The following is a 71,085-nucleotide window of genomic DNA, read 5'->3' on the forward strand; positions in this document are numbered from 1 at the left end:
TGTGCGGGTGGGGGTGGACCGGGGGTAAGATGGCGGGTAAAGCATAAGAGTATTTGCTTGTCTGCTCCAGTTTGGTTGGTGGTTTTGTTGTTTGTTTTGTTTTTCAGGGGTTTGGATTTAGGGGCGGGAAATGCCCGGGACGGGTTGTACGGCGCACAGGAAGGTCCCGGTTGGCACCTCTACCCTGCGGGGGGGGGGGGGGGGGGTTGGGTGGCCCGAAGGAGGCAACAAGATTAGGGTCGGCATATAGAGGCGGGAGCGGCCTTGGGTCAGCATGGGTGAGCTGACTCACGGAAGCATAGTGGGGGGGAAATCAGAGCTAAGCGGATGCTTGGCAGGGTGCTGCTGTGCTGACTGAAGGGGAGCCAGGTGAGGGGAATGGATGGAGAGTCGGGCTGGGGGGCCACCGAGGGGAGAGCTGGAATCGGGAGGTGGGGGCGCGTGGGAAAAAGGGAGATGGTTAGTCGGCAGGATGGGGGGGGTGGCCAACCCCCCGACCAGGCTGATCACGTGGAACGTGAGGGGCCTGAATGGGCCGGTCAAGAGGTCCCGCGTGTTTTTGCATTTAAAGGGGTTGAAGGCGGACGTGGCCATGTTGCAAGAGACGCACTTAAAGCTCGCGGACCAGACGAGGCTAAGAAAAGGATGGGTGGGATAGGTGTTTTACTCGGGGTTAGACTCAAAGACCAGAGGGGTGGCAATTTTGGTTGGTAAACGAGTGGCATTTGAGGCGGGGAGCATCGTGGCAGTAAGGGGGGCAGGTACATAATGGTGAGTGGCAAGCTGCAGGGGGCCCGGGTGGTGCTCGTGAATGTGTATGTCACAAACTGGGACGATGCGGACTTCATGAGGCGCGTGTTGGGTAAGATCCCGGACTTGGAGTCAAGTAACCTGATTATGGGGGGGGGACTTTAATACGGTCTTGGACCCGATTTTGGACCGTTCCAAGTCCAGGTCGGTAAGGAGGCCGGCAGCGGCCAGGGCCCTGTGGGAGTTCATGGGCCAGATGGGGGTTGTGGACCCGTGGAGGTTTGCGCGGCCAACGGCGAAGGAGTTCTCCTTTTTCTCCCACGTCCATAAAGTCTAGTCAGGGGTAGACTTCTTTGTGTTGAGTAGGGCGCTGGTCCCAAGGGTGGAGGGGGTCGAGGACTCGGCCATTGCTGTCTTGGACCATGCCCCGCACTGGGTGGACCTGCGGCTGGGGGCGGAGCGGGGTCGGTGCCCTCTCTGGAGACTGGATGTGGGGCTGCTGGCGGATAAGGAGGAGCATTGAGAACTATGTGGGAGCGAATGACACAGGGGAGGTAACGGTGGTAGTGGTGTGGGAGGTTTTGAAGGCGGTCGTTAGGGGAGAATTAATCTCAATCTCCATCAGGTCCCACAGAGAGAAGAAGGAGAAGGCGGAGAGGGAGAGGCTGGTGGGAGAGATACTCCTGGTAGACAGGAGATACGTATCCTCATAATCCCTTCCAGTGGGTCCGACACATATAAGAGCAGGTCGTCTGCGTACGGTGAGGCTCTGTGTTCCAGCCCCCCCCCCCCCCCCCCCCACTCCCCTCCCCGGCCCAGCCCCTTCCACCCCCTTGAGGCTCTCAACGCAATTGCCAAGTGGCTCTATGGCCAGTGCGAACAACAGCAGGGAGAGGGGGCATCCCTGCCTCGTCCCCCGGTGCAGCCTAAAATAGCCTGATGTCAACCTGTTCGTCCGAACACTCGCCACAGGCACCTGGCACAGCAGCCTGACCCAGTCGATGAAGCCCCGTCCAAATCCAGTACCTCCCTCAGATATTCCCATTCCACCCGATCAAATGCCTTTTCTGCATCCCTATCCTCTGGGGGCATCATAATTACATTAAGTAGCCTTCTTACGTTGGCCGCCAACTGCCACCCCTTAACAAATCCCGTCAGGTCCTTCCCCATCACGTCAGAACGTAATCTTCAATCCTAGAGGACAAGATCTGAGCCAACAGTTTGGCTTCTACGTTTAGTAGGGAGATCGGTCTGTAGGACCCGCATAGCTCCGGGTCCTTATCCCGCTTCAGGATCAATGAGATCGTGGCCTGTGACATCGTCGGGGAAGCCCCCCTTTCTCCTTTGCCTCAATAAATGTCCTCATCAGCAGTGACCCCAGTATCCCAGAGAACGTTTTGTAAAACTCCACTGGGTATCCGTCCGGTCCTGGGGCTTTACCCGACTGCATGGCCTTCAGCCTATCTGCTATCTCTCCCAACCCAATCTGGGCCCCCAGCCCTTCCACCAACTCTTCGTCAACCTTCAGGAACCTTAGCCCCCCCTAAGAATTGCCTCATCCCCTCCAGCCCAGCTGGGGGTTCCGACTCATACAGCCTGCTGTAGAATTCCTTAAACGCCTTATTGACCCCAGCTGAATCTTCGACTAGGTTCCCATCCCTGTCCCTTACTTTTCCAATCTCCCTGGCTGTCTCCCGCTTTCTAAGCTGCTGCACAAGCATTCTACTGGCCTTCTCCCCATATTCAGAAATCGCCCCCCCTCGCCTTCCTCAGCTGCTCCACCGCCTTCCCTGTAGTTAACAAGTCAAACTCCGCCTCTAGCCTCCGTGATTCCCTTAGAAGCCCTGGCTCTGGGGCTTCCGCATAACTCCTGTTGACCTGTAGTATTTCCTTTATCAGTCAGTCCGTCTCTGCTCTGTCTACCTTCTCCCTGTGGGCCTGTATCGAGATCAACTACCGCCTTCAGCGCCTCCCAGATCACTGCAGCCGAAACTTCCCCTGTGTCATTGACTTCCAGATAGTTCTGGATACATTTCCTCAGCCGCCCTCAGGCTAACTGGAGTGCAACCTATTGCCATTGTTAACTCAACATAGATTGCGGACGGAGGGCTGCACTATGGAGACTGTATGGGCCAGTAACATAATCTTCAGCCATCTGGGGAGCTTCGTAACTCAGCTTTAATCAAGCTGTTAAGCTAAATATTAATAGATGGCTCATCACGTAGTGACAAGTTCCAGCACTGCCTCTGATGAAAGTGGAACTATGGAGCTTTTACAGCTGTGCTATATATTGTACATGCTGCATAAATGTTGCATTCATATAAATGGACCTGCAAAAATAGGCAGACTGAATGCCCACTAGATCTTTCATGTCCTTGCTGCCTTGAACTGCCTTGAACTGTAATCGTGCCACAAATATTTGGACATTTCTGGACACAGCGAGATCCCCAGATGTGGATGGGAAGCTCTTCTATGTGGAAAGTACCTTCAACTCCTTGTTAGAGCATACTATCTTAACCTGCACAGCTGCCAGTCTGTCCACCTGTGATCAACCCTTGTGTGTAAAAACCTAGAGGAAAGTTGGCCCTCACAATACAAGTGCTTTATTGAATGTTTGCAAAGTAAAGCATATAACAGTATCGACTTGATGTAGCACAGTGTCTGGATAAAATGTGGAATAATGTATAGGCATAGGTTACAATAGGTGACAGAATACAGAACTAATCCACTCAAGGATTAACCACTGAAATATAAATAGAAAGTGATGGCTATTCTCAGAAAATTTGGTAGCATCTGTGGAGAGAAAAGTTCATCAGGATCCAAACATGAAAAAGAAGTCGGATGTGCTGATTGTAGTAAAAGGGTCTGGCACAAATTGGGTTAATGTGGGACTGAGTTCAGTACTACCAATACAGTGATTCAAGAGATGAAGCACTGCTGCTTCATGTTGCCGAGGACCCGGGTTCGATCCCAGCCCCAGGTCACTGTCCACGTGGGGTTTTTTAATTCTTTAAAATAGATTGACGATTTAGCAAGTAAATTGAAAGAGAGCAAGAAGCAGACAGTGACCATGGAATAAAGATTCCGAACAGAACTGAAGTTGTCAAACTTAAATAAACTTTCCACAGATAACTCTAAAACAAAGACAACTCAATCTACCCAAACACATTCTGAGCTGAACGGAATGATTCATGAGCTCAAAGATGGCTGGAAAGAAGAAAGTACTCAAACATTTGGGTGAAATTGTGAAACAAATGGGAACGCGGGTTCCACTTTTGTGACATAAACTTCTACATACATGGTGACGACCCACACGACAACAGAAGAAGTGAAAAATGTGACAAGAAAACAAGCTCAGTGTTCACCCAACTGCAAAAAAACAAGTTAGGGTAGCAACCACTGACCAGCACCACAGCCGAACTGACCATCCTGAAGGAAAGGAAGAAGAAGTTGAAACCATTCCTAGATAAACGGGGGGCCCAGATCAAGCAAAGTGTCAGGAGGAGTGTGGACAATGGCAGTTTGGCTCAGGTCAAGGGCACGGGCGCCTCCGGCTCCTTCAAGATCGTTAAGAAGACAACCGGGGGGAAAGTGATAAAGACCAGAGCAGGCAAGAAACCTTCAGTTGGGCAGCACGGTAGCATTGTGGATTGCACAATTGCTTTACAGCTCCAGGATCCCTGGTTCGATTCCGGCTTGGGTCACTGACTGCACGTCCTCCCCGTGTGTGCGTGGGTTTCCTCCGGGTGCTCCGGTTTCCTCCCGTAGTCCAAAGATGTGCAGGTTAGGTGGATTGGCCGTGATAAATTGCCCTTAGTGTCCAAAATTGCCCTTAGTGTTGGGTGGGGTTGCTGGGTTGTGGAGATAGGGGGCTCTTCCCAAGAGCCGGTGCAGACTCGATGGGCCGGGTGGCCTCCTTCTGCGTTGTAAATTCTATGATAATCTATGATACAAGAACAACCTCCAGACCCGGAGGAGGAATCTGCAGTGACAGCGGCAACCACTCCTCCAACAGTGCAAATGAGATATGGAAGGGTTCAGGCCACCTGAACCTTTGAATGCAAGGGATTGGATAGGAAAATGGGGAAGTGATAATGTAGCAATGACAATGTAAATATATGATTGTCATTACAACATACCACAGAAGGTAAATTATAATACATTGGATAAAAACTTGGGGAGGTCAGTACAGTACCCAGACCAGACCTTAATTTATATTAGGAAACGGGATGAGTCACCAACAATATATCAATTTGTAAACTGAGCAAAGGATACTTTGCTCCAGGCATGATTCCACTTATAACGATGGATCTTATAAAAACATTATTATTAACACAGGATTAACCACAGAAACATCCAAGGAATAAAACAGCTGTTCAATTAACAGTTAAACAGTTCTTACAAAAAAAAGGTTTTGAGCTCATTTTCCCATCCATGACGTAATTTTCAATGAAACAAAATCCACACACCCACGTCAAGAACAAAACAAAGAACAAAGAAATGTACAGCACAGGAACAGGCCCTTCGGCCCTCCAAGCCCTTGCCAACCATGCTGCCCGACTAAACTACAATCTTCTACACTTCCTGGGTCCGTATCCCTCTATTCCCATCCTATTCATGTATTTGTCAAGATGCCCCTTAAATGTCCCTATCGTCCCTGCTTCCACCACCTCCTCCGGTAGCAAGTTCCAGGCACCCACTACCCTCTGTGTAAAAAACTTGCCTCGTACATCTACTCTAAACCTTGCCCCTCTCACCTTAAACCTATGCCCCCTAGTAATTGACCCCTCTATCCTGGGAAAAAGCCTCTGACTATCCACTCTGTCTATGCCCCTCATAATTTTGTAGACCTCTTTCAGGTCTCCCCTCAACCTCCTTTGTTCCAGTGAGAACAAACCGAGTTTATTCAACTGCTCTTCATAGCTAATGCCCTCCATACCAGGCAACATTCTGGTAAATCTCTTCTGCACCCTCTCTAAAGCCTCCACATCCTTCTGGTAGTGTGGCGACCAGAATTGAACACTGTACTCCAAGTGTGGCCGAACTCAAATGCCACTTGTTCACACAATTAACACCCTGGAGCTTCCAGATTTATTCACAAAGTCCTTGGGAGAGAAACATTTACAAGTCAGTCTCAGAAACACACCTCCTTTCCTCAGAAACCAGAGCAGAACTCAAAAAATGAAACTAAAAACAACAGACACAGGGCAGAGTTGAAAAAGGAAAGTGGTGGGCAGCACGGTGGTGCAGTGGTTAGCACTGTGACTGCGGCGGTGAGGACCCAGGTACGAATTCCGGCCCTGGGTCACTGTCCGTGTGGAGTTTGCACATTCTCCCCGTGTCTGCGTGGGATTCACACACACAATCCAAAGATGTGCAGGTTATGTGGAGTGGCCATGCTAAATTGCCCCTTAATTGGAAAAAAATAGCAATTGGGTACTCTAAATTTATTTTTTAAAAGATAGATACAACTGGTTCCCAATTTCCCGCTTTAACTTGCCTCCCCCCCCCCGACCCTCGACACATACTCATGACAGACAAACACAGAGGGGGAAAAACGGGTTTAAAAAACATAAATAATATAGAACAAGAGTCTTTGTTTCGGAAGGGTGTTTCCAGCACCTTACTCCCCTTCAATCTTTGCTTTTAGTTCAAGGGTTTACTGTACATTCCTTCAGGGCTCTGTAGTTTCAGGAATACAGCATTTGATTTTGGCATGTGGTGCAGTGGTTAGCACTGGGACTGCGGTGCTGAGGACCCGGGTTCGAATTCCGGCTCTGGGTTACTGTCCGTGTGGAGTTTGCACATTCTCCCCGTGTCTGCGTGGGTTTCACCCCCACAACCCAAAGATGCGCAGTTTAGGTGGATTGGCCATGCTAAATTGCCCCTTAATTGGAGGAATACAGCATTCACAGCCTTTCTGGAGATAGACGAGAGACAGAGAGAGAGGAAGAAGAGAAATGGGTCATTCCCCTGAGTGTTTAGGATTTAAACTGAAACTCCTTAGGACTCCGACAATCCTTCCACTTGGTCAGGACCATCACTGCCAGGGAGAGTATGGCCTTATGGACCAATTTGTTGGCCCTAGTCAATCAATCATACCGAGTCCCACCCCATCCCTCTATCTCTCTCTCTCTGCTGCCAAAATGTCGGAAGCTCCAGTTCAAACTAACAGGAACTAGCAGAGTTTTCTGTCCTGTAATTTCTGAATTCCTATTCTCTCTGTTGCTTGACTGAAAGATACATGTCCATTAATCACCCATGGATCAAAAATAATAATGGCAAAATAAATGCGGGAATAAGTGAACAAACAGGAAGGACCTTACAAGAGTGAAGTTAGAACTTCTTCAACGTGGTTATTTCTGGCAGAGGAGTGGCTTTGCATTAAAAACTACTATTAAAACAGAATACTGCATGTGTTGGTGTGATGAAAGATGTTTTTGTTTTATGTTGGTATTGTGTGCAGGTAAAGAAAGGTGTCTGTGTATGTTTGAGTGTGGTCCAGAGTTAATTAAACAGGGAGAATGTTGGTAGAGATATGGGCCGGGATTCTTCCAGCCTCCGCTCCGAAATCGCACTCGGTGTGGGAGCGGATGAATGGGGTCCCAGACCCACGGCGCCGGGACCCGATTCTCTGCGCGCGCTCGCAGTCGACACGGCGCTGGTCGGGGGCCTTTGAAATAGGCCCCTGTGGCAATTCTCTGCGATCGACCGGCCGGGTTTCCGCTGGCGTGTTTCCAACCTGGTTCCATACGGCATGAGCTCGGACCAACGGCTGCGCTGGCCCTCCTGGTTGGGGGTGTGTGGGGGGGGGGCGGGCGAATCAGACTCCGGGTGGGCCTCCACGACGGACAGGCCTGTGATCGGGGGCTACCGATCGGCAGGCGCGCGTGATCCGGGTTGGGGGGGGGCGCCTATCTTCTTCTGCGTGGCTCCGCCATGTTGCGTAAGGGCCACCGTGAAAACGGGCGCCGCGCGAATGTGCGGACCCGTGGCCGGAAGTGCAGGGCCCCGTATCGGCAGCAGGAGCTGCGCGGCGAACACCGGGGCCCTGCTATTCCTCTTAAAACTGGAGAATCACTCCGCACTTTTTGAAAAAAGCCTGGAGTGATTTGTGCCTGTTTTCTGGCGGGCGTGGGGACATAGCCCTTTTTTTTGAGAATCCCAGCATGATGTCTGAATTCTAAGAGGTAGTGTTAGGTTGATGAATGAAAGATGATGGTGAGTTTGAGTTACAAGTAAATAAGTTGGATCTAAACTTCGCATTGTGAGGTAAGTGGGGAACCTTAAGCCTTTCAACTGTTCCATATCAAAAGGGAGTTCAAAGGTGACAAGGAACATTTGCATCTTCCAAAGGTTTCATGTGTAATCAGGAATATAAAAGTATTATTGACCCAAAGGTCAAGGCAAATAGAAAACACGAAAGATTGTTATATTTGGAGAAGTTGAGCTCCAAGAGGTGTTTGAGGACAGTGGAACCTGAAAAGAAAGGGGGAAAAGTTATTTAAGAAAGGATGTTTCACTGAGTTCTGGAGTCTGTGGTGGAAAGCCCTGTAAAACAGCTCCTTTGTCTGTAAGATGGTATTGTTCTCACCTACCCAGGCAAGATTGCAAATTTGTTGTGATTCCAGGCGAGTTACCCCAAATTGTCATGCTCCCGGGTGAGGATGAGTGAACTGGCTCCCCTTCTTTATTCAACCCTCTTCGTTGGTCACAACAAGGTTAATTTAGAAAGGATCCCTTCCCTCATAGATACTTTGTCCCAGTCCAAATATATTTACATTGTAAAAGGAGCCAATTTAACCAGACTTTCCTTGATTGAAGAATGGATTTATTACTGAAATCTGAAATAAATAAATAAAATGTAATAGAGATTAGAAATGAGAAGCAAGTCCAAAAACAGAAGTTAAAAAAGATATACAAATTGGTCTTTGGCTTGTCCATGAGGAGTAGATGGTGAAATGTTGCAGGCGTTAAGTTGGGTGATTCTGGTAGTTGGTTTCGAGATTCTGCAGGTTAGCTGAAAGGAATTGTTAACTTTTCAACTGTGGTTTTGCTGACTTGTTACTTGCTTCCAGCAATCAGAAAGAGAGACTTTTTTTTACCGACAAGTCCATGGCTGCTTCATGGATGTTCTTCAGATGAGACCTTCACAGCACACGATAGCACAAGAGAACTGGAACACCAGACGAGCACAGAGCGACCAGGGTTGCAGTTGGTTTTTAACCATTTATCTTGCGTATTTAGTCACACAGAAACTGTTTTCTTTCAACTCACATCATACAATAATAGAGTTTTTACAACACGGAAAGAGGCCCTTCAGCCCATCATGTCTATCCAGCACCTATCTACTCTAATCCCACTTTCTAGCACTTGGCCCGTATCCTTGTACGCTACAGCATTTTAAGTGCTCATCTAAATATGTCGGAAATGTTGTGATGGTTCCTGCCTCGACCACCTTTTCAGGTACCGAGTTCCAGATTCCAACCACGCTGATGTCCACAGTCTGGGATATAACTCACGAGAGATGGTTTCTTCGGAGATGGTAATCAGCCTCCATTATCTCGGCGACCACAGGAGATTACAGTTCAGTTCTTGCATCACATCTCTTCCTTTGAAATATCTCTTTCGGAAGTTGCTTGACACCCTCCACGTGCAACATTCCATGGTCTCGGGACTGAATATAATCCACAAAGGAACATTACAGACAGCCCCTGAATTACATTCTCAGAATTTACTTTCTCAGCTATTTATCAGTCATTTAAAAAAAAAAATGTCTTACTTAAAAGTTCAAGATATCCGTCCATAACTCTGGGCTATGACACTGAAAGTTTTGAATTGGAGGCAGCCACCCACTGTTCAGCCAGAAGAGTCTTTCTTTTGGTAAAAGTTTGTTTATGGACCTCCTTTTGGAATTCCACATTAGAGTTGTGAGGTGTACCTTTATTAAAGTGACAACAATTCCTTGATTTGGATCATATAACTGGATTTGTATGGTTAAAATGTATAAGGCGCCTGTTGTCAAGAAGACAGTTTACTTGTCCTAAACCAGGGGCTGGTTTAGCACAGTGGGCTAAACAGCTGGCTTGTAATGCAGAACAATGCCAGCAGCGCGAGTTCAATTACTGTACCGGCCTCCCCGAACAGGTGCCGGAATGTGGCGACTAGGGGCTTTTCACAGCAACTTCATTGAAGCCTACATGTGACAATAAGCTATTATATTATTATTGTGTATTTTTGACCAAGCAGGGTTTCTTCAGGGTTGTTCTGTAAAATTGTTTTAACTGTGTCGCTTTTATCTTGTGTGCTTAAGTTTTTTTCTCTTTTTAAATATGTCTTTTAATTTCTAAAATTCTAAACATGTTACTGGAGTTCTATGATTTGGGGGTCATACCTCCTCCTCATTTTCGCGACAAAAGATCATGAGACAGACCGTACTCGGCTTACTCAGCAATAACATCTGCTTGGGAGAGTCTGGCAGCTGCTGTGGGGAGAGAAACAGAGTAAATGTTTCAGATCCAGGGGGCCATATATCCCAACTGTCTGTCTTCCGCAGCTATATTCCCCGCCAGGTGTCCCTGGAAAGGTGCCTGACGGAGTAAGCGAGGCTTCTCATGTCGGTGGGCACCGTGGGGACTGCGATGTTTTGTTGACCCCCTGCAATCACATTTTGTTTTGACGATTTAAGTTCTTTTTTGGATTCCATTTACTTTGACGCAGTATCCCTTTAAGAGGTTGCCTTTACTTTGTAATTTTCAGAGTATCCAATTATTATTTTTTCCCAATTAAGGGGGAATTTAGCGTGGCCATTCCACCTAACTTGCACATCTTTTTGGGTTGTGCGGGTGAGACCCACCCAGACACTGGGAGAGGGGTTGCCTCTTAAATTTGTTGGTCTCGTTTTTTTTTACCCAAAAGAAGTACAAGAAGAGCGTGCCGTCGCACTGAGCTGAGTGTCTGTTCGTCTGCTGATCTCTCTCTCCCCCCACTCACTGTTGGACTATTTGAACTCAGGCATTGCTCAGAGTCTCCGACTGTCAGCCGGAGGCGTGGAGCGAGCACAAGACGGCCGCGCTTGGCCTTGACTGGAAAAGGAAGAGGAAGAATAAAACGGGGGAGTGTGCCCAGGCAGCCAGCGGGCCCTGCACGGGGCTGAGCAGAGGGTCTCCCTGGGGTTCCCCCTGTCAGTTGCAACGCAGGCTCGGCTCTGCTGTGAAGGAGGGGGCGGAGGGTGGGCACGGATACACAGCCAGTCTCCGCCGCCAACCCTTTCAGCCCCCACACCCTCTCTCTCCCCGTCCAATTGTGTGTGTGTGTGTGGAGATCAGTCCCCGGGATTATTGATGCACCCTTTCCAGTGGTGTAACGGTAAGGACGCTCTCTTTTTGTTCAATTGCCTGCCTGGAATAGAGGGTGTGCTGTGCTCTGAGAGAGAGAACAATGAGAAGTAGCGGTCAGGCTGTGTGTGTGTGTGTGCTGTGACCGCAGACAGGAGCAGGGAGAGAGAGAGACAGTGCAGCCCAGACACCCACCACTGCTCAGGGCAGGAGGGCTGCAGGGTGGCCAGCCGATTGTTCCGTGCTTCCAACAATAGAGCCACCGGCCATTTAACTGAGAGGAAAGAACCCCAGGGTTTCAGAGGCAGGGAAAGGCATCGGGGTTCACTCTCCGGGCACTGCAGCCAGACTGGACACTCAGGCTCCAGAGGAGCGGCGTCCAGGGCAGGAAGAATGGGGTTCAGGAGAGAGAATGTGTTTGCAGAAATGCCTGCCCAGCAAAATAGAGATTTACAGGCCCTTACGCACGGGGAGATTGCTTGTGCAAGAATGCATGTTCAGTGTATGAGCGTAGAAATGCATTCTGCTCCTGAGTATAGATATCATTATTTAAGTGCATATTAAAGTGAAATGCTGTACATAATAAATTTTGTCACCTCGCCATGTCTGCATTGCATCCCAGGATGACACCCAGTACCAGTGCAAAATCTGAGTATTACTCAGGGTAATGTAGAGTAACTTACATATCGTCCCTGGCACAGAAGTAGGCTATTCACAGCCACATTGGCCTCTTCCCATCCTGCACCCATATTCCTCAATTCCATAAGACCGTAAGACATAGGGGCAGAATGAGGCCATTTGGTCCATCGAGTCTGCTCCGCCATTCAATCATACCTGATATGTTTCTCCTCCCCATTCTCTTGCCTTCTCCCCATAATCCCTGATCCCCTTATTAATCCAGAACCTCTCGAACTCTGTGGCAAAGACACTCAGTGACTTGGCCTCCACAGCCTTCTGTGGCAATGAGTTCCCCAGATTCGCTACCCTCTGGCTGAAGAAATTCCTCTTCTCCCTCATGTGTGCAACAAGCCTTGCCTTAAATGTTTGAAGCGCTCCTTACAGCACTCAGTCCCACATTCTCAACGCTCTCTGCGGAAAGGGTATGGAGAGAAATTCCTCCTGACCTCTTCGTTCGGTCTGCCTTGTATTGTTCATGCCTGGATCACCCAAAATTGGAAACGGCGTCTCTCTATCAAACAATTTTTAAATCATTTTGCAGAACTCTATCTCAGGCTCGTCAAACTTCATGGATAGTTGCATCTTCTCAATTCTAATAACATCTTTCGGAATCTTCTCCACACTTTCTCCAGTGCTTCAATTTTCTTTTTGGAGCTGAAGGCTGGAGAACCAGGCACAGCAAGTTAAGAATTGTCTCACCAAGGATGAATGAAAATTTAAGATCACCTCAGCTGAGTTGGCATTCTTATTCTTCTCGAAATAATGCTTGTGTACTTTGTTTGCAACCTTGATGGTTTTACCAGCATGATGTGACGGTGTTTCTGATTTAGTATCTGTATTCTCGGATCTCTTTATTCCTGTGTTCTCTTTTGTTTCTCATCCTCCAAGTAATAACTGGCTTTGAATCACCTCACATTTTTGCTACATTGTATGTCACTTTCCCTCTTTTGTTTATGTCTTTCTGTATTTTGCTGCACTCCTCCAAATTATTTATTGTAAGCAACAGTTTTTATTTCTTGTCAAAATCGGCCTTTATGACAATCTGGGAGTTGCACGGCTATCATTACTGTCAACAGTATTTTTTAAAATGCCAATTATTGAATTTCCCCAGTTGCTGTGGTGAGATTTGAACTCATGCCCCAGGCCTCTGAATTACTTGTACAGTAATGTAACGACTGTGCTACCATCTCATGTTGGACATCGCTCATAACAAAGGCTAAATTTCAGAGCAGATTTGGTTTAATACAGAATGATGTGTTGAAGTGTACATCAGGCTTACTGAGAGATATTCACATGCTTCAGACTTAGATGGTGGTTTGTCTCTGACACCCTGGGGTGGAAACGTACCCAACCCCCAGAAACAGGATATCCCAGGGGGTTCACAGCTTCCTCCCTTCTACAATCTGCAGACTATTCAAACCAAAACTCCCAGTTATCTCTTCTTGATTTAATTATTCTTCTCTCCTACACTTTTCAACTTTATTGGTGACCTGCACCATGGGCCTTGGCTGTTCAAATGGGGGTATAAGTGTTTAAAGTCACATTTTGGGGGTGCGGCACGGTGGTGCAGTGGTTGGCACTGCTGCCTCATTGCTCTGAGGACTCGGGTCCAATCCCGGCCCCGGGTCACTCTCCGTGTGACGTTAGTACATTCTCCCCGTGTTTGCGTGGGTTTCACCCCCACAACCCATAGATGTGCCGGATAAGTGGATCGGCCACACTAAATTGCCCCTTAATTGGGAAAACAAAATGAAATGAAGTCACATTCTGTGCAGGGTTGACTGGTGTCCACTGGAGTGGGAGCCAGTTGGACACAATAGCCTTTGCCAAAGGAAGACAAATTCAGCCAGATCTCCTCATTCTGCATCCCCCCACCTCCCCAGTGGAAACTGAGTATGTGTGGACATGACTGGAATTCCTCCCATGGTTGAATAGGCTATTGACACTCCTGCTTAAACAATAGGATAGGCAGTCAATGATAGCCCCTTCAAGAGAACCTGCAGAAAATGTGCAAAAGACAAAGAAATTATCTACACAATCTGTTAACATCAGTCACAAGGGGGGGATAAAGTTTTGATCCATGTTAATCAGAATGTCTCACTTCTGTTTCCCTAACTTTCCCAGGATGTTTCTGTGGATTGGGGTTGATTTACTCGAATAAATCGTGCACGATGCCACCAATAACCTTCCAAGATCTTCCGTTGAACATCTACATGGTGATATTCGGCACTGGAATCTTTGTCTTTGTGCTCAGCCTAATATTCTGCTGTTACTTTATCAGGTAACTCTCATTGAGCTGACCTTAGTGTAGTCCCAGTCTTAATTTTAACATTTATTTCTGTACAGTACTTATCAAGGCGTGGTACACAATACTGTCAACATCAAGCTTCACTGAAGCTCCATTCACCAATTCACGTTGACCCAGAAGACTATGCTGGCTGCACCAGCGGTACTTTTCCAATGACCACACCAGACACCCTGAGTTTGCCAATTAGGAACAGTCTTGGTTGGTTTCGTACCCAGATCTCAGAGGTGAAAGGCCAGTGTCCGCCCCTTGAATTGCAGCCGAACTATGATTTGTATTGCTTCCCCCTGCAGCTCTTTCCTGTGCTCACTCTGTGTAAGCGTGTGGTGCATTTGGCCATTATTTTTACTAGCTGCGCTACGCAGTGCCCTGATTCTGAAAGTTGTACTCTAATCCCATGAGGATAGATAACAATACAGCTCCCTTGAGACACAAGATATTTATATTCTGAAGGCAGGCAAAGCAGAAATGCTCAGCAATTAGATGGGCAGGAAATAACCATTGTGTTTATAAGAAAAAGCTGTTTGGAAATCTGCGATTAACTCGCTGAGTGCTGTACAGAACCTGGAGGATACTGCAAGCAACCTGGGGTAGGAGGGTGTCACTTCTCCACAACTTCATGTTTCTCTTATAAATTTGTTCAGTGATATGTAAATACACTTTCTCATTGTCCGCATCGGAATACAACTGAGCCTTGCATCGGTCAATGTTAACAGAATGACTCGGGCCTTTCCATCCTTTGCACAGATGACATCAACAAATTGCATTTGTCACAAAACATTCCAAGACTTTACAGGAACAAATTTGACACCAAGCTACATGGCAAGTTGATAAAGATTCATGAAACAAATTATACATAGAACATAGAACAATACAGCGCAGTACAGGCCCTTCGGCCCACGATGTTGCACCGAAACAAAAGCCATCTAACCTACACTATGCCATTATCATCCATATGTTTATCCAATAAACTTTTAAATGCCCTCAATGTTGGCGAGTTCACTACTGTAGCAGGTAGGGCATTCCACGGCCTCACTACTCTTTGCGTAAAGAACCTACCTCTGACCTCTGTCCTATATCTATTACCCCTCAGTTTAAAGTTATGTCCCCTCGTGCCAGCCATATCCATCCGCGGGAGAAGGCTCTCACTGTCCACCCTATCCAACCCCCTGATCATTTTGTATGCCTCTATTAAGTCTCCTCTTAACCTTCTTCTCTCCAACGAAAACAACCTCAAGTCCATCAGCCTTTGCTCATAAGATTTTCCCTCCATACCAGGCAACATCCTGGTAAACCTCCTCTGCACCCGCTCCAAAGCCTCCACGTCCTTCCTATAATGCGGTGACCAGAACTGTACGCAATACTCCAAATGCGGCCGTACCAGAGTTCTGTACAGCTGCAACATGACCTCCCGACTCCGGAAATTATGAGGCTTTCTCACTTTTATAAATAGAGGCATAGATGCCAAAAGCAAAGAGGTTGATTCTGTACTTCCATAAACTATAAGCTTCCTGCTGTGGCTTAGAGGTAGCAGTCTCCCCTCTCGGTGAGAAGCTTGTCAGCTCCAGAAACATGACCACCACACAACCTAGGCAGCGGCAGCGAGAGACAGCTGCAGGGTCAGCCTCTGGGCAAGGGTCTAAACTGATGCCCAGCTGCCCTCCTGGATAGATGGACAAATTCCCAAGGCACTGTCACGAAGAAGCGCAGGGGTGTTTACCCAGTGTCCTAGCTGATATGTATCTTAACAAACATCACTAAGGCTATGTATCTGGTCATTTATCTCACTGTCGTTTTGGGAGATACTGTGTGCAATCTTGACTGCCACATTTCTGACAATACACCGAAAGGTACAGCTGGTTGGCTATATATCACTTTGGGACAACCTGGGGTCATGAAAAGACACTTTAATATTTTACGCTGGAGGAGCAGGTAGTGGGATTGTGATTGAAAAACTAATGGACAGAAAAATTGCACAGTGCAGTTCATAATGTCTTAAGATGCACATTCTATTTTTGGAAAGGATGTTGAGTGGGCACCAAAGTCATTTCCTGGAAGGGATCATTTTAAATCTGCTGGAGAGATTAGAAAATCTATAATTTTGAGAAGTTTCTGATCAAGGTGCTCAATATTATGAGGGGCCTTAACTGGTCAGTTTGTTGGTGACCTGAGGATGTAGATTTGACTATTACCAAAAGAAAGGAAAAGGTTAAGATAACTATCTTTCTGCCAAAGGTTGTTACAGCATGGGATTTTCAACCAGAAAATGAAGTGGAAGCACAATCTGCAGTAGCTTTAAGAAGAAACTGGACAAATATTTGACGACGAGAAATTGAAAACGATATGGGAATTGAAGTTATAAACTCACCCCTATTCTTAGAATTCCCCCTATACCAAAAAGGGTCGATATTCTAAATGGTGAACAGGGATTCTCACTCCCTGACTCTTATGCAGGCTTAGGTGGGTGCTATTCAGGTCAAACTATGTTTTCAAGTTATCCCCCGGTATAACCCATACCTTCACAGAAGAATTTTACCTACTTACCACTTAGTAGCATCGATATCCTGGGTCCTGCGTTGCTAAGTAAGTAAAGTATGCTTTGTAATAACCACTATTTCAGGTTAAAACTTTTAAGTTATTTTATTATTATATTTTTTATTTTAAAAGATGCAATCGCTGTCTTTACAGAAAAGTAAAAAGATCTTGCTTCTGGATTCTCCTGGTTGGTTGAAGAGACCTTCAGGTCCACCTTGACAATCACTCTTCTTTAGCTTTTGATCTTCCTCAGATGTGTTCGCAGTTTTAGCTCGGCTGCTTTGCTCTGTCCCTTTCCCATGACTGAGCTATGAGAGCTGACTCTGCTTGCTTCTCTTGTTCCTTCTCTGCCTACCGTCCCCTTTCTCAGGGTTTATATATCTTTCTAATCGTTATTACGTTTTTATCACTTTATTGTAAAGTAACTTTTATTTCACTTGGATTGTAAAAGATACCTTTAATCTAAATTTTTCTAACACGACTAAGTATTCATTTTGAGCATGACCTCATCTCATAGATCTCTGATTACATTGTACCCTTTGTGATGTTCAAAAATGCTTTGACTTTTGATTCCTGTCATTTCTAGAGTATTATTGTCAAATTGTGTCCCCAGTTCATAATTTGGACTTTGATTTGGGTCTAATTTGTGTTCTCGTAGACACGTTGTCTCCAGCTTCCCATATTCACTTGGTGTCAGCAGAATTTCACCTCTAAACATTTGTCATCTAATTCAACTGAAAACCTCATCCATTCTTTTCCATCTGCTTACTTAACTTCAATGAAGGTGTGAAATATTGCTTTTAGCTTTATACTAAAGATTCAATTGGTGGTGAGTTAAAAGACTTGCCTCACATTTAAACATTTGTCACCTAATTCAGCTGAAAACCTTATCCATTCTTTTCCATCTGCTTGCCTAACTTCAAAAGGAGGTGCAAAATATTGCTTTTAGCTGTATACTAAAATTCACTCGACTGTGACTTGAAAGACCTGCTTGTTTTGTTTGCTCAGCCTCTTTGAAAAAAGCTATCTGCATTTCACAGCCCTCTCCTGCAGCTGCTGTTAACCCTTCGTGGGATTTTCCCTACATTCTCTCATGTTTCTTAGATCAGGTATTGCCAGATTTCCATGTTTCAAATGACATACCTTTCCATATTTTCAATTACAGAATAGAGCAGGGAATGGAACAGAGTGGAGCAGAGTTATTTCAGAGAGTCGGATACAATGAGCTGATCTTCTGTGGTGTAAAAATTGGATGCCTTCAACATAGTAAAATCTTCCAAGGCACTTCACGGGGATGTCATCGAACAAAAGTTGGCATTCAAGATGTTATTAGGACAAATAACCAGCAGCTTAGTCTCAGTGGTAGGTTTTAAGGAGGAGAGGGAGGTAGCAAGAAGCGAGGTTAGGTCGGGAAGTCCAGACCTGAGAACCTAGACAGCTGAATTCACAGCCACCAATGCTGGGGTGACTAAAATTGGAGGAGCTGGTAAAGCAGAACAAGGCCAGCAGCACGGGTTCAATTCCCCTATCAGCCTCCCCGAACAGGCGCCGGAATGTGGCGACTAGGAGCTTTTCACAGTAACTTCATTTGAAGCCTACTTGTGACAATAAGCGATTTTCATTTCATTTCGTCTCCAAGGCTGCTGGGCAGAAAAAGGCTAAGGAATTAGATAGGTTTTAACTTCATGTCTTTGACATCTTCCTAAAGTGATGAGTCCAAAACAGGACTTGGTATTTTGGTGGCTGAATCAAGTGAGTTAGAGTTTAGTCCATATTGAATAAAAATTGAACAGGCTGAACACTATGATTGGTCTAAGACAGGCGCTGGATCAGACTGTGATCAGCAGCAATTGACAGAATCTAACTAATCACAGTGCTTTGAGAAAGAGCTTTGACAAAGAGTCATCCAGACTCAAAACTTTAGCTCCCTTCTCTCTCCACAGATGCTGTCAGACCTGCTGAGATTGTCCAGTGTTTTCTGTTTTTGTTTCAGATTCCAGCATCTGGTGCAGCAATTTGGCACAGTTCTACACTGTGCAGGTAATCCTTGTACAGCAGAATGCCACCACTACCTGGCGCTTGCAAGTAAACAGTTGCCTCTGAATCTGATTCTTTTCTTGGATTATTCTGCTTCCTGTGTCTAGCCTGGGAACTTGATGTACAGGCCTGTCAAGGTGCCGGAAACTTGGATCACATCCTGCAAGTTTAAAGTCAACTTCCTGAATCAAACAATTGGGCTAAAGGCAGCAAGCTGCCATCAAGATTGCAGGGCTATTTTGAGCTCACTTGGCAGAAGGTTCAGTTCTCTACTGTTAGAAATGGATTTACCTCACACTTAACCCTCTTCAAAAAGCCACAGCAGTCAAAAGCCTATCTGAGAACATGATCTCTCCTTGTGTTTGTGGAGTGCTTAGATTTTCCACTTTGCTGCAAGTTCCCTGGGTGCAATGCTTTTTAAAAAATGAATTTAGTGTGCCCAATTATTTTTTTCCAATTAAGGGTCAATTTAGCGTGGCCAATCCACCTACCCTGCACATCCTTTTGGGTTTTGGGGGTGAGACCCACGCAGACACGGGGAGAATGTGCAAACTCCACACGGACAGTGACCCGGGGCCGGGATCTAAACTGGGTCTCTCGGCGCCGTGAATCCCTGGATGCAGTGCTGGTCACACCTTCAAAATTAATGCGAGCTGCTCCATATTCCAGAGTTAGCTCGCTTTTAATCATCCCCATGATCTCCTCAACCATACCATTGCTTTTTGAGTGTGGAAACGTACTTGCTGCTGCTGGGTTCAAAGGCCTGCAGCTGTTTAATGGGCCTGCATAAAAACAGTTCTTCAGTCAAACTGGTCCTCAAAGAATAACTGTGCAGTTTGCAAGAGGACAGAGACAACAGCAAAATAATTCTGAGTGCTTCTGCAGAAGAGTAATAACAAAACATTTGCATGGCAATGCAGAAAGGCCAGGGGAGTGGAACTAATTAGAAGTTTCCTTTAGGGAGCTGACACAGACACAATGGACTGAATGGTCTCTTTCTGTGCTGTACCATTCTATGGAGGCTGCACCATTTATGTAATTAAAATTTTGTTCTTCGGATGTGAGTATCACAGGCAAGGCTAGCATTGTTGCCCATCCCTAGTTGCCCTTGAGTTGGTGACGGCGAACCATTTTCTTGAACCAGCACTGTTTTCGGAGAGGTGATTTCAGGATTTTGGTGCAGCATCAGTGCAGGAACGAGGTCAGGAAGGTGAGTGACTTGGAGGAGAATCTGCAGTCAGTGATGTTCCCGTGTGTCTGCTGCATTTGTTTGCCGAGGCAGTAAAAGTGACAGGTTTGGAAGGCGCTGTTGAAGGAGCCATAATGAGTAGATACAGTGCATCTTGCAGATGGTACACAGTCCTGCTACTGTGTGCCGGTGAGGGAGAGAGTGAATGGTTAATGTGTTGGATGAGGTGCCGATCAAGTGGGCTGCTTTACCTTGGATAGTTTTCAGCTTCTTGAGTGCTGTTGGAGCTGCGCTCATCCAGGCAAGCGGAGGATATTCCATCACATTCCTGACTTGAGCCTTGTAAATGGTGGACAGGCTTTGGGGAGTTGATAGAATTCCCAGTCTTTGACCTGCTTTTGTAGTCACCATATTAATATGGCTAGACCAGTTCAGTTTCATCAGCCTTCCGAGGGCCACACTTTGGAATTTCTGCCCTCAACCTCTCCTCCTTTACGACCCTTCCTAAATCCCAGCAATTTGAACATCCCTCGAAACACCTCCTCCTTTGCTCTCAGTTTATTTATTTTCTGATTACTCTTCTGTGAAGAGCAGCGGGCATTAAAGGTCTGGTAAATTGCAATTGCTTTTGTTGTTGCCAACCCCTCTGAGCAGTTGTGGACAATGTTCTCCTTTAACAAGAGTTCAAAATGTAAAATTACCCTTGGGTACCATGAGGTGCAGTAAATTAGTAGGCAGATCACAATACTGGAACAATAGGTGAATGCCTCTTTCAGAGGCTTTTAATAGAGTTATTGTATGTTACAATTGTGTGTATGATTGAGGGTGAAGATACTGTACTGCCTTCTGAACACTGATGGTGAAGCATTAAAACACAGCAAGACAGTTTGAGAGAATCATTGTGAGCAGCAAACATGCTTGGTACAGTACATTCTTAGGTGTGACTGACGGATGAGTTTCCATGCCCTGGTAAAGTCTCTGCCCTCTTTGAGCCCTCCATCTCTCCACCCCAAAGAGTACATTTAGCCTGTCCTCTATCTCACAAAGGAACTCCTCCACACTGTGTCTTCAAACTGCTCTGCCCTGCCACCAAACAAAGTTCAACACTGTGGCCTTGCTTAAGCTGCTGTGCTTCCACTCCACCAAATGGACAGGTCGTAGTCGGTAAGTATGGGGGGGGGGGCAGAATTCTGGGTTTCAGATCTTTCACGTGGGCCCAGACCGGCTGCTGCCTCCCACAATTCCATCAACATTTTCTTACATTGCTGGAATTTCACACACACAAAAATGCCACAATACAACCTGTATTAAACTGGAGAACTGAGCACAGAATTTGTTACAATACAGGTGCAAATAAATGAAGGCATAAGTATTTATGCTCATCTCACAAAGACAAAGAATTGAGCCACATGTGTGTGTCAGTCCATGCCTGTAGTTCTTGTTCTGTCTGAATTCTGTCAAAGAAACAGTAGTTCAGATTTCAGTGAATGTTGAGATGTGATCGCTCCAACAGGATGCCCTTTGCTGGGAGTGTGGGAGCTGACAGGCCTTTCGGAGCAGTGAAGTCATGCTGACCGTCATGTTTGCCATGCAGCTTCGGAAAATAACCATGGTTTTAAACTTCCTGTGACGCCAATGACTCACCACCTACCTGTTTCCTTTCAGTAAACTCCGACACCAAGCACAGAATGAGCGATACGGATACAAGGAGGTAAGAAAAAGAAAAATAACTAACTCAGAACTAAACCTAGGCCGACTTTAAACCTGAGCCAAATTCACTGAGCAGATGAAAGCTCCATTAACCCTGGGCCATAGGTCCACCTCAGACTGTCCATCCATAAGCAAGGTTCCCCTCCGTATTACCCAGAGGGCAGAGTCAAGGAAAAGAAAAAGGGAGGAAGCCGAAATTTACACTTCTTTTTTTTCCATCAATGACTCGCTGTTGCATGATGGATCTCTGGAACTCCGGACTTCCCAGTTCGTCAGCACTGCTGATGATGGTGAAGTGCAGAAAGGATGAGTGCGTCAGGCAAGCCATTCAGTATGAATGGTGAGGCCAGCTGTTTCCCTATTTTCAAATCAATTTACATGCTGGAGTCTGCTCTGCCACTTCATTATCATTTTTAAAAAAATGATTTACAGCACTAAATTCTTATTTTCAAATTAAGGGGCAATTTAGCATTGCCAATCCACCTGCCCTGCACACCTTCTTTTGGGTTGTGGGGGTGAGACCCATGCAGACACTGGGAGAATTTGCAAACTCCATACAGACAGTGACCATATTGAAAGTCACTTAGCCTCAAGTATTTGCAGAGCTGTAGCCTGGTATGTGGGCACTCATTCTCACTGTGAATGTGCTTCTTTCTTTCACTGTCTCCTCAGGTTATAACAAGGGGAGATGCTAAAAAGCTGAATTTACATGGGGTAGGTCACAATTTCACTGATTTTTTAAAATGTAGAGTTGCATGATCTGTCGCAGTTTATTGCATTGAGATAAATGCGTTGTGGGAGCAAGATATTTATCTGGAAGAGTATCCTGAATTCTGTCATGTTCGGTTGATGTTTGAGGGGGGATCCTGTTGAAGGTGACTATTTATTTTAATCCAGTTCGCACAAAATGAAATGAAAACCTCCATTTCTGTTTACCCTACAGCAGACATGTGCTGTTTGCTTAGAGGATTTCAAGATTAAAGAGGAATTGGGGGTGTTACCATGTCAACACGCCTTCCATAGGAAGTGAGTAACCTTTGAGTCAAACAATTGTTGTGTTTTGCTCCGGTGCAATGTTGTGCTGAGCTCTGTACCACAAACCAGCCACAGTTACTGCACTGAGTAGGAAACCAGCCGGAACAACAATTCATTGCAGCCAAAGAAGAGCATTGACGTGAAAATGTTGCAGCAGATTCCTCTGACACACTGTCTGCAACAGCAAGTAGTCTGACTCAGGTCTGACCAATGCAGTAAATCTCAGACAAGCGCGGACATTTATACTGACCACTGAATTGCTGCTTATGGAGATACACCAAAGACTCTTGTTCCATAAAGTGGCGCAGTGTGTGCCCATTGTTTGCCCTTGTATAATGTTGCTCTCTGGACAGTGTTTCACTGTCTGTACTGTCTCTTCTCTGCCACACTTTCAAACACCGTGCCTTGTTCAATACAATACTGTATTGGCCGTATATCATGCAGTAGTCTGTACAGTGTTCCCTTAATTACAGCAGTGACTACATTTCAAAAGTCATTGATTGTAATGCACTTTGAAAGATCCAGAGGCCTTGAAAGGCACGATATAAATGCAAGTTTTTCTTGAACCAAGCATTTCCCTTGACTTGGGAGTTGAACTGCACAGTGTTTTAGCTTCGTAATTCCCTCAGTGCAGTATTGCACTGCCTCCATGCCATGTTTTACTTTGTACACTGTTACACTGCTTGTAAACTGTGTTTCACTGTGGATGATGGCACACTGCTTATACACAGTGCATTCCCTATAACATCACTGTATTTCACGCGGTATCATGTTTCACTCACTGTACATGGTTTCTGATTTTCGTAATGTTCTCTAGGTGCTTGGTGAAGTGGCTGGAAATTCGCTGTGTCTGTCCGATGTGCAACAAACCTATTGCTGGAGCACCAGAGCAGCAACAAGCGATTGGCACGCTCCTGGATGAACTTGTTTGATGCGTGTTCGAATCGACATGGACAGCAGAAGCTCGGAATAGCCAAGGATCAGGAGTTCTCTATTTGTTTTTAAACTGTGATTGACTTATGATTGGAAGCATAAATTGTGTGAGAGGATCTGAGCCACGCCTCACTGCTGTGGCAGGAGTCAACCCTGGGCATCAGCAATTATTGGGAAGTCTCTCCGTAGGCCCTTCCAACACATATGCGGAGGAATAGAACAACTTCTAGCCTTATAGTTTCTGACTGAGCTCTTTTTAAAAAAAAAATTAGCGTACCCAATTAATTTTTTCCAATTAAGAGGTAATTTAGCATGGCCAATCCACCTAGCCTGCACATCTTTTGGGTTGTGGGGGTGAAACCCACGCAAACACGGGGAGAATCTGCAAACTCCACACGGACAGTGACCCAAAGCCGGGATCGAACCTGGGACCTCGGACAGTGGCTAACCCACTGCACCACTGTGCTGCCCCTGACTGAGCCCTTTAATACACGACAGCAGCCTGCTAACTGGTGAGTCAACTGGTGCAAAAATTGGTGCTGCAATTAGGCAGTTCCATGGGTTCGAGAGAGTTTCCATTCTGATCACCACAAAGGCGCCATCACAGAACCGTTTGACAATATGGACAGGCTCAGCCCTCCACAGATAGATATACTACCAAATTGTCTTCCAAGTGGATACTGCCCATTTGCATGAAGCATAAGTGGATACACAACAGCTGTGGAATTTAACCCCAGTGAGAATCGTTTCTGAGATGAGGATGGGAAACAATTGCTGAGAAGTTAAAGTGCTGAACTTTACTTAACTCAACATAAATCAAGATGGTTATTCATACACATAGCACAAAGAACATTCTGTCATGTGCACAGTGCAGGGACCAGCCTGTGCCTCCACCCTGCTATTTACATACTGACCCATCCACATAACTGCATGGAGTTTGGAGGGGTCACATCAAACGTCCATTCACCTGATGTATTCCCATTCATGTGGAGTGCAATAGATCCACGCTGCTCTCATGGTGATATGCAGTATGACCATCAGAGCATCAGCGGTTCACATGTTTGTGACGGGTCAGAGGAAAATCTGTCTCCGACCACCCACTCCATGTGATTCTCTGCATGTCAGGCTGTGATGATTATTGCTCAGTTGTGTCGAGGATTATTATTGGGAAATAAACCAATCGCTGCATTCAAGTCAAGATCTATCTCTCTGCTTGCTTTGAGCAAACTGATGTATTTCCCTCCAGCACAAAGTGACATTGAATTGAAGGTCTCAGTCAAAGACCCTGTGAGGACAGCTGTTATGGGGAATGGAAGTGTTGCACTGAGCTCAGGATTAGAGCATGTTGTTAGAATAGAAGAGAGAGAGAGAGGGAGCTTCATCCTGCAGTTAGCTGCAACATGGGGCCCTCTGATAAATCGTGCTATGTACTGCACGTCGTTTGTTATTTACTGGGCACGACTGTTTTGTACATATTTTTAAAAAGTGCTTTGAATCTGTTCCTTCTTTTGCGAAGGATTTTCTCTTATTGTAAAATACTTTTAATAAATATATGCCTCCAATGTGTTTTGATGCTCGTGTGTTTTTTGCACGGCACTCGAGGTGAGAGAAGCTGTCTGAGACAGTGGAACTGAGGTTCAGGGATCCCCCTGTTTGTGCTCACACATCAAAGGATGTTTGAATGAAATATCAGATGGTGCTGGTGTCACTGTCTCCTGGCAAAGAGCCCATATCAGAAGATGATGTCGCCTCTTCTGTAAGCCATTTTTACAGATAATTGTTCAGCAAGCAGATCAAGTGTTTACCGTCCAGTTTGCTGTTGTCCCTGTCATGATATCCAGATCAACATATCATGGTGCAATCACACACACACTGATTGACAGGCATTTGGACCAACCAGCCCACACACAACATTAGTGATAGGGCTCGGTCCATAGGTTAGCTGGTAGTGAACTTCCCCAAGTCTATAGTTAGTTGCATCTGTTAGTTAACATAATAAAATCAAGTTGTACCATCTACAGCCGTGTTGGCTCATTTGTGTATCAGGACACCCAACACGACATGATACCACGAGTGGACGCAGACCAGCGACTGAGACCTCCCTGCACCATTTCAGCCATCCGCCATCCTGATCCATGGAAAGCATCAGCTGGCCGCAGCCATTCGGAATTGCTGGCAATCTAGGTGTAAACTGGAAGTTTTTCAAACAGCGCCCCCAGCTATTCCTCGAGGCCACAGACAGGGAGAATGCATCGGACACCAGGAAGATAGCCCTTCTCTCCACGGCAGGGCAACACGCCATCCACGTCTCCCGCGCAAGGCCTCCCGCGCTTGCACGCGCCAAAAGAGGGGACGCTGAGGCAGAGGAACGCGATGCGCAGGCGCGCACTACGCAGGACCGCACCGCGCATGTGCGGTGGCGCAACGAACGTTACGCACGTAATGACGTCACAACGTGCAGCAACTGTGGATCTGCACATTTAAAGCGGCAATGTCCTGCTAGAACCCGACAGTGCCTACGCTGTGGCAGGTTGGGCCACTATGCTGCCTGTTATCGAGCACCTCAACCTGCCAACTCGCAACAATTCCGCCAGTCTCGCAGGACCGTGTGGGCCATTCAGCCTACATTCACTGGCTCACCTCCAGACAACCTTGCAGACCGGCGACAGCGAGCCCTTCCACATTGCGGTCATCCATAAGAACAGGCTGTCCCCAAGTAGGCACCACCAGCAGCTGCCAGTCCACACCATTGATCCGGATAATGAGTGGTGTGCCACCCTGATGGTCAACCGATCCCAAGTCACATTTCGTCTGGACACTGGTGCCTCCGCCAATCTGCTCGCATGGTCAGCTTTCTGGGCATTAAAGGTCAAACCACTCATTCTACCTTCCCACTGTCAATTGGTGGATTACAATGGGAACGTCATCCCGGCCACGGGGTCCTGCCAACTGGAAGTCACCCACAACTCGCACACGGCCAAGCTGTCATTTGAGATCGTAGGATCCTCGAAGGACTCTCTGTTAGGCGCACAGGCGTGCAAGATTCCACACTTTGTCTCCTGACTGCATCTGACTTTCCAGATGTAGACTTTAGGGCGCAGCTCCACTCACTCCTTGTGCACAACCAGGAGGTTTTCGAGGGCAGGGCACACTGCCCGACACGTACAAAATACATCTCAAACCGGATGCCACCCCAGTCATTCACGCCCCTCGTAGGGTCCCAGCACCCCTCAAGGACCGCCTCAAGCAACAGCTGCAGGACCAAGGAGTGCTTTCTCGGGTCACGGAACCAACGCCATGGGTCAGCTCCATGGTGTGTGTGAAGAAGCCATCCGGCGAGGTCCGGATCTGCATTGACCCGAAAGACTTGAATTCCAACATCATGAGGGAGCACCACCCTATACCTAAGCGGGAAGAGATCACGAGCGAAATGGCTCAGGCAAAAATATTTACCAAGCTTGATGCCTCAAAGGGCTTTTGGCAGATTCAACTGGATCCGTCCAGCCGGAAGCTCTGCACTTTCAACTCCATTGGGCAGGTTCTGCTATAACAGAATGCCATTCGGCATCATTTCTGCTTCCGAAGTGTTCCATCGCATCATGGAACAGATGGTGGAGGGTATCGAAGGGGTACGCGTCTACGTGGACAATATTATCATCTGGTCAACAACACCACAGGAGCACATCAGTGATCTCCAGCATGTCTTTGCACGTATCCGAGATCAGGGCCTGCGCCTTAACCGAGCTAAATGCTCTTTTGGCCAGACTGAACTGAAATTTTTGGGGGGCCACATCTCCCGGTCGGGCGTCCGGCCGGATGCCAACAAGGTGGCAGCCATCACGGCCATGCAGCGGCCGTCAGACAAGAAGGCAGTGCTACGCTTTCTCGGGATGGTCAACTTCCTGGGGAAGTTCATTCCCAACCTAGCTTTACACACGACTGCTCTTCGCCACCTGGTCAAGAAGACCACGGAGTTCCAGTGGCTGCCCGCACACCAGAGTGAATGGGAGGAGCTCAAGATCAAGCTCACCACCGCCCCTGCTCCAACGTGTGATGTGCCACATGACAGAAGGGTGGCTAAAGGGTCAGTGCCCACAATTTTACAATGTCCAGGACGACCTGGCCGTCGTTGATGGCATCCTCTTAAAATTGGATCGGATTGTGATCCCACACAGTATGCACCAGCTTGTCCTTGAGCAACTGCACGAAGGCCTACTTGGAGTCGAGAAGTGCAGACGGAGGGCCCGAGCGGCTGTGTACTGGCCAGGTATCAGCGACGACATCGCCAACATGGTAATCAACTGCCCCACCTGCCAGAGGTTTCAGCCGGCGCAACCCCGTGAGACCCTTCAGCCCCCCTGGTCGAAGGGCGGTGTCGCCCTCTTTCATGCGCTCGGCAGGGACTACGTTATTCTCATTGATTATTTCTCGAGTTACCCGGAGGTCATACGCCCGCACGACACTTCATCATCTGCTGTCATCCGGGCATGCAAGGAGACCTTCGCTCGCCATGGCATTCCGCTCACCGTCATGTATGACAACGGATCTTGCTTTGCGATTCAGGAATGGTCTTCCTTTCCCACTGCCTACAGCTTCACGCATGTGACGTCCAGTCCGTTGTATACTCAATCGAATGGCAAGGCGGAGAAGGGCGTCCATATTGTGAAGAGGCTTCTCTGCAAGGCTGCTGGTGCCGGGTCTGACTTCTGTCTAGCCTTGCTGGCTTATCGCTCGGCCCCACTGTCCACGGGCCTGTCACCGGCTCAGCTGTTGATGGGTTGCACCATCAGGACAACTGTTCCGTCCATTCATGTTCCTGACCTCGATCATGCCCCGGTCTTGTGGAAGATGCAGCCACAGCGCGATCAGCAGAAGGTGGCACATGATGCTCAGGCGACTGATCTTCCTGCCCTGGAGCCTGGCAACAATGTCCGCATACACCTGCCGGACGGTGGCTGGTCAGCAACGGCTGAGGTTCTCCGCCAGGTAGCTCCCCGATCATTCGTTGTTCGCATGCCTGATGGCTCTGTTCGCCGCCGCAATCGGCGGACCCTTCGTTTGACTCCACGCTCGCTACTGCACTCTGCACCGGTGCCATGCCCTCCTGTTGCCCCTGATGTCGACTTTGTTGAGCTTCCTGCCACGATGCATTTTCCTCTCTCGCCCGTCGATAGGCCCATTCCTCAGCCGGTGGCTCCTGACCCACCCTTGAGGCGGTCAACCCGAATTCGTCGCCCACCTGAGAGACTGAACTTATGAGCCTGTTTTAGTTTATTTTGTTCCATTGGACTTACTGAACTGGTTTACAGTACTGTTGACATGTTTCTATTATCGTTCTGTGTTTGAGAGTTTGCATTTGTTCCGTTCTTGGTACACTCTTGTTCTTATGTTGCACCTGCCATCTTCCTATGTATATAGTTAGCCTCCTGTACATTTTGTAGTTAATCTCACACACATATTTAGTTGCACCCAGTACACAATCTTATTTATTATCATGTAGGCACATTTTCTTGTTAAAGGGGGGGATGTCATGAATCCAGATCAACATATCATGGTGCAATCACACACACACTGATTGACAGGCATTTGGACCAACCAGCCCACACACAACATCGCAGCCAATCACTAGTAAGAGCACACGCACTATAAAAGGGGGAACACGAGAGTTCCCGCTCCTTCTGGTAGGAGACAGCTCGGGACACAGAGCTTGCTACACTCCGACATAGACAATGTGCTGAGTGCCTCACCAACATTAGTGATAGGGGTCGGTCCAGAGGTTAGCTGGTAGCGAACGTACCCAAGTATATAGTTAGTTACATCTGTTAGTTAACATAATAAAATCAAGTTGTACCATCTACAGCCTGTTGGCTCATTTGTGTATCAGGACACCCAACACGACAGTCCCATTTGTGATGTCAAACCAATTCTTTATTTGCAAATCCGACTGCAAGTATTACATGCAAAGTCACTGCGAAAGGGGTAGGTGAAGACTGTGAAAGGGGTGGGTGAAGATGCTGGCTTTGCGGTGTGCTGCCGGTGTCTGACTCTGTTTTCCTCAAGTGTTGAGATTGCTTGGTTGCACACCTCTCCATTAAGATCTCTGCAAGGTTGCTTATTCATCATGCAGGAGAGGAGAAAACGGCAGGAAATAAGCATTTGAGTTGTTCAATTGCTGCTGCTGCTGCCAGTCCCCGGGACTGGAAGTTTACTTTTTTACTCCGCAGTTGTGAAGAGGACTCCATAACATGATAGTCACAATCCACCTAATGAATTTTCAGTTCATTTTAGCTGGATCTTGAAAATCACAGAACCATGGCACCATTTAGCCACATGAGGAAACCCTCTGCCACAATTCCTCTGTCTCAGTCTTGGGTGTGCTGCCATTTCCCCCAATTATCCATTGGAAAGATCAAAGCCATTGTCTTTCGCCTTTTCACAAACTACATTCCTACGCCGATTGCTCTCCTCCCTGGCTGTGATCATCGGCTGAACTGTACCAGTGGCAACTTCTAAGTCCTATATGAACCCAAGCTGAGCTTCTGTCTACGTTATGCTCTTTGTCCCAAAGCTGCTGATCTCCACCATAACATCATCCATCATCCCATTATCAGTCTATCTGCTGCTGAAATCTACATCCATGCTTTAGTTACCTGCAACTTTGACTTCCAATACTTTCCTGCCTGTCCTGCAACTTTCATCCATAACTCTGCTGTCCGTATCTGATCTTGCAATAAGTCCCATTTACCCACATTTCCTGTGTTACCTGACCAATGTTTACTCCAGTTCAACATTATTATTATTACAAGCAGTTCAAATTCAAGACCCTCATTCTCATTCAAATTCTGCATCCCCCACCATGGCCTCCACCCTCACTGTTTTCTTAACCAACAATTTTCTGGGAACTTTGCATTCCTCAAAATGTGCCCTTTTCTGTATGCCATATTCTTTTTTACAAGAATATACTGTATTCCTGAAATATATAAAAACACACCATGACTTTCTTTTTCAAAAACATACTTTATTCAGAAAATCACAAAGTGCAATGAAATGCACATTTTAACATTAAAAAAAATGTTATTCCTTTCCCAGAGTCACAAGTCACTGCACAGAGTGGACAGGCCGAGCCCTTTATCCAACACCTTGCTCCAAAAGCCGATTAAAATTCAATTATAATAATCTTTATTGTCACAAGTAGGCTTACATTAACACTGCAACTGTGAAAAGCCTGAATCCAATTCATGGTCCCCACAAAAGAGACACCATAGATTCAAGCTGACAAGGTCAGGCATTTCACCTGATGACTTGATCCTTCCTACGCTTGATCTTAACCAAAGGACTGAACCAACATTCAATGTGCATAAAGGGCAACACAGATCAGTTTCCTTCAATACTGTATGTGGCCCCCCTGAGGCGACATCCCCAGTCCAGGACATTGAAATGTGCACATCTGCAGAACTCAGTCGACTGCTCTTTGCAGTGGAAGACCAGAAGGTTTCGAGTAGACCAACGAGGGCCTTTCACAGAGTTGATGGTCCTCCAGCAGCAGTTGCACCCTCCCCATTCCCTTCACCCTCAGCTGCCTAAACTCTGAAATGTCTTCCCTGCACCTTTCTGCCCGTGACCAAGTGTTCCTTTAAAAGGTACCTTGAAAAACAAACCTCTTTGACCAAGCTTTGGATCATCTGTGCTGACACCTCCTATGTAGTCACATTTTGTCCAATTACTATCCTGGGACTTATTGTTACATTAAAGGTTCAACTATATTGAATTGCCAGTTGTCTGGGTTGAGCTGGGGAACATGACAGAACTTTGAAAGCCAATGTGCCGTCCTGCGCACGCGCAAGAATGGGTGGCGTTGGACGTTCCCTTGACGTACGTCATCACGTCGTCATATATTTGCATAGTTAATATATAAGGTTGTTTTGGAGATGATATTTTCAGTGAAAGTTACCGAACGAAAAGAATGCCGGTGGCAAACTGAAGAGCAGCGTCCCTGCCGCACGGTGCCACGAGAATGAGACATGGTTTGGTTCACCTTGACCTAAAAGGTGTTTGCTCTGAGTGGGGTTTCAAGCGGCCACGACGTTCTCCGATCCTTCTGGTTCAGACATGTGATGAATGGGTGTTTCACGCGCATGCGTGATATGTGCCGTCCTTCCTGTTACGACAGGGCACATTACCCGTCTGATTCTGAGCTGGGAGGAATTGTTAGTGTCCCGCCTACTGGTAGCTTGTTAATGTTTGCAGGAGTAAGTGGGTTTTTACCGCTTTTTGCATGTCGAGCAAGGGGCTTTGGTGAATGTCAATCTTATTTGTGCTTTAATTCCCCCTCCTGACATTGTACCGTGGAATGCACTGTCTCAGTGTGTAGTGGAGGTACATTGAGGAAAGGAATTGAAATTGTGTCCGGTCTCGGTTATTCATACAAATCAAGGAGAGGGAGAGGGTCCTAACATCGATAAACAACCGTTCACCAGTGGCCTCTGTTTTCTGTCAATCAGCCAATTTTGTACCCATGTTGCTGTTCTCCCTGATATTTAAATAGAGGAGAAAAGGGAATACAAAGATGTGCTGAAAATAAAGACGTATGGCGGGATTCTCTGTTCCTGAGGCTAAGTGTTGATGCCGGGGCAGGACTTGTGGGCTTCTGCGACAGCAAAACTGGCATCGCACCTGGACCAATTCAGTGACCGTGGAGCCGGCGCCACATGGAGCACAATCAATTCCAAATGAGAAACGGTGCAGGATTCGCCGGGTCTGTGATTGACACTCGGGAGGCTGACGAGCTGCAGCCACACGTACACATTACACTCCCCACACACACTCATCCCAGCCAACAAGATGGCACTGGTTGCATTGGAGTGCGCGCATCCCGCTGATGGGTCGTTGGGGCCGGAGGGCACCGAGAGGGGTGGCCTGGGGAGACACATACGACCTGTGGCCCTGAGTTCACAGTGGACAGTCAGCGGTGTGCTCCGTGCCCGTCCATCCTGACAGCACAGCCTACCTCCTGGCCACGCCCTCTGCCCTGGCTGAAGCCCCCCCCCCCCCCCCCCCCCGGCCAGCGGTATGACTGTCAGCAAACTATGGCGATGTTCAACCCTTTCCATACCCCCTCTCTCTTCCTCAGCAGCCATGGCGCCTGTTTCACGATTTTATGCCCCAGTAGAGGCACAGCATTGTGGAGACCCCGGAGAATCCCGGGTCAGGCCCATCAATGCGGTGTTTAATGTACGTGCATTCTGGGACTCATTGATGCCACTGACGAGGCACCGGAGAATTGCGATTTAGCATGAAGCTGGCGCCCGCCATGATTTTGGCATCAAAACTGATTCTCCGTCCAATTGCATTTCCTGATTCTGGGACCAGTCAGTAGAGATTCATGCCCATATTGCCAAAGCCTTTTATCTTGTACCCATCAAAATTTCAAACAATCAGGACAATTTATACTACAGGAGAAAATGGTGAAAAGCAATATGCTGATATTCAAGAAAAGGCAGGTGGAATTTGTGTGGAGTTGAAATACCAGTTGGGCCATATGGCTATTCCTGATATTCTTGGATGTCACTTTTCAGATACACAACTTTGTTTGTGAGAAAAGTGATTGTCTGCTGCAGTGGCACCATCCTTCCCTCTGAGCCAGAAACTCTCAGTTCAAGTCCCACTTCGGGACTTGATGGCCAAGGGAGGTGCATTGATAACAATTGATAACATGGCCAAAGGGCTTGATTATGTGCCGGGACGTGAAATTGGCCAAGTGACAGGAAGCAGAGACTGGCGCTGGTGTGAAGGAAGGTTTATCGTGCGGCTCCCGGGTGTGGGTGTTCGGACCCCTACTCCTCTTGGTGTATATGAATGGCCTCATCATTGGACACAGTTTCAAAATTTGTGGGTGTCACCGAACTTGGAAAATAATTGTGGACTGCGAGGAGGATAACAAACAGCGAGCTTCGAAAGGGTGATGACACACGAGTAGACAGGTTGGTAGAATGAGCAGACAGGGGCTGGTTTTGCACAGGGCTAAATCGCTGGCTTTGAAAGCAGACCAAGGCAGGCCAGCAGCACGGTTCAATTCCCGTACCAGCCTCCCCGAACAGGCACCGGAATGTGGCGACTAGGGGCTTTTCACAGTAACTTCCTTTGAAGCCTACTTGTGACAATAAGCGATTTTCATTTTCAAGTGGCAGACAAAATTCTCCTGCCGAGGAGGGTGAAGCAAGTCAATTTTCCTGGAAGTACGGGGAGAGGCAACAGAGAACATAGTGTAGAAAGAGGCCATTCGGCCCATTGAGTCTGCACCGACCCACTTAAGGCCTCACTTCCATCCTATCCCCGTAACCCAATAACCCCTCCTAACCTTTTTGGTCACCAAGGGCAATTAATCATGGCCAATCCACCTAACCTGCATATCTTTGTATTGTGGGAGGAAACCCACGCAGACACGGGGAGAACGTTCAGACTTCCCAGCAGGGAATCGAACCTGGGTCCCTGGCGCTGTGAAGCCACAGTGCTATCCACTTGTGCGACAGTGCTGATAAAACAAAGGGTACAATTTTTAAAAAAAATTGGGCACCCAATTTTCCAATTAAGGGACAATATAGTGTGGCCAATTCACCTTCTCTGCACATTGTTGGGTTGTGGGAGTGAGACCAAAGCAGACACGGGGAGAATGTGCAAACTCCGTCCAGACAGTGACCCGGGGCCGTGATCGAACCCCGGCCCTCGGCGCCATGAGGCAGCAGCGCTAACCACCGTGCTGCCCCTCACGAAGGGTACAATTCTGAAAATGATGGTGCTTGAAAAGGAGGGGTGGTTTGTGCCAACTCTTCAACCTTGCGCCATTGGGCTGCATTGCACCGACGAGAGAGGGAGGGAGAGAGAGAGAGAGAGAGAGAGCGGCACCCAGCGGCCTGGATGGGGAACCGCAGCAGTCAGCCCCACTCCCCCCGCCCCCACCTCCCTAGCCCCGCCCCGACTGCCATGAGGAGGGAAGATGGCGGCGGCTGTGTGAGGCGGCGTGTGTCCGGAGCTTGAGCGGCGAAATCGGAGCGGGTGAAGGGGCAAGTCAGGAGAGCTCGGGCCGGCTGAGCAGCGCAGGGAGGAGGCAGCCATGCAGCACGACGACGTGAGTGCGGGGCTGAAGGGTCTGCGAGCTTGGGGAGGGATTGGGGAGAGTCCAAGGTAAGAGTCCCGATGGAGGCCCGTGTGCAGCTAGAGGACACCCCCCCCCCCCCCCCCCCTCCCCACATCCCAAATAGACTTTCTTCACGAAACCCATGTCAGGAAATCACAGGACACTTCAGAGTTTACGTAATGTGGAAATGAGATGAGTTTCTTTGAGTCCAATGTGTGGCACCCTGAGGTGGCCTCACTCCTTTTTCAGGCAGCACCCGCCTCTTCGTCCCCCCCCCCCCCCCCCCCCCCCCCAGGGACCGAGGATGATCTGCTGCCGCCCCACTGGGCTCTAAGATGGCTGCTCGAAGCCCTGCCCGCAGTGGGTGCTGAAAAGGGTTTGGGGAGAAGGCGGGCCGTTAGGAGGAGTGGGGGCGCCTCGCCACCCTGGCGCCCAGCTACCTCGGCCTGACCCCTGAGGCCCCTCGATATGCTCGGCCGATGCCATCCTGATCGAGGCCCTCTCAGAAGCCAGGCACTCTCATGAGCTTGGACAAGGAGTCATCCAGACTTGAAAAGTTAACCGCTTTCTCTCTCTCTCCACAGATGCTATCAGATCTGCTGAGATTGTCCACCCGTTTCTGTTTTTTTTGTTTCAGATTCCAGCATCCACAGTGATTAGCTTTTCCTGTCATAGATATAACCTTTATTAGTCTCATAAGTAGGCTGACCGTAACACTGCAATGAAGTGACTGAAAACCCCCCAGTCGCCACATTCCGGCGACTGTTCGGGTACACTGAGGGAGAATTCAGAATGTACAATTCACCTAACAAGCACATCTTTTGGGATTTGTGGGAGGAAACCGGAGCGACCGGACGAAACCCATGCAGTCACAGGAAGAATGTGCAGACTCTGCACAGACAGTGACCCAAGCCGGGAATCGAACCCAGGTCCCTGGCGCTATGAAGCAACAATGCTGACCATTGTGCTACTGTGCCACCCTGTGGGTACGCTTCGCCCTCTTTGGGAATGTTCACTACATTTGGAATTACAGCTTGGGTTTGCAATTTTTCATAGTTTCCAACCCTTCATGATATGATGGTGTGAGGGCCTGAGATAATTACCTTTCCCATTGTGGCTTTTGTGCATTCCTGGAGTTCTGTGAGTGTCTGGGGTACCGTGTATAGTTTTGCACACGTTACTGGAAGGATGTGATCACCCGAGATGGGTACAGAGCAGACTTGCATGGACGTTGCCAGAATTGGGTATTCTGTTGTTTTCTCTGGAGCAGAGGACAGATTCAATTCTTCCATCGGGCAGGGGATACAGAAGTCTGAGAACACGCACGAACAGACTCAAAAACAGCTTCTTCCCCGCTGTTACCGGACTCCTAAACGACCCTCTTGTGGACTGACCTCATTGACACTACACCCCTGTATGCTACATCCGATGCCAGTGCTTATGTAGTTACATTGTGTACCTTCTGTTGCCCTATTATGTATTTTATTTTATTTCCTTTTCATTTCTTGTACTTAATAATCTGTTGAGCTGCTCGCAGAAAAATACTTTTCACTGTACCTCGGTACACGTGACAATAAACAAATCCAATCCAATTGAGTGTGTTAATCAAGAGAAACTGAGATAGAGTAACCTAAATTTGTTGGCAGAGTGAGCAATAACCATTAAAATGAATTGGTGGAAGGATTAGCGGTGCTGAGAAACTTTTCCACACTGAGGGAACTCACTACCTGAAAGGATAGTCAAGGCAGCAACCCCATCTAATTTAAACAGCACATGGAGGTGCTGTAATTTGCAGGGTGACCTACCAAGGGCTGGAAGGTGACATCAGGCTGGTCACTTTTTCAGCTGGCACAGACACAGTGGTCTCCATCTGTGCAGTAAATTTTTCCCCCTCAGGATTTTTACTCTTGGTGCTTGTGAAATGGCCACATCCCTGGAGTGATCTGATTATCCTTTGCCAAGACTTGGGGAACTACAGTGCACCGGTAGATTATGTTTGAAGTTCAGTGTATATCAAGTCTCCAAGCAGTCGGAATTTCAGGCTGAGTCCAAACGTAAAGGAAATCCAGAGCTCTCCTCGTTGCTGTACAAAAGAGAGCAGCGGTTCGTCAACGCCCAGTGTGAGTGGCATTACAATTCCATTTCACAGAAAGCAGTTTCACCTCATATAATAAATAACTGGAATAATTTTATCCACCAAGATTTTGCAGTGACGGTCACCAGTCTGCCTGCAGTTTCTGCTAAATGCATTTGCATTTCAGTTTGTAGTCATCTTGTTCATCAGAGTGGAATTGAATTGGATTTGGTCTTTTCCCTCCAGGTGCTTTGGGATGTCATCGGAAACAAACAGTTTTGTTCCTACAAAGTGAAGTAAGTAAAAATTCCCAAAAATTAAACCTGGCCATGGCCGAAGTGTGTGACTTCTTTTTCCGGGGAGTTTGCATTTGTAATAGCAGGAATTGACATCCGATCTCGAGTGTGGAGTGGCCTGAAGTTCCCCATCCCCTTTGTGCCATAGTCAAACCACCGCCATCTCCCTGTCAGCGCTAAGGGAAAAGCATCTTTCTGATGATCACTGGACTGGTTTCACACACCTCACGTGCTCTGCTCTGTGGGACGTTTGTTAACCAGGGTGGGAGATGTGGAAGGGGAGGATTCAGGGCAGCACATAGTTTGTAAAACAAAACAGTTAGTTGGCTCAGTGAAACCTGCAGCGCAGAAAGCCATTCAGCTCACCATGCCAGTTTCAGGCTCTTTGAAAGAGCAGTGTGCTGTGTCCCACCCTCATTGTCCAGGAGCTGCCCAACTCCCCTTTTAAATTATTTACGGAAGCAGCTTCCACCACCTTGATAAGTAAAGCATTCCAAATCCCAACAACTCGAGTGAAAATAATTCTCCTCATCTCCCTCTGCATCCTTTGCCACTGATATAAAATGAATGGCCTCTCTGTGTATTGCTTCGCTCCTCGGAAGGAGCAGACTTGTATCTGCTTGATCAAAACCCCTCATGTCAAAGAGGTCAACACTTGGCCTTTATTCCAAAGAATAGTCACAGTTCTTCCAAACACTCCTCCCAACTGAAGATCCTCCTGCCTGTTGACATCCTGGTAACCCTCGTCCTAAGGCCTTGGCTGATGTGTGGTGTCCAGAATTCTCCATAGACACCACCTGAGGTTTTCCTGTGATATATAAAGTTCTAGCATGATTAGCCTATCAACCTTGCAATGCTGCCTTTAAGGATGTGTGCATCTGGGCACCCAAAGTCACCCCTCATCTACACTTTTCCAAATTGTGACATTACACAGTCGAGGGTTATGGGCAGGGGTAGGTCGCAGACAGGAAAGTGAAGTTGAGTCCACAACTAGATCAGTTGTGATCTAATTGAATGGCAGAGCAGCCTCGCCGAGCCGAATGTCCTGCTTCGTAATCCTACGTTCCTGTATTATTCTGGTTTTATTTTTGTAGGTCCAAAGTGCATCATTTCATGCTTGACGCTGTTGGAATTAATCTACTGTGCTTCTGCCCTTCCTGTTTCTGATTTCCTATGTTTGCCATTATTAGCTCTTCTTCTAAGTTGCAGATCACCTGTAAACTTAATAATGCTGTTCCCACCACCCAAGTCCACGCCCAGAAAATGGAAAGAGTAATCGGCCCAAAATGCGTCACCTTGAGGAACACTTGCAAACCATCTCGCAGTCTGAAACACATCCATGCACCTACATAATACACCATATGTAGATCCCTTGCTTTACAGAGCTGGATATTATTTCTTTTTTTAGAATGGGATCCTGCTCTCCTATTGTGCTGGGTTTTCCTGTATCATCGGCAGCTAATTCTCTGGCGTATTTGACAGCTCTGTTTTAAGAAAAAACACGTCACACATTTCATGAATCTTTTAATGTTGGTTCTCTTTTGTCTTTCACCTTTGCAGGACTAAAACGCAGAACTTCTGTCGCAATGAGTACAATATCACTGGCCTGTGTAACAGATCCTCCTGTCCGCTGGCCAACAGTCAATATGCAACCGTCAAGGAGGAGAAAGGTAAGCAATCTGTTCTCTATCTGAAACTATCTTTCCACCCTCACATTGCAAACTTTAAGCCGTACTTCTGCTGGTTCACCCATGTGTGATTGAAGTAGAGACTTTGAAGAACATTTAGATAGGTGGCTAAACGTGAGGGAGAGGGCACCATTGAGGAGTTGAGGTAGAATGACTGCACATATGGGGGGGAATGAACGATGTTGGGTGGTTGGTCAGAATGGCTGGTTTCCCTTGTCAAATGTCTACTTATTTATGTTTAATGGTTAAATGTTTGCTAAATAACACTTCTACTCAACACTTATGAATGTATGCAACCTATTGTACCATCTGTATTTGCCAGGATAAGCACTTATTATTGCTTCATACCATCAGATGATGCAGGGTTGATTTTGCTCATCAAGCATTTTTATAAGGAGGTCTCTAGGCTTGGGTTCTCCTGCCTCCTCTTACTGCGATGATGGTGGGTCTGCCTGTCACAGGTTCCCCATACGCTAAAGTTGCCATTTTGCATTGTGCAGGTCAGTGTTTCCTGTACATGAAGACAATTGAACGAGCTGCGTTTCCATCTCGATTGTGGGAGAGGGTAAGCACAGACTGAATGACTTGCTATCTGAGCTGGCAGTCCTCGTACTCGATACATAATTAGTGCCTGGAAACAACGTCAGTTGAAAGGTCGTAAATTGGAACCGATTTTCCCATGGGAACAATGGCATGAATGGAGGATTGGTTCCTGAACTAAGGGCGGAAATCACTCATGAGGCGTCCGGGAGTGTAAAATACTCTCAACCGTTGCTCTGTTTCACTGAGGTGACTGTTGATGTATATGGGGGATTTGATGAAGCCATCAATCACTGTTCAAATTTGAATTTCCGAAAGTGAACGTATATTAAATCTATAAATGCGTGAAAATCGCGATGGTGACTCCAAATAAATTGAACAGAATAAATCATTCATGTCCAACCTAATAAAGACGGTTCGACCTGTCCAGTCATACAGATGGGCAGCACAACGTCACTGAACATGCTGGGTGGCATTGTAAAGTCGAAACTGAAGTTGAAATGGGGTGTCAAATAAACGTTGCAAGCACTGTTTGTTGTAAATATAGTAAAGTCGAGGACTGTCTGTAATTTCTGTGATATTCCTCCTCTTTGATGAGAGTTAATTGGTTGTTTGTAATAACCCAAGAGGAGATCTGGTGGAATATGTTCCTTACTGATTATATGTGATCCTGGAGGCACTGAATCTCTTTTGTGGTTTGCCATCATGACCACACTTTGAGATTACTTAATGCCCTGAGTCCTGTGTTGCAGGAGTAACATAGCAAATAATTCACACATGTGGCGAGCGAAAGGAACAAAGTAGACAAGGAATAGCACGTGTGAGACACATTGGGAGTAACGCAAATTGGCAGGGTGGAGGGGGGAATGCATGTATGACGTACAGAGAAATGATACTTGGGAACAGTCGACGAGATCATAAGGAATGACATGCATGGCGTGTCAGCAATAGCACGTGTGAGGCTCATTAGACGTAGCATTTGTGAACCGTGATGGATTCATGAGGTACACGTGGGTGCAGTTACTGCTGCAGAAACTTCAAATAAACCTTCAGGTGATCCCTGGTGGCAGCTGTTCCTCCATCCTCCAGTTTTGCCTCTTGCATTGGTTGGTGTTTTGCTGCTAGAATTTGTACTCATTTATCTGTTTAAAGAGTAACTTTCTGTTCTTGCCCTTAAAGCCAAGGTCGTTCAGCTCAGTATTATCCTTTCTAAATATTTTGCAGGTAAAGTTGAGTAAGAATTATGAGAAAGCTCTCGAGCAGATTGATGAGAATCTCATCTACTGGCCCCGGTTCATCAGGCACAAGTGCAAGCAGCGCTTCACAAAGATCACCCAGTATCTCATCCGCATCCGCAAGCTTACCCTGAAGAGACAGTAAGTTTGTTCTGGAGTGTGACGCCAGCTTTGGTCTTTGTTCAATTGGAGCTCATGACAAACCGCTCATCTAGTGCTTGGGCTCTCATTTTGGAAGCGGGAAGTAGTACGGAGGCGATGATCACCCGAGATTAAAGGACCATCTTCATCAGTGAGAATCCAGGAGTGACGATTGGAGGTGGACATGTAGCTGTGGGGACCTGGCCGACTGTCTTCAGCTCTGTCTTGCCTCATGACCACCGTGTGTTACCCAGTGAATCTGCTTATTTTCCAGCGCTCAAGGCTGCAAAAACCCAAAAGGGGCTCCTCGGCTTTGTGATGGGAGGGTCGGATGACATTTAACTTCTGAAACAAAGTTGGATGCCTCCCACAGAGGCAAAAGCCTTTAGCTGAGCACAACCACATTGCTTACGCAGCACTGCTAACTGAAGACCCGAGAGTGGTCTGAACCTGGATCTTTACCAAAATCACCCCCTGAGTGAAAGCAAAGACACAACTTGCTCCTGATGCCTCAGTCACTGACGTTGGCCGTCTTGGGTGGTTGATGCCGTACTCTGCTGTGTAGCACATGGGATTGGGTATCTTCCCCTTTCTCAGGCTAACTTTGTTGTGTTTTCTTTTAGGAGGAAGTTGGTACCTTTAAGCAAGAAGGTTGAACGGAGAGAGAGCCGGAGAGAGGTAAACTGCTGTTGCACTTCCATGTGATTTGACTGACCTGACTGTGAATGAACGTGCATTGGCGTGTTTCCTCTGTGACAGTGACTTGTTGCTGAGAGAGATTTTGATGCCACTTTAGGGTGTTATTGGCACCTTTCAGAGTCTCCATGATCCTTCTCAACGTGAAGATAAAAGGGTTCCGTTGGGCTGTCTGAGTTACTGGAAGCATTCACTGCCATGTGAAGTATATTGGATACCACCTTATTTAGGCAGACACAACACAACATAGAATTATCTCGCACACGAGGAGGCTTTTCAGCCCATCCGCGTCTGTGCTACCTCTTTGAAAGAGCAATCCAGTTGATCCCATTTACTTGTTCCTGGTAGCCCTCCAGTTTTTTTCCCCTTAAAATATTTATCCAGTTTATTTTTGAAAGTTACTGTTGAGTCTGTTTCTAACCACCCTTTCAGGCAGTGCATTCCAACATGCTGCGTAAATAAGATTCGCCTCACCTCCCCTCTGTCTGTCAGACTGGTTCCTCATCTTTCTGACACTGGCAGTCTCTCTCTATCGTGATTTTGAATACCCCAATTAAATCTAACCTTGCCCTACTGTGCGCTGAGCAAAGCAATCCCAACTTTTCTGGTCTCTCCAAGTAGCGCAAGTACCTCATTCTTGCTACCATTCAGGTAGATCTCCGCACCCTCTCCCAGCCTTGGCATCCTTGTGATGTCGGAATTGAGTGACAGAGTCAGCAGCTCCCAGTTGTTAGTGATCGGTGGTGATTCCAACGGGATGAATTTGGTTGGGGCGGGTCATTCCTGTGCTAGGGGCGGGGAGGCTGCAATGTGGCAGAGTCTGACTGTTGTATCTTTACAGGAAAAAGCTCTGATCGCGGCTCAGCTGGACAATGCCATTGAGAAGGAACTGCTGGAGCGACTGAAGCAGGGGACGGTGAGTCGCTGAGCTTTATGGGCTTGGGTTTGAGCTCACATTGAGATCATGTGTAACTGTTGAGGGCGGGACACACGAAGCATCCTCACACTGTATGAGGGAATGGCCATGTTTGACAAACCAGTTGGATGGTGGTTGCCTTGTGCTGCGGAATGGTCTGCTTCGGCAGGCACATGTTTTATGGGGTGTGAAATTGTAACTCCACTAATGGGTGTATTAGTAAGTCAGTCCCACTGCATTCGAGCAGAGAGAGAGAGAGGCGAGCTAAAGTGCGGGTTTGGAGGTTGCTGTTGTCACCAAGGGTGGACCCCTGGGGAATCTCTCCATTAGTAATGCCTTCCTTTCTTCTCCCGCCAGTATGAAGACATCTACAACTTCCCCATTCATGCTTTCGACAAAGCGTTGGAGCAGCAGGATGAAGAGAGCGAGACAGATTCCTCGGAAGAAGAGGATGAGGTAAGTGCCGACAGAAGTTGGAAGAAAAACAAAATCGTCCCTGATTGTCATTGATTCTGATGAAATTTGAATGCTGATTGGTTGGACTGTGCCTGGTTTCCTTGGTCCAGCTTCCGTGAACCTAAGTTGTTTTGGGCAGTGTTGTCCAGTGCCTCACTGTCTCACTGGAAATCCAAATGTGGCTGATGTATTTTTGATTGGCAGATCAAAAAATCAGTAACAAGACCTCACTCTTGGGTCTATAATCTCCGTACTCAAATTAGCATGTTTGTGCCGATTAACTTTTTAATCCTTTTGTTAATGAGCAGTGTACGGGGATTTTTTGGTGGTTGTGTGTCCTTTATTTCCTTGATCACTGCTCATCTGTTAAATGTTGGGTGATGGAGGGAATTCCAGACTTGACACCATGGAAGCATCAGCAATCTTTATAAGGATAGAGAAGCTGACCTCGTCAGATTGACTAATCTGGGCGAGCTGCACAGATCCCAATCAGTGGACAGCTGTCCCAAAAGGGCACGTTACAGCAACAGGCAGACACCATCCTTGCTCCATTCAGGATGTGCGTCTGGAGGGGCGGGGGGTTGGAAGGGTCTGAATGGAGGGTGGGGCCGTGAGTCAGCAGGAAGGTTCTGGGTGGAGAGCAGGGGAAGATCTTGCGGGTGGGTGGAGGAGAGTCTGGTTGGAGAAGGGGTGGGGATGGTGGCTGGGCATGGGTTGGGGAGGGATCTGCGATATTTCATTGAGTCGACTGGTGCAGCAGTTGCTCCGGCAAAGTGGCTAACTTGGACAGAAAGTTCGAAGCTACTCTGCGATGTGTTGAATTTGATGAAACTCGTGCCAGAATTCCAGATTTTGATGAAAGAGTTTTGCACTGAATGATGCTGTTCACTACATGTGAAATGCATTCACCTGTGATATCCAGGAGGCATTTTCTACTAAAGTTAATGCCAGAAGCAGAAAGAATGTTGCCACCACTGCATGAGGACCAGTCAGTGATTTCTGTTGGACACTGCTCCAGTGCAGCATGTTCTCCAGACCTGTCAAATTAACTATGTAGGGAATGTGTTGAAGTTACTGACAGTCTCAAAAGAAACTGGATATTGCTCTTCTGTTCTGTAATATTTCTCTCTCTCTCTCTCTCTCTCTCTCAGCAGGACGTTGGCCAAGTGGAATATGTGGAGGGTGACGAAATAGATGAGAGTGACCTGAGTGACTTTGAGGTATTTGGCTCAATGATGCCTCAATTCTTCTCCATTTGGGGGAGGGAGGGGAATATATTGCCGGGGATGTCGGTGGTGGTGGGGGCGTTGGCAAGGAATGGAATGCTGCTATGAATTCCCAAGTCATTCGGTCAATGAATGCTGTCAAGTGTTGAATGTTGTCAGCCATCCCAGGTGAGGTATATTGTGATGTGTCTTGTAGCCAATTGACTGTGGAGATTTTTATTCCAACTGCCTGTTCGAATTGCCTCCAGCTGCCAACCTGCACAGCCATTATCTGATGCAGCAAATCCACTTTCCCTGTTAGGTTTATCTGTCGTGAAAAATGTCTTCAGAAAGAAACGGCTCTGTTCTTGACCTGTGCAATGCACTGTGCCGGGGTCCCAGCTCAATGTGAAATTGGTCACGGTGTTAAGTACTGCCCTTTGGTGTTAAAACAAATTTTAATGTGATGAGTTCTGAGTCCCTGCCAGCTAGCATGTGTGTGAGGTTTGGATGAAGCTTGGCCTTTCCTGCCTCAGCTTACTTCCATTCACGACTTCAGTTGACACCTGAGAAGGAACCATGTGGATGAGGTGCAGAGCTGTTTTTGGAAATGTATCCCAGTGGGTCTTCAAGGGAAAAGGGGTAGGAGGTGGGGTGTGGGACGAAAACAAACTCTGGGAAGCATTTGAGAAGCCTCCTTGCCCCTATCCCCCCCCCCTCCCCCCACTGGGGTATCTGCAGGAGTGCATGATGTACCAGCACTACCCTTGTCAAGTTGCTGCTACCAGCTGACTGAAACGTTTTTGACCCACACACCTGCAGGCCATGGACAAACTGGAGGTGGACGGTGAGGAGGAACAGGAGCATTCCAGCATCGCTGAGGAGCAGGAGAAAGAAACCTCCATATCCAAGGGAAAAACACCAGTCAAGGGCCTTGCCCGGAAGAAGCGACCTTTTGTGGAAATCGAATATGAACAGGAGACAGAGCCATCCGCCAAAGCAAGCAGTACGTGACAGCTCTGATTGAAGCATTGCTCAAACTGTACTGAAGGTGAGGATTGGACGCAAACTCCATTCTAAAGACCTTGTTGAGGAAAGGAGCTTTCAGTCTCCACAATGAGCAAAATATCTTTGCAGCTGCCACATAACATGGCCTTGACTGAGGAATGCGAGAACCATGTTAGACATTGTTACAGTGTGAATTGTGGCTGTGTGTTTTCCGTTAGCCTTCATCAGCCCCATTTTATATGACAATGAATAAAGAATGTGTGTAACTGAACTGTGCATACAGTTTTAGAAGTCTTGGAGTAATTATCTGCTCATTCCCCAGTCAAAATCTCTCCACACTGAACTGCTGTGCCAGTGAACTGGCACCCTTCACTATCTCAACCTGTTGGAAACGTCAGAGGCTCGAGCCAGCAGTTGCCGAAACTCAGACCCAAAATGACTGCATGGTGCAGTCATGTATGTCTCTCTTGCAGTTAAAATAGATGAGCAAAACGCTGAGCAAATTACACCAGTCTTGAATGCTCCTTTCAAATGGTTCCCATTGGATCAGTGAGTAAATGCTGATCCGAGCAGATTAGAATGTCCCAGGTTGGGGTTGTGCTGTACCTGTGCTGAGTGGAGGAACTGGAGTCTGGTGAGGGGTTGGGAGGTGGGTGGAGTGGCGGTGGTAGTTAATTACAGCTACACACAGGGGGTAGCATCGGGCTCTCACATTTCCTCTCTTTGACATTTCCAACAGGTTGAGATAGTGAAGGATGCCTGTCGGACTGTACCCCACTAAGAAATTACCACTGTCCAGGAGGTGCACGACTGTGAGCAGGGAACTTCTCTGTCGTTAGCATTCAGGCCACTCGTCAGGTTCACACGGGTCAGATGAGGTACAGTTAGACTCAAGCCCCAATTCCCATTTTTCTGTTTAAATGTGTGACGTTAGCCCTCTGTAACATCCTAAATCCCTCTGAGACATGGGTGTTTCTCCCATGGCGTAATCTGGTACAATCCCTAATTTATTCACCATCTGCAGCCAAGCTAAATTCTCCTCTTAAGATGCTTTTTAAAATCCACCTATTGGACCAAGCTTCTAGTCATCTGTTGAATTTGAACACAAGTGACTTGGCGTGATGTTTTATTGCGATTTATTATACAGCACCTTGCACAACTTCAAAAGGCGGTTTAGTCATTGTTGTAATGCAGGAAACGCAGCAACCAAATTTCCCACAGCAAGCTCCCCACCAACAACAGTGTGATGCTCTGTTTGAATAATGCTTACTCATGCACCAGGGTCAAAACCTGCCCTTCTTTGAAACAGTGTATAGAATTGTTTCCGCGGACCCTGACATCTGTCTGGAAGACAGCATTCCCTCAGTACTGCATTAGAGTTAACCTGGCCTGTGTTCTTGTCTCTGGAGTGGAATGATCCACCACCAACTGACTTTGGCTCAAAGTGCTGGTACTAAGCCATGGGTGATGCCAAACCAGCACCCACCTGACTGAACATGTAGGAATCAACATGTGTTACTGAGTTTATCCCCATGCCTGGGTCCAGCTTGCTAAGCTTATCCTGAATATTTCCAATGATGATGGACTCGGGAGACTGTCAAGTTCTGCTCGTGTTTATTCAGGTTTTGTACAGTTAACAGTTCTCAGTGACTGGTTACACATCTTGCTGCACCCTCTGCAGACAGTCCAGCACCGTTGCGTTCTCACAGCTCTGGCGCACTCCTTCCAGGAGAACCTAAAGAGCAACAACAAAAAGCACAATCAAGTACGTCAGTCTCTTCTGCGGCTGGCTCTGTGTGTTTCAGAACAGGTTATGTGTTGGAGAGTGGAGCTCACTGCCATTTCACAGCACTATTCACATAAGTAGGATGGTGTGGGAGCCTGCTCTCGGCTTCTTTTAAAACCTGCTCTCTGGTGAGATTTCTTTTTTTAATAGATCTTTTTATTGGCATTTCCCATATTTGTAAACAGTTGTATATATACACATCACATTTTTCTCACCTGCGCTAATTTCCTTATTATACAGAGAGGTTTCGTTTGTCCTTCGTTTAACTGACCCGATGTGCATTTTGTTGCCCTCTGGATCAGCCTATGGTCCCTCCTCCTTTCCCGTTGTCGTCCCCCCCCCCCCAGCTTCGGCTGTGTTTTTATTTTCCGGACAGAAGGGAAAAAAGGGGGGCGCATCTCTCGTAGTTTCCCCACCTTCCGCCTAGCGCTCCCCCCCCCCCCCCCCCCCACCCCCCGGGTTGTGCAGTCTTTTGGTACCTCCTCTGTCTTGGTGTTTAAAAAAAATTCTTATTAGATTACTCCTCGTTGCTGGCCTCGAACAGGTTTTGGAATAGACCAACAAACTGCCCCCAAGTATCCAGGAAGCCTTCCTCTGACCCTCGGGTGGCGTACTTAATCTTCTCCAGGTGGAGAAATTCTGAAAAATCAGCGAGCCAGTCTGCAGCTGAGGGTGGTGCTGCCGATCGCCAGCCGCGCAGGATTCTCCGGCGTTGGCCCCCTTCCCCATGTGTAACTCTGGCTGCGAAGATTGCCACTATTGGGCATGGCTTCAGCCTCGCCCCCACAACCTTGGACATTGCCTCGGAGAATGGTCCTGAACCCAGCAAGCTTGGGGCAAGCCCAAAACATGTGGGTGTGGTTGGCCAGGCCCCTCTGACACCGTTCACATTTGTCCTCCACCTCCGGGAAGAACCTGCTCATTCGGGTTCTGGTCAGGTGCGCTCTGTGCACCACTTTGAGCTGCATTAGGCTTAGCCTTGTGCAGGAGAAGGTGGAGCTCACCCTGCTCACTGCTTCGCTCCAGAGTCCCCATCCCACCTCTGTCCCCAATTCGTCCTCCCATGTTTGTCTGGTCTCGTCCAGTGGAGTCTGGGCTCTGTCCAGTAGCTGTCCTGATATTTTCCCACATAGGCACAAGCAACGAGAAAGGGGGGGGGGCGCTGGCTGGCTATCAGGTCCTCTAGTAGTGTGGTTTCTTGGGCCCCGGGGTATCCCACTGTCTCTTTGCAGAGGAAGTGTTTTATTTGGAGGTGTCTCATTTCCTGTCCTTTTGCTAGCTTCCACTTCCTCGTCAGTTCGTCTAGTGTCGCCAGTCTATGCCCTACGCAGAAGTCTCTGACCGCCAGTGTGCCCCCATCCCATCTCTACGTTTGAAGGTGGTATCTAGCATAGCTGGGGGGAATCTGTGATTGCTGCTTATGGGAGCCATGGGGGACATTTTGGTTATCCCGAAGTGTTGTCTGAGCTGGGTCCACGTTCTCAGCTTGGCCGCTACCACTGGGCTTGTTGTGTATCTTGTTGAAGGGGATGGGAGTGCTGCTGTGGCCAGCGCCCGGAGGGTCATTCCTTTACAGGTTGCCTCCTCCATTTGTACCCAATCTGTGTCGGGTTCTTGTACCCATCCCCTCACTCTTTCTGCCGTTGCTGCCCAGTGGTACTATTGTAGATTTGCTAAGGCCAAGCCCCCTTTGATTTTCCTTCTTTGCAGTGTCTGTTTGGGAATTCTCGGGTTCTTACCATCCCCCACACAAACGCCATGATTAGACTGTCTACATTTTGGAAAAAGGTCTTGGGGATGAAGATTGGAATGGATCTAAACAGGAAGAGGAACCTTGGCAGTACGTTCATCTTGATCGTCTGCACTCTCCTCGCCAGGGAGAGTGGGAGTGAGTCCCACCTTTTGAAGGTCTCTTCCTCCTCCACCAGGCTGGTCAGGTTCCACTTGTGGATCTATGTCCAGTCTCTGGCTATCTGGATCCCCAGGTAACAGAATCTGTTCTGGGCTGTTTTGAATGGGAGCCCCTCCAGCTCTCTCCCTCCCCCGTTTGGGTTCACTGGGTATGCCTCTCTTTCACCCAGGTTAAGTTTGTAGCCCGAGAAGGTTCCAAACTCTTTCAGTATTTGCAGCATTGCCTTCAGTCCCTCCTGTGGCTTCAAGACATAGAGGAACAGGTCATCTGCATAAAGTGAGACTCTGAGCTCTTGGTCTCCTCTCCGGATTCCCTTCCAGCTTTTCGCGTCCCGCAGGGCTATTGCCAGGGGTTCGATCGCTAGCACGAACAAGGGTGGGGACAGGGGCAGCCCCGTCTTGTTCCTCTCTGCAGCTGGAAGTATTCAGAGCTGGTGGTGTTAGTTTGGACGCTCGCTTTGGGAGCGTTGTACAGGAGCCTCACCCAGGCGGTGAATCCCGCTCCTAGCCCAAGCCGTTCCAGTACCTCGAGGTATTTCTATTCGACTCTGTCGAAGGCCTTTTCTGCTTCCAGGGAAACAATCACCTCTGCTGTTCTCTCCTCGGGGAGGAGGGGGGGGCGGACATTATTACGTTCAGCAGGCACCTGTTCGCTGTGAGCTGCCTACCCTTGACAAAAACCCCGTTTGGTCCTCTGCGAGCACCTCTGGTACACAGCCTTTTGGCCAGGACCGTTGCGAGTATTTTCGCGTCCCCGTCGGATGGGTACAGTCCCCGGTAGAAGGTCTCAAATGCCCGATTGACCTCCTGGTTCTGTTACCAGTCTTCCTCTGTTATCCTTTACCTGCGCTATTTCCCTTGTGGCTGCCTGCTTTCTCAGCTGGTGAGCCAATAAGCAGCCAGCCTTGTCTCCATGTTCGTAGAAGGTCCCCCGTGTCTGGCGGAGTTGGTACTGCTTTCCTCGTGGATAGCAGGCTCTGGTGAGATTTCCGAGGCTCGCTTCAACAGCATGAGTAGAGGCTCCATTGCTTTCCGCAAAGAAAGCATTAAAAAGCAGGCCGACTTTTGCAAGCAGCTGCCACAGTCACACTCTGTTCTGGTCTGGAAGTCGATGTAGCTGTCTGAATATTTCAAATTCTTTGTTCAGTGGACAGTGTAAATGGTTCATCTTCCAATAATATTTATTTATGTTTTATAAATTTAGAGTACTCAAATTTTTTTTTTTCAATTAAGAGGCAATTTAGCGTGGCCAATCCACCTAACCAGCACATCTTTGGTTTGTGGGGGTGAGACCCGTGCAGACACGGGGAGAATGTGCAAACTCCACACGGAGTGACCCGGGAATCGAACCCGGGTCCTCAGCGCCGTAGGCAGCAGTGTTAACCATTCAATAATATTTATACATCTTGATAGAATTGATTGATGAACTGGGGTTCTGCCAGAGTGCTGCGATTGAATTTGGAACGGTCGGTTTTCCCAGGAATGGAGTGTCCCAGGCCGTGATAGTTAATCTTGTCGCCACCTAAATTGGCCAACTCCCGATTTAAAATGGCGAATGGCAAAGGCTGATGGGAAAGTCAGCCAACAAGACAGAAACCAGCAGCTGCAGGTTTGCTGCGTATTAAAACTCTGCAAAAGGCCAGACAACATCGATACCAGTGCCCATCAGCATAACAATGTAGCAGCCATCTGCATACTGATGAGCAATCCCCGGGAACAATAAGTAACATTTTGGACACACCAAGCAAAGCCAGACTCCTCGGCGCCAACGCAAAGGAGGTGAACGAGCACCTCAAGACCGCCCATCGATCAGGGAACCGCTCCAGTATTGGAGAAATCAAACCAAGCGATTGGGACAAAGTCCAATCACTTGGGACCAGGTACAGGGTCCACCCCGAAAGGCGGGAAGCCCCTGGGGACTCTCAGAGTTAAGCCCCAAGTTCAAATCACTCTCTTCGTCCTGCCCAGGTCACCCAGCAACACGAACCAACATTAACCGTGACCGGTGCAGTGACCACTGAACTCGTAAGTCTTAATTCAACGCTTGCTATGAGATAGGCGCTCCTAGCTACCAATCCGTACCAACTTCGAATCCCGCAGACTCAGAACCCGAATGAAAGGCCATTTGTTCCCCTGACCTGGTGGGCAAGTCCGAAGTTAAGTATAGGCCTGTTATTTGTAGAAGTAGCTTAGACGTAGAATTTGTGCATGAGTAGCAATTACTGTGGATAATAAATGTGCTTTGATTTAAATCTTACTAATCGGTGTATTGGGTTATTGATCAATACTCGGACTTGAACCTCGTGGCGGTATCATAAAGATACCTGGCGACTCGAGAGCAAAGGTAATAAAACAAAGCAATTGAACCAAGGAGAAAGTTAGCAACAATCTGTGACTTGGTTGTGTGTGGGGCTACTAGCTGGGGCCGAAACCCCTGAGTCTTCCTTTCTCTATCTTTCCCTCCCACCACCCCCCGGATCACCAGACACCATCTTACTGTCACTTTGCGTTCACAGCAACGATTGAGCAGAATCAAGCAGTGGGTTGCATCTTGCAACAGCTCCTCCTTCACCCGCGGTGGCGTTGGGCTCTGGTCAGTTGCCATATCGTATATGAATTTGAGTAAGGACTTGAGTAACACCTCCAGCCTCATGGACATTCTGGTCAACAACAAAGAAAAGATTGTTTTTTTAAAAAATATGTTTTATTGAAATTTTTTTCCCAAACAACAATTTTTCCCCTCTTACAAAGCAAATGCAACAATAACAATACAGACATTTTTAACAATACACAAGTAACAAAACCCCTTTATCTTTGACCTAAACTAAACCCCCCCTCCCCCTTCCCCCTGGGTTGCTGAGAAAAGATTGTTTTAACAGTTGCAGAGCTGTGCGCCAATCTGACAGATTCACCATAGTTTCAGTGATACCTGGGCCACGCCTGTTGGATCATACTCTGGAACGCCTGAAGAACACAGAGCCGGGCTGCTTCCTCGGGTCCGTCATACACCTCCAGGTATCCAAGAATCACCCTCTGCAACCGCTTCAAGTGACGAACAACCAGAATACCAAGCCTGGCAACACAAAGAAACACAAGGTTGAGTGGTCTGTACCTTGGTGGTGTACTCTGGTGGAGGAAGAGGGTTTGGTGTTCTTGTGTGTGAGTCAGGTTGAGAGGTCTGCATAACATGTGTACTACTTGTCCTCATCCTCTCCTGAAAGACTGACTCACCCGCTGAGGCACTGTTCAATCAATGTGGACCTGTGAGGTCCACACAAGTGGGTGTTAGAGTTCAGCCCACATCCTGTCCTCGCCCAGCATCCGAGAACACACACTGCAGCAGGGTCACTCAATAACAAGAAGGAACCCTGTCTGATTTCCACTGTCCCTGCCTTCGCCCGAGAGCACGGAGACTTCATTAGAGAGCCTACCACCAGTAAACACAACCGACCCGGCACACACTGGGATAGTGAAGCTTCCTGGTGGTCTTTCCGACTCAGTACCATTACTGGGTGGTGCAGAGAACCACTGAGCAATGGGGAAGAGTTCTATGTGAGACAAGTCTGAGATGGCAGGAATGCACTGCAACTCGGGTGAGGCAACACAAGGGCGAGTCATATCTAATAATGACACGGCTGCAAAAATGCAGCAGCTCTCACCTCTCTGTGAAGATGGGCAGATGCTTGGCATACACTCGTCGCAGAGGGATCTTGTCTTCAACCTCCATGTGGGTAAGAATCAGGCAGAATACTTTGTCATAGCGATTTGCTCTCTGTTGCCCTCGGGTGACGTGTGATTTCTCTAGAAGTGGGAGGAGGTCGAGCAGGCAGGACAGCACAGTCTGAAATAGAGCAGAAAGCAGCAGTTATGAGTTACATCAGGGGTCACGCCTTCTTCACTAACAACCTGGAACTTAGGATGTGGGAATAAAACACAAAATACTAAACACAGGAATTACAGAGCTGGTCAGGAGGCATGGGTGGACAAGCATAGAATTTACAGTGCAGAAGGAGGCCGTTCGGCCTATCGAGTCTGCACCAGCCCTTGGGAAAGAACGATATACTTAAGCCCACACCTCCGCCCTATTCCCATAACCCAGTAACCCCACCGAACCTTTTGGACACTTGGGGCAATTATTTTAATCATGGCCAATCCACCTAACCCGTACATCTTTGGACTGTGGAGAAAACCGGAGCATCCCAGGAGGAAACCCACGCAGACACGGGGAGAACGTGCAAATGCCACACAGTCACCTGGATCACGAGCTGTGAGGCAGCAGTGCTGACCACTGTGCCACCCTCAGAGAGAGTAAAAAACCGTGAACAGTTTAGTTCATTGACCCTTTTGAGAGAACTGGTCTCCAGGATTACTCACGACAGGGGGGGGAACGGGAGGGGGCAGGCAATGACATCCTCTTGAAATGTAAATGTAGGTGAAGGTACGGTTCAGAAGCTGACTGCCAGGACAGGCCTTGGGTTAAGAGGATGGGTAGGAGACAAGTCCTGAATCTGTAATTCCTGCGACATTCGCACGTAGAGGACAAGAATGGGGCAGGATTATATAAATGTCTCAGTAAAATATTTTTCAAAAATAAGAATGAGGCAGGATCACTCTCTCCAATCTTTACTCACCAACATGAATCAAATAATGGGGAAAATCATTCATGTGGACCGACAGTTCAGTCCTTACACCGTTCGGCTTGGCTCATGAATGGCACAACAGTTCAAATGTTGCTGGACTCAGGAGTCAGTGGTCTGTCCTGTGCAAAGGACCAGATATGAGGGAAGATTTGAAAATTGGGAGCTTGTAAGACTGCTGGCCTAAAATGTTTTTTAAAATAAAATAAATTTAGAGTATCCAGTTCATTTTTTCCAATGAAGGGGCAATTTAGCGTGGCCAATCCACCTACCCTGCACATCTTTAGGTTGTGGGGGCGAAACCCACGCAAACACGGGGAGAATGTGCAAACTCCACACGGACAGTGACCCAGAGCCGGGATTGAACCCGGGACCTTGGCGCCGTGAGGCAGCAGTGCTAACCCACTGCGCCACCGTGCTGCCCTCTGCTGGCCTAAAATTAACATGGCCGACTCAGAAAACAGGAAGCAAGTCCCCGAGAGGATTCCGAAGGAGCCACAACACTGACCTGAATGAGCGAGGGTTCTGGAGTGTATAAGTGATTGTAGAGAGCATGGTACACCACCTGCGCCCGGTTATACTGCAGAAGTTCTGCAGCAGGCTGAAAGAAGAGAACATGAAGCTGTCACACACCCAGAGACATTCAAGCCCGACCAATTCAGTGGACCAACACAGAACATTATTTTTAAGCAGCAGAAAAACCATTGGGCCCAACCATGTCCTTTTCAACCGAGCCATCATTGTCCTCAATCTCGAGCTCATTCTTGCTGTCCACTGGAGCAACTACCTATCCAAATGCCAGCGTTACATCTGTACACAATGCCATTTGGATCAATAGTTAATGCCTCATTGCAGAGGTGAAAAGAATATTCTTTCAGTGCAGGAAAGAAAGAAAACTGATTTTTCCACCATCTCAAAAATGGCAAAGTATTTCATATCCAATTAATTACTTTTGAAAATGTAATTGCTGTTGTCATTCAGCAAACTCTCAGAAACACTCAATAAGATGACATGGCCAGGATACTGCAAGAACTCCCTATTCTTCATATTGTCCCGTGGAATCTCTACCATCCACAGAAAACTCGGGAACAGGCATGTGTCACACTTTTGTCAGAAACACATCTCAGCCAGACTTCGCCTCAGCAATTTGCCGTCGACTGGCCCCCAATGTGATTTCCCCACACTCCACCCCACCTCACCTCATGATCCCCACTCTCCGGCCTCCACGTACCACATTGTCAATGATGTGCTGGAGACACCTCACGCCCAGTATCTTATTCTCTGTCCTGTAGTCGTCTGAGAAGAGGAGGGATGGTGGCAGCACTACATCCAGGTGCTCAGCCAGCCATGGCCTCCTCACCCTCTGCAGCAGCCACCGAAATACATGTTTTGTGGCTGGATTCAATTTCCACGTGTTTCTGTAAAAATTTGCACACACAAATCGGTTACCGGCACTCTGTTAAAAATTGGAGGGAAAATAACACAAAACAAAGGAAGTGCACTGACATGACACACCAACTCGTGAGAAAATCTAACAGCTGGAGGAGAGAGTTGTGTGCATTTCCTGCTGGGAGCATGGGATAGATGATGAGTTGCAGGTACAGCATTATAGAGACTCAACACAGCTCAGCACAGAATGACACAGTGTAGAAACTAGCTGTGGCGGAATGAATTATTTATTATTCGATCCCCCTCTTCCTTCCAATTTAGGTTAGTTACAATGTCTATCAAAGGGAGATCACCTGGTGGAACAGCAGAAATGTCCAACAATTAAACACTGGTTCAGACTCACTTGTTCATTTGAGGTTTCATAAGATGCAGCACAGCTCCCAGAACTCCCCTGCCCTTCTCCTCCGTCCCACACAGGAGCTCCGTGACAGACTTGCATCCCGCTGCCTGCACTCCAGCTGCCAACAGCTCGTCTGCAGCTAGCCGAGACGCTGCACTGGTCCATGCCTTCTCCTGGCAATGTGTTGCGCAGAAAATAACCAGATGTGGCAAAATGGCTCTCAGAACACAGTCTGGCGAAATGGTGGGGAGGTGAGACATTGCTTGCTCTGGCCTTGCTGATAGTTTACTGAGGAGAGGTTGAAATGTTTGGGCCACCCTGCAGGCTCTCTCTGGTATCGTGTTATATGCACTGTCAGGCAGCTCACCACTGTCAGTCTCACATAAGGGCAGTGCTGTATATTGGGTCAGAGCAGCTGTCAGATCGACATACATTTGAACAATGTCAGACACATCATTTTGGCAGCAGCTGAGAAGCCAGAGAGGGTCACCCTGCAGGAACAAATCCCTTGCATCTTCCAAAACGGATCTGTTGTGCCTTATTAGTTTCTCATTTGATAAATCCCCCAGAATTTTCCTTAGGATGTGCTCGACTGTTGGGATTTGCTCCCTTCGATAACTATCCTCTTCCATTGACCTGCTTTTGCCTGCTAGGTGCAGGTTCCGAATGATTTCTGAAGGATCCTCCATGATATCGTTTCCTTGGTTTGGTCCACAATCAAAAATTCATATGTCGCCTAGGAAAAAGACGTCATTTTTTTATACTCTAGTCAATGTACCAAGTACCAACAGAACACGCATACCAGCCCTCAAATGCTCAGGCAAATGTCTCAAATAAACTACTCAACATCTCGAAGAAACAAGTTTGTTTCGATGTCACTAGCTTTCGAAGCGCTGCTCCTGCTTCATCTGAGGAAGGAGCAGCTCTTCGAAAGCTAGTGACATCGAAACAAACCTGTTGGACTTTAACCTGGTGTCGTAAGACTTCGTACTGTGCTCACCCCAGTCCAATGCCGGCATCTCCACATCTAAGAAACAAAGCAGACTATCAAAGTGCTTACAAGGGTCACTTCTGAGACCTCAAAGGTGTACATCTGTCGTGGGGATATTAAAACATAAACCACCTGATTTATTTTGACCCTGACTTTGCAGAAACCTCAGAAAAAATAGTTTATCCCAACAGCAGAATTCTTTTGTGCTGACCTATTTATCCAAAACCCACTGGCGTATCACAGTGGCAGGAATGTAGATTTGCAACTCGAGCCCTGTAAGGTTCGGTACGTTGCCATAAGGGTGTCCTTTCTTTGAAATCTATGGCACGCCCAAACACTGTGGATCTGTGCACATTCCTGACCAGGTCGACACCCCTTGAGTCAGGGGACAGGCAACAAGACAGAAGCAGACCCCAGGGCTGATCCGTCCAGAAAGTCCCACGTGCCAGGGGGTCTTCTCTGCAACCCCCCCCTTCTAGGTGCAGAGAATCAGAGAAAGCTGCATTCAGCTCATGCTCCAAACATCTCTCAACATCCACCCCTCCAATCTCCAACATGCTGTCGACGTATTTGGTGAAAAACTTAAAATTAAGGAAATGTTGCTTAAAAAAAAAATAAAGTAATCGAAATAAATAAATAAACAAATGGACAGCAGGCTGCAGAATGGAAGAGATCTGATGGCAGCTGCCCTGGACACACAGGGCAGAGGGTGCTGTGCATTTCCCAGTGTTTGTTGTTGTTGTTATTGTGCCTGATTTCCCTCCGCCTGTGTTGTTGATGTCCCCACTCCAAAGCTTCTTAGTCCCATCTTCTTAAGAGTCAGCAGCAAGCACGCCGAGAAGCCCCGATCTCTCTGGCGGGGCAGCAGGCGCCTCAAGCTGGTGAAATCCTCCAGGCTTCAATCTGCGGCCCAGGCCCAGGCCCGGGCCAGTTCCATCCACCCCTCCCTCCTCCACCACCACCACCACCACCCCCCCCCCCCCCCCCAAGCTGCTCGCCGCAGCAGCAGCGCCTCTCGAGTCCATTGCAAATAAAACGCTCACCTCCCTCTCCGGCGCCGGCTTCCGGTCAGACGGACCTGAAAAAAAGCGCCATCAGCGAGAGAGTGTGGAGAGAAAAAAAAAAATCTCCCACCCGGACCGGATGTCCCGGCGGACGCCGCCAATGCAGCGGGTGCCACCGCCAACCCGGCTTGCGAAAATCCGCACCTCGCTTCTTTGGTTCCGACCCCTCCAGCCTCAGCTTGGAGACCCTCACCGCTCTGAGACACTGACACAACCTAAATTGAACAAGTCTCTCTCTCTCTCCTCCCCCCCCCCCCCCCCCCCCCCCACCACCACCAGCAGACACTTTTCTTTCAAGGGACACAGACTGTCAACATCTAAATTATTACAAATTATTTGTGAGACTGAAGGAATTTGATCAATGGGGTTTGGAGGCCGTGCCGTGGTGGTATTGTCGCTGGGCTAATAATCTCAGAGACCTGGGGTAATGTTGCGGGGCCCCGAGTTCGAATCCCACCGGGGCAGATGGCGAAATCTGAATCCAATACAAATCTGGAATTAGAAGTCGAACGACTACACCTTGAAACCATTGCCGATGGTCGTCAAACCCCATCTGGTTCACCAATGTCTTTCAGGGAAGGAAATCTGTCGTCCTAGCCCAGTCTGGCCCATGTGGCTCCGGACCCACAGCAATGAGAACTCTTAACTGCCCCCCCCCCCCCCCAACTAAAATGGCCTAGCAAACCACTCAGTTCAAGGGCAATTAGGGATGGGCAACAAATGCTGGACCAGTCGTTGACGCCTATATCCCATGAACAAATTTTTAAAAATTAAATCATAATATATTTTACAGTGTCTACAATGCTCTCTTGTCCCTTTGGTCTCACCTGGTTGTGGAGGGCTTCAAGTGTTCTGGCAGGCAGTGTAGGCCTGTTCCACTCCAGGGTTATCTAGGTATGGGATTAATAACTTATTCACATGTCAATGCAGTTCATGTTCGGGCCCGGGCAGCTTTATAGGGTTTATGTTGACTAAACCGGTGTCCAATTTAATATTAGCACATAAGCCAGGGGCAGAGGAGCAAATGGTCCCGAACCCCTGTGTTTCCAATCTCCAGTCTTGGGTAGTGGCAGTAGCAATTTCAATAGTCTCCAGGTTGCTTGTGAACCCTCCTATTTTCGCTTTCTGCCCATTCTCGGTTGGCCAAATGAGTTCCCCTTTCCCACAATCAATTAAAATCTCAGATTCTCTCATTAAGTCCCATTATCGTTCCTTCATTATTTTTACAAACGTAAAATCGCATTGGTATATACAAATGATTAATTTCCACCAATGTGGTTTCAATTAGGTAGGCAGGTGTTTTACTTCCTCCTACCCCGGTGATATAAATCATTGTATTTGAGGTCGGCAGGGGGAGGTCAGTAATTGATATAGATGTGTCCACCTGTGTCTACCAACATTTCACATTGTCGGCCCCCCACCAGTGCAGACACATAAATCCTCCCCTCTATTTTGCTCTTAATTATGGGGGCCGCAAACCGTCAGTCTACATTCTCCTCAGTCCCCTGCTTCCTACCTTCCGCGGCGGACACGCGGCGGGGCCGAGGTTTGCCATGTTTATCCCAACATGTAGCCTCTGTGTGCCCGTTTTTGTTGCAATAATTGCAACGGGGTCCGCCATTCCCAGATCTGTTTCCCTTCTTTGATGGTCGACATTCGTTCGCGAAATGTCCCTTTCTGACTTCCCCTTCTGACCCCCGTTACCAGCGTAGGCGGCGACGTGCTCCTGTTTTATCTTGACTTGGTGTTTTTCCTCTCCGCCTGGTATTCCGCAGGCCCATTCCACTAACTCATCATACTCTCGGAGCGCTACTATTCCCATTTTTAAAATGGTCTGCTGGTTAAAGGCTTGGATAAAGGCCCGATCAGCGCGTGCAGGGTTTACTATTCCTGAACATTCTTCGTAGACCCGGAACAATCGTTCCCTATATTCAGAGGCTCCCTCTCCCTTTTGTTGCTTCGTTGTGGTAATCTTACTCCAATTAGTTGGTGCCTTTCCCAGGGCTGTCTGCACTGCTGTTTTGAATGGGGCGAAGTCTGCCTGTTGAGCGTCCACTTCGAAAAGGAGGCCTAATGCCTGCGCCCAGACGCCAGTCTGGTGGTGATTGGTCTGTCTGGGCCCCTGTACTAGCCTCCATTTATTCTGAGGGCAAGCGGCTCTGACCAGCTGGTGAATATCCCGCAAATGCAGTTGGTGTCCTACCCTCACGGTATTCTAAGTCTGCCCAAAATTTAGCATTTGCACTTCGGAGTTGTAATTTGCCCAAGGAATCCAATACTTGCTGTCTTTCCCCGGGAGTGAAGGGTTTATAAGTTGCCCTTGGTTGTACCTCAGTTCCTGTCCTGGTCACCGGGGCCATATTACATTCTTCCGTATTCCCTGAGGTAGATGGGGGGGCTGTTGCCTCCTGTTGTGTTGTCTCATAAGGTGGAAGGGGACCCCAATGATTCGCCTCTAACAATTGATCCCTTTTTTCTAATTCCCTGACCCTAGATTCTAATTCCCTTATCTTGTCTTTGTCCTCAGCCCATTTGTTGGTTGAGGTTGATACTTGTTCAATTATTCCGGCCAATTGGTGTACTAACAATACTCCTGCTTTCTTTGTTTAATCTTTCTTTTCCCCATCTATCCATTTCCTTTGTTGTTCCAATGTCTGAGAGACATCCCAACCATCTTTCTGCATCTTCTTAATTAATGAGTTCTGTCGGCCATATACTTATTTATCAGTGACCCCGTCGGGCCCTGTTTCACTTCCTCTCCTGCCACTTCGGTAACAATTTTTATACTCACGATTATCCCCATGTCTCCAGATCGTGTTTATCCACCGGAGAGCGCTCTTCAACCACCGGTATTTAGAGCGCCTTTCAACTCCCCCCCCCCCCCCCCCCCCCCCCGGCCATGCCTTTCTCTCGGGGGTCATTGTCACTCGAGTCCGACAAACTCTTGAATGATCAGTTTTCTCCTCCCGTAAACACACTGTGAGATGAAAGTATACTTACAATCATATCTTATACCGACCTTTGACCGCTCGCACACACTTTCTCACAGCTGCCTGAGTCTCCCTCACAAGTGCTCTTTCTCCAGTCCCGACCCCCACTTCAGGGTCCTGACCTTTGCATGAGAGGATTTTCTCCCTGAACAACCGGTCTAAGGCTGTGTTGTGGACTAGCACTTCTTTGTCCTTAGGTTAACTCAGGTAGTTACCATTCTCTCAGTCACTGAACCTTTCATGAATTGACTCAAGTCTTTACCAATGTTCGGTTATTCTGTCCCAGCTCTCTCGAAGGGGTGGCCAGCCGCTTTAGTCCAGAGACAGAATCCCATCCTCGTCGCCAATTGAAGTGGTAAATAACTTATTCACACCAAAGAGTTGAGTCAAGTCAATTTATTGGCAAAAACTTTTGGTAGAAAGCCAGGCATTCTGCAGTGCTCGTGGTCACCTTCTCAATTGTACAACGGCAGTTAGCCTCTTTTATACATGTACACACTTGGTTAGTTTCTCATTAACTTGGGGGGTTACATACACGACCAATTAGGCCCCCCTGGCAATAATTAGCTTCCAATCACATTCCTCTGAGACCATCCATTAACTAACGTCCACAACTCCTTGTCCACAATTACAAGGATAACAGGTGTCCCAATAGTTAACGGTCAGTTTGTCAGAAACAGAATAACTCAGCAATTAATCGGAACATTGCAGATGTCAGTTAGAGAATGACTCACCAGTAACCGTACTTATCAGGTCATTGCAGAGTTAGATTGCCGTGGTGAGTAAGCTAGAATAGAATGACTCAGCAGTCCACATGATTGCAGGCATAAGCTAATAATTAAACGTAATAAAATAGAGAGATTCTTAATGAACCTCTAAAGTAAATTTCCCTTAACAGGATAGATTCTTGGAGTCTCCCACAACGGGAGGAATTCATGCTGTTAAGTGAGGGGGCAAGATGGTTTGGTAATTTCTAATATTTGCAGTGATTTGTCATCACCAATTTTTAAATTTTCCATTGCAGGGCCCCTGTCAAGGCCACTGTTTATTGCCCATCCCTATATGCCACTGAGAACAGATTGAGAGAGAGAGGCAGCAGCAGAAGTGAGAACCAGAACAGAGCATGCACCAGAGTGTATGAATTGTAAAAGGTTAGTCTGCAGTGCAAAAAGTAAGCAGGAAAGCTAATAGAATGTTATTGTTTATTGTGCGAGGAATTGCATACAAAAGTAGAGTTTCAGTTTTAACTAGGGAAGTTAAGGAAAGCTAACGCCGAACTAAGTGTCTAAGTAGGGAAGTTAAGGACGAAAGAAGAAAGTAAAAGAAGAAAGGATGTACAATGCTGCGAAGATTTTTTTTGACCTGAAGATTGGGAAAGTTTTAAAAACCAGCAACGGATGACTTGAAAAAAAATAAAGAGTGAACAATTAGAAAACTTGCAGGGGATACAAGTACATAAAAAGGGAAAAAAAGTAACGAAAGTAAGCGTTGGTCCCTGTCAGGATGAGACTAGGAAATGAGAAATAAGCAAATCGAGACTTTGAACAGGAGCCAGTACAACACAGTAGGAGCCAGGCAACTGAAGAATAGTAGAAAATCAGGAGGGAATGATTGCTTCTAGGCCTTTTGGCTGAGATGAGCGTGAGGTCAGGTGGACTGCCTGGACCTGGTATGTCTCTCTTGTAGGGACCATGAACTGGATTCAATTTGAAATGGTTTTTGGAGCTGGATTAGGGAATTTGTCCCTGTGTCCACATTCTGAACTCTGGCTTTGTAACTCTGATAAAGTAAGAAAAAAAAGAAATTCAGGACCTAAAAGCGGGGGAGGAGCTTCATCAGAGAACAAACACTGGGAAAACTAGTGGGACTAAAGGCTGACAAGTGCCCTGGAACCAATGGCCTGCATCCTCGGGTCTTAAAATAAGTGGCACCGAGATAGTTTGTGCATTGGTTGTAATCTCCCAAAATGCCCACATTATGAAAAAAAGGTCCCAGGAAATTAGAAATATTCCAGAAATGAGGGAGACAAAAAACTAGAGACTATGAGCGGAATCTTACCAGAATTTGGCAAAGTGTCCTTTCCAGTATGAAAACCGGTGCAAATGGCAGGAAATCTCTTGGAACGTTGAGCGCCTTTAACAATCTCTTTTTAACCACATGAATCCCACTATGCCCATGGCGGCCTCCTGCTGATTCGCTCACCCTGGAACAACTTAATTTTTGCAATCAGTGGTGGTGAGCTCTATATTTTTTTATCACTTAATTAGAGTTCCAAAGCCAGAGCTCGGAGTGTGGACAGGGGCGAACCCCTAATCCAGCTCCTTGCCTGCTCAAAAAAACAATTCAAATTGAATCCAATTCATGGTCTGCACAAGAGAGACATACCAGATCCAGGCATTACACCTGACCTCACGCTCATCTTAGCCAAAAGGCCCAGAAGCGATTAGTGGTGAGCTCCATTTAAACGCCTCCCCAGCACTTGTTCCAGGTCCAATCGAGGGGATGGCAGCCAGGAAGCCAGCACTGTGTTTCCCAGAGGGAGCCCTGACTCGACTCCTGGATGGTGTGTAATGGAGGCAAATGCCCTCTATCTACATCCAGGCAGATGTCCATCCAGCAAGGTCACCACCCTGCCTGGGAGGCAGTGGCAGCCCTCATCAGGGCCAGCTCTCTGCAGCAGAGGACGGGGCAGCAGTGCCTCAGGTTTGGTAGATGGACTGTAACCGTGCAAAATGTGAATTGTGCACTTTGGCGAGACGAATAGCAAACCAGAAAATGATTTATATCGAAGAGATTCTGCAGAACACAGGAAGACAAATGAAAAATGTTGGCCTTAATTGTAAGGGGGGGATAGACTTTAAAGTAGAGATGTTTTGCAACAACTGTCCAGGGCGTTGCTGAAAGCACAATTAGATAGTACGTGTGGAGAATTCTGGCCTCCTTATTTAAGGACGGATATATTTGCGTCTGAAGTGCTTCAGAGAAGAGGTTACTCGGCTGATTCCTTGCCTCATGAGAAAAGGTTGGGCAGGTTGAGCCTGTGCACATTGGACTTTGGAAGAATGAGCGGCAAATATATTGAAACAAATAAGATGAGGGGCTTGACAGGGTGGATATTGAGAGGGCCAATTTCCGAGCAGCAAGCTCCCACAGCAACGGTGAGCGAAATGTCAGTTGAACCCGACCAGGGCAGCTGGTGTTCTAAAGCCATGAGAAATTGGACAAGGCTTCATTTAAGCCACCCATTGGCTGATGCCGATGCTCACACAGCAGAACCTGTTAAAATGTGACAACTATCTTTTATTTTGTCGATTGAGGGATAAAGTAGTGCCACGGGATCTTTCACATCCACCTGCGAGGGAAGACAGGTCCTCAATTTAATGTTCATCTGAAAGTTGGCATCCCTGACAGGGCAGCACTCCCTCAGGAGAATGGGCAGCCTGAATTTGATGACTATTCTCTGGGCTGGGGCACAAAAGGTGAAGGGGCCACCGACCGAGCCAGAGCTGACACCAGTGGTGCCTTCGGGCATCATAAAGAGCTTCACAGCCGTTTAATTACTGTTGTCATGTCTGGAGATATATTTAAATACTTAAAGGCTTGAGGGCTGAATGGCCTGCTCCTGTTCCTAAGGTCCAGGGACATTTGGCTGTGATTTGAGTTCAGAAATGGGAGGCATGTTGGCACACTGGTTAGCACTGCTGCCTCACGGCGCCGAGGTCCCAGGTTCGATCCCGGCCCGGGCCACCGTCTGTGTGGAATTTGCACATTCTTCCCGTGTCTGCGTGGGTTTCACCCCCACAACCCAAAGATGTGCAGGGTAGGTGAATTTGCCACGCTAAATTGCCCCTTAATTGGAAAAAAAAATAATTGGGTACTCTAAATTTCTTTTAAAAAAAGAAATACAATTAAGTTTTGTCACTACGACCAGGTGGCCTTTTAACATCCTAACAGCGGAGGGAAGGTTGGTTGACCCAAACAGCTTTGACAAAGGGTCATGTGGACTCGAAACGTTAGCTCTTTTCTCTCCCTACAGATGTTGCCAGACCTGCTGAGATTTTCCAGCATTTTCTTTTAGTTTCAGTTGGTTGACACCGATACAGAATTATACCCTTTCTCTTCCTCTGCGCTTCCCACGAGCTGGCACTAACCTCTTTCTGAAGTGCCGATTCTTGGGCACTGCCTGCCCTCAGACACCAGACTTAATGGGCGAAATTCTCCGTTATCGGCGGAAAGTCCGCCGATCGGCGCAAAAAACGGCGCAAATCCGACTTGCGTCACGTCGGAAAAATGGGTCGAAAGTCTCCGGCCCGAAATGGGCTAGCAGCGACGTAACGGGATCCGCGCTTGCGCAGTGGTTCACGCCGTGCAGCGTCATACGCGCCGCACGGCGTGACGGCTCATAAGGCCGCGCTGCTCCCCCCCACCCGACCGGAACACCCGACCGCAACACCCGACTGGATGGCTGGCCGCCGCTCAGCCCCGAGGTTCGAGTCACGGGATGTGGAGGCGCTCCTGGACGCGGTGGAGCAGAGGAGGGATGCCCTGTATCCCGGGCACGGCCGCAGAGTTGCCCCACGCCACAGCCGGCGTCTGTGGAGGGAAGTGGCAGAGACCGTCACCGCTGCGGCCCTGACACCACGGACAGGCACCCAGTGCCACAAGAAGGTGAACAACCTCGTCAGAGCAGGCAGGGTGAGCCTCCCCCATATTCCCCCATATCCCCCCCTCCCCCATTTCCCCCCTCCCCCATATCCCCCCTCCCCCATATCCCCCCTCCCCCATATCCCCCCTCCCCCATATCCCCCCTTCACCATATCCCCCCTCCCCATATCCCCCCTCCCCCATATCCCCCCTCCCCATATCCCCCTCTCCCATATCCCCCATAATCCCCCCTCCCCCATATCCCCCCTCCCCCATATCCCCATAATCCCCCCTCCCCCATATCCCCCCTCCCCCATATCCCCAAGTGAATCCAGCCCTAACCTTAACCTCTGCAATGCACGCGCAACCGATGGCGTGCATTGATATACCTGCCTAACAGTGTTGCCTTTTACCCCTGCCACCCCCCCCCCCCCCCCCCCCCACAGGATAAGCGCGCACACAACAATAGGGAGCATGTGAGCACTGGAGGAGGCCCCGCTGATGAGAGGCCACTGACCGAACACGAGGAAAGGGCCCTGGAACTGGCTGGCGGACCTGACGACCGGGAGGTTGCTGATGCAGAGGTCGGGGGCATAGTAGCAAGTGAGCCACCGACAGCCCGTCCCCATATCCCCCATCCCCTATATCCCCCTCCCCCATATCACCTGATCACTGCCTGATGTCTAACCATGCATGCTTCATTGTGTATCGCAGGACCAAACGTCCAGGCACCCATCCCCGCAGATGCTGACCGCCCGCAGGTTGCCCCTCGGAGACCACAGGAGACGGAGAGACCCGGACCCTCCAGCATGCGACGCCCACAGGATGCCCCTCGGAGGCCACGGGAGACGGAGAGACCCGCACACTCCAGCATGCGACGCCTGCAGGATGCCCCGCGCACACCACGGGAGACGGAGAGACCCGCACCCTCCAGCATGCGACGCCCGCAGGATGCCCCTCGGAGGCCACGGGAGAGGGAGAGACCTGGAGCAACAGGGAGACGACACCCCCGTCACGTGCGGGAGCGACCACCCAGCGACGAGGGGGGCAGCTACAGGCCCCCCGTCACATCCGAGCCAGGACACCACTACCCAGGACACCACTACCCAGGACACCACTACCCAGGACACCAGTACCCAGGACACCACTACCCAGGACACCACTACCCAGGACACCACTACCCGGGACACCACTACGCGGGACACCACTACCCGGGACGGCACTACCCGGGACAGCACTGCCCGGGACAGCACTGCGCGGGACACCACTACCCGGGACACCACTACCCGGGACACCACTACCCAGGACACCACTACCCGGGACACCACTACGCGGGACACCACTACGCGGGACACCACTACCCGGGACACCACTACCCGGGACGGCACTACCCGGGACAGCACTACCCGGGACACCACTACGCGGGACACCACTACCCGGGACACCACTACCCGGGACACCACTACCCGGGACACCACTACCCGGGACGGCACTACCCGGGACAGCACTACCCGGGACACCACTACCCGGGACACCACTACCCGGGACACCACTACCCGGGACGGCACTACCCGGGACAGCACTGCCCGGGACAGCACTACGCGGGACAGCCCTACCCGGGACAGCACTACCCGCGACAGCACTACGCGGGACACCACTACCCGGGACACCACTACCCGGGACACCACTACCCGGGACACCACTACCCGGGACACCACTACCCGGGACACCACTACCCGGGACACCACTACCCAGGACACCACTACGCGGGACACCACTACCCGGGACAGCACTACGCGGGACACCACTACCCGGGACAGCACTACCCGGGACAACACTACCCGGGACAGCACTACCCGGGACAGCACTACCCGGGACACCACTACCCGGGACACCACTACCCGGGACACCACTACCTGGGACACCACTACGCGGGACACCACTACGCGGGACACCACTACCCGGGACACCACTACCCGGGACACCACTACCCAGGACACCACGACCCGGGACACCACTACCCGGGACACCACTACCCGGGACAGCACTACCCAGGACACCACTACCAGGGACACCACTACCCGGGACAGCACTACGCGGGACACCACTACGCGGGACACCACTACCCGGGACACCACTACCCAGGACACCACTACCCAGGACACCACTACGCGGGACACCACTACCCGGGACAGCACTATGCGGGACACCACTACCCGGGACAGCACTACCCGGGACAACACTACCCGGGACAGCACTGCCCGGGACAGCACTACGCGGGACACCACTACCCGGGACACCACTACCCGGGACACCACTACGCGGGACACCACTACGCGGGACACCACTACCCGGGACACCACTACCCGGGACACCACTACCCAGGACACCACTACCGGGACACCACTACCCGGGACACCACTACCCGGGACACCACTACCCAGGACACCACTACGCGGGACACCACTACCCGGGACAGCACTACGCGGGACACCACTACGCGGGACACCACTACCCGGGACACCACTACCCAGGACACCACTACCCAGGGCACCACTACGCGGGACACCACTACCCGGGACAGCACTACGCGGGACACCACTACCCGGGACAGCACTACCCGGGACAACACTACCCGGGACAGCACTACCCGGGACAGCACTGCCCAGGACAGCACTACGCGGGACACCGCTACCCGGGACACCACTATCCGGGACACCACTACCCGGGACACCACTACCCGGGACACCACTACCCGGGACACCACTACGCGGGACACCACTACCCGGGACACCACTACCCGGGACACCACTACCCAGGACACCATTACCCGGGACACCACTACCTTGGGACACCACTACGCGGGACACCACTACCCGGGACACCACTACCCGGGACGGCACTACCCGGGACAGCACTACCCGGGACACCACTACCCGGGACACCACTACCCGGGACACCACTACCCGGGACACCACTACCCAGGACACCACTACCCGGGACACCACTACCCGGGACACCACTACCCGGGACAGCACTGCCCAGGACAGCACTACCCGGGACACCACTACCCGGGACACCACTACCCGGGACACCACTACCCGGGACAGCACTACCCGGGACACCACTACCCGGGACACCACTACCCGGGACACCACTACCCGGGACAGCACTGCCCGGGACACCACTACCCGGGACAACACTACCCGGGACACCCCTACCCGGGACACCCCTACCCGGGACACCACTACCCGGGACACCACTACCCAGGATACCACTACCCGGGACACCACTACCCAGGACACCACTACCCGGGACGGCACTACCCGGGACACCACTACCCGGGACGGCACTACGCGGGACAGCCCTACCCGGGACAGCACTACGCGGGACAGCCCTACCCGGGACAGCACTACCCGGGACACCACTACCCAGGACACCACTACCCAGGACACCACTACCCGGGACACCACTACCCGGGACGGCACTACCCGGGACACCACTACCCGGGACACCACTACCCAGGACACCACTACCCGGGACACCACTACCCGGGACACCACTACCCGGGACAGCGCTACCCAGGACACCACTACCAGGGACACCACTACCCGGGACAGCACTACGCGGGACACCACTACGCGGGACACCACTACCCGGGACACCACTACCCAGGACACCACTACCCAGGACACCACTACGCGGGACACCACTACCCGGGACAGCACTATGCGGGACACCACTACCCGGGACAGCACTACCCGGGACAACACTACCCGGGACAGCACTGCCCGGGACAGCACTACGCGGGACACCACTACCCGGGAAACCACTACCCGGGACACCACTACGCGGGACACCACTACGCGGGACACCACTACCCGGGACACCACTACCCGGGACACCACTACCCAGGACACCACTACCCGGGACACCACTACCCGGGACACCACTACCCGGGACACCACTACCCAGGACACCACTACCAGGGACACCACTACCCGGGACAGCACTACGCGGGACACCACTACGCGGGACACCACTACCCGGGACACCACTACCCAGGACACCACTACCCAGGGCACCACTACGCGGGACACCACTACCCGGGACAGCACTACGCGGGACACCACTACCCGGGACAGCACTACCCGGGACAACACTACCCGGGACAGCACTACCCGGGACAGCACTGCCCAGGACAGCACTACGCGGGACACCACTACCCGGGACACCACTATCCGGGACACCACTACCCGGGACACCACTACCCGGGACACCACTACCCGGGACACCACTACGCGGGACACCACTACCCGGGACACCACTACCCGGGACACCACTACCCAGGACACCATTACCCGGGACACCACTACCCGGGACACCACTACCCGGGACACCACTACCCGGGACACCACTATCCGGGACACCACTACGCGGGACACCACCACCCGGGACACCACTACCCAGGACACCACTACCCGGGACACCACTACGCGGGACACCACTACCCGGGACACCACTACCCGGGACGGCACTACCCGGGACAGCACTACCCGGGACACCACTACCCGGGACACCACTACCCGGGACACCACTACCCGGGACACCACTACCCAGGACACCACTACCCGGGACACCACTACCCGGGACACCACTACCCGGGACAGCACTGCCCAGGACAGCACTACCCGGGACACCACTACCCGGGACACCACTACCCGGGACACCACTACCCGGGACAGCACTACCCGGGACACCACTACCCGGGACACCACTACCCGGGACATCACTACCCGGGACAGCACTGCCCGGGACACCACTACCCGGGACACCACTACCCGGGACACCCCTACCCGGGACACCCCTACCCGGGACACCACTACCCGGGACACCACTACCCAGGATACCACTACCCGGGACACCACTACCCAGGACACCACTACCCGGGACGGCACTACCCGGGACACCACTACCCGGGACGGCACTACGCGGGACAGCCCTACCCGGGACAGCACTACGCGGGACAGCCCTACCCGGGACAGCACTACCCGGGACACCACTACCCAGGACACCACTACCCAGGACACCACTACCCGGGACACCACTACCCGGGACGGCACTACCCGGGACACCACTACCCGGGACAGCACTACCCGGGACACCACTACGCGGGACACCACTACCCGGGACACCACTACGCGGGACACCACTACCCGGGACACCACTACCCAGGACACCACTACCCGGGACACCACTACCCAGGACAACACTACCCAGGACACCACTACCCGGGACTCCACTACGCGGGACACCACTACCCAGGACACCACTACCCAGGACACCACTACGCGGGACACCACTACCCGGGACAGCACTACGCGGGACACCACTACCCGGGACAGCACTACCCGGGACAACACTACCCGGGACAGCACTACCCGGGACAGCACTGCCCAGGACAGCACTACGCGGGACACCACTACCCGGGACACCACTACCCGGGACACCACTACCCGGGACACCACTACCCGGGACACCACTACCCGGGACACCACTACGCGGGACACCACTACGCGGGACTCCACTACCCGGGACACCACTACCCGGGACACCACTACCCAGGACACCATTACCCGGGACACCACTACCCGGGACACCACTACCCGGGACACCACTACCCGGGACACCACTACCCGGGACACCACTACGCGGGACACCACCACCCGGGACACCACTACCCAGGACACCACTACCCGGGACACCACTACGCGGGACACCACTACCCGGGACACCACTACCCGGGACAGCACTACCCGGGACACCACTACCCGGGACACCACTACCCGGGACACCACTACCCGGGACACCACTACCCAGGACACCACTACCCGGGACACCACTACCCGGGACACCACTACCCGGGACAGCACTGCCCAGGACAGCACTACCCGGGACACCACTACCCGGGACACCACTACCCGGGACACCACTACCCGGGACAGCACTACCCGGGACACCACTACCCGGGACACCACTACCCGGGACACCACTACCCGGGACAGCACTGCCCGGGACACCACTACCCGGGACACCACTACCCGGGACACCCCTACCCGGGACACCCCTACCCGGGACACCACTACCCAGGACACCACTACCCGGGACACCACTACCCAGGACACCACTACCCGGGACGGCACTACCCGGGACACCACTACCCGGGACGGCACTACGCGGGACAGCCCTACCCGGGACAGCACTACGCGGGACAGCCCTACCCGGGACAGCACTACCCGGGACACCACTACCCAGGACACCACTACCCAGGACACCACTACCCGGGACACCACTACCCGGGACGGCACTACCCGG

General features: G+C 49.3%; 3 protein-coding genes and 1 non-coding gene across 10 annotated transcripts; 3 read left to right on the plus strand and 1 right to left on the minus strand.

Annotated features, from left to right (window-relative positions):
- Nucleotides 1-10,369: 10,369 nt before the first annotated feature.
- Nucleotides 10,370-25,071, plus strand: rnf122 (ring finger protein 122). Of its 2 annotated transcripts, none has more exons than XM_072485728.1 (6): nt 10,370-11,118; nt 13,890-14,046; nt 21,497-21,542; nt 22,214-22,255; nt 22,488-22,567; nt 23,394-25,071. In XM_072485728.1, exons 1-6 carry the CDS (start codon nt 11,094-11,096, stop codon nt 23,506-23,508), a joined length of 465 nt encoding a protein of 154 aa, XP_072341829.1. In that variant the 5' UTR covers nt 10,370-11,093; the 3' UTR covers nt 23,509-25,071. The 2 variants fall into 2 exon arrangements, with proteins under 2 accessions (XP_072341829.1, XP_072341827.1); XM_072485726.1 differs by having other exon boundaries at nt 10,380-11,118; nt 22,485-22,567.
- Nucleotides 25,072-31,601: 6,530 nt separating this feature from the next.
- Nucleotides 31,602-31,699, plus strand: LOC140397429 (small nucleolar RNA U13). The gene has a single exon (XR_011936868.1). It is a non-coding gene; the product is annotated as a small nucleolar RNA U13 (small nucleolar RNA).
- Nucleotides 31,700-34,482: 2,783 nt separating this feature from the next.
- On the plus strand, nt 34,483-46,338 carry mak16 (MAK16 homolog (S. cerevisiae)). 3 transcript variants are annotated; one of them, XM_072485734.1, is made up of 11 exons: nt 34,483-34,634; nt 36,964-37,013; nt 38,574-38,683; nt 39,202-39,266; nt 40,466-40,617; nt 41,241-41,295; nt 42,155-42,229; nt 42,587-42,685; nt 43,837-43,905; nt 44,713-44,941; nt 45,638-46,338. In XM_072485734.1, the coding sequence occupies exons 1-10, from the start codon at nt 34,620-34,622 to the stop codon at nt 44,902-44,904; spliced, it is 882 nt and encodes a 293-aa protein (XP_072341835.1). In that variant the 5' UTR covers nt 34,483-34,619; the 3' UTR covers nt 44,905-44,941; nt 45,638-46,338. The 3 variants fall into 3 exon arrangements, with proteins under 3 accessions (XP_072341835.1, XP_072341834.1, XP_072341836.1); XM_072485733.1 differs by lacking the exon at nt 45,638-46,338 and having other exon boundaries at nt 44,713-45,174; XM_072485735.1 differs by lacking the exon at nt 45,638-46,338 and having other exon boundaries at nt 43,840-43,905; nt 44,713-45,174.
- Nucleotides 46,339-46,490: 152 nt separating this feature from the next.
- On the minus strand, nt 46,491-57,177 carry tti2 (TELO2 interacting protein 2). 4 transcript variants are annotated; one of them, XM_072485729.1, is made up of 8 exons: nt 57,056-57,177; nt 55,025-55,757; nt 54,464-54,650; nt 53,741-53,833; nt 52,255-52,436; nt 51,525-51,668; nt 51,093-51,255; nt 46,491-46,633 (listed from the first exon to the last, which is right to left on the minus strand). In XM_072485729.1, the coding sequence occupies exons 2-8, from the start codon at nt 55,708-55,710 to the stop codon at nt 46,553-46,555; spliced, it is 1,536 nt and encodes a 511-aa protein (XP_072341830.1). In that variant the 5' UTR covers nt 55,711-55,757; nt 57,056-57,177; the 3' UTR covers nt 46,491-46,552. The 4 variants fall into 4 exon arrangements, with proteins under 4 accessions (XP_072341830.1, XP_072341832.1, XP_072341833.1 ...); XM_072485731.1 differs by lacking the exon at nt 57,056-57,177 and adding an exon at nt 56,764-56,917; XM_072485732.1 differs by lacking the exon at nt 57,056-57,177 and adding an exon at nt 56,022-56,197.
- Nucleotides 57,178-71,085: the final 13,908 nt, after the last annotated feature.

The sequence above is a fragment of the Scyliorhinus torazame genome, chromosome 20 (assembly GCF_047496885.1).
Source record: "Scyliorhinus torazame isolate Kashiwa2021f chromosome 20, sScyTor2.1, whole genome shotgun sequence".
Lineage (NCBI taxonomy): Eukaryota > Metazoa > Chordata > Chondrichthyes > Carcharhiniformes > Scyliorhinidae > Scyliorhinus > Scyliorhinus torazame.

Coding starts and splice junctions, on each gene's coding strand:
- rnf122 (XM_072485726.1), top strand. CDS start 11,094: ATGCACCCTTTCCAGTGGTGTAACG. Junction 21,543..22,213: donor AGCGATACGGATACAAGGAG/GTAAGAAAAAGA, acceptor CTGTCTCCTCAG/GTTATAACAAGGGGAGATGC. Junction 22,256..22,484: donor AAAAGCTGAATTTACATGGG/GTAGGTCACAAT, acceptor TTTACCCTACAG/CAGACATGTGCTGTTTGCTT.
- mak16 (XM_072485734.1), top strand. Junction 37,014..38,573: donor TTTTGTTCCTACAAAGTGAA/GTAAGTAAAAAT, acceptor TCACCTTTGCAG/GACTAAAACGCAGAACTTCT. Junction 42,686..43,836: donor CCTCGGAAGAAGAGGATGAG/GTAAGTGCCGAC, acceptor TCTCTCTCTCAG/CAGGACGTTGGCCAAGTGGA.
- tti2 (XM_072485729.1), bottom strand. CDS start 55,710: ATGGAGGATCCTTCAGAAATCATTCGGAACCTGCACCTAGCAGGCAAA. Junction 54,651..55,024: donor ATGAAACCTCAAATGAACAA/GTGAGTCTGAAC, acceptor AAATTTTTACAG/AAACACGTGGAAATTGAATC. Junction 52,437..53,740: donor CAGAACCCTCGCTCATTCAG/GTCAGTGTTGTG, acceptor GCTCTATTTCAG/ACTGTGCTGTCCTGCCTGCT.